The sequence below is a fragment of the Sander vitreus genome, chromosome 12 (genome assembly GCF_031162955.1).
Source record: "Sander vitreus isolate 19-12246 chromosome 12, sanVit1, whole genome shotgun sequence".
NCBI classification, from domain to species: domain Eukaryota; kingdom Metazoa; phylum Chordata; class Actinopteri; order Perciformes; family Percidae; genus Sander; species Sander vitreus.
Genome location: NC_135866.1, coordinates 25,756,908 through 25,828,996, shown reverse-complemented (window position 1 = coordinate 25,828,996; position 72,089 = coordinate 25,756,908). Strand labels below are relative to the sequence as shown.

The following is a 72,089-nucleotide window of genomic DNA, read 5'->3' as shown; positions in this document are numbered from 1 at the left end:
AAGAACAGGAGGGATCTCATGCATGGGTAGAGAGGGAGTGGGTGGGTGAGGGGTGGAGGTGGAGCGATAGACGGCAAGATGAAAGAGATGAAGACAAACAACAGCACCACTTCTCATGTCTGCTAACAGGGCTGCCATCCACGACACATGATGATAGGAGACAAAATGGCCACTCTAACAAACACCAGTACCCTGGCTCAGATACCCAACATTAAACTGTCTAACATGAGCACTGCAGCATCAGGTGCCATCTACCCTACACAGGGAACATGTCTGCTCAGTATTGGCGTCTAAAGCTAGGTTTACGGTAGTCGCGGTGTTCCCGACGCGAGCCATAAAATGACGTCACCGCGACTATCGTTTCCAGGGCGAAGGCTCCGCAAGTTATCGCGCCGCGTGTCCAAATTTTTGTAACTAGGCACGCGCTGCTCTTTCAGTTTATCGTGGTCGGCTGGGAAGACTGGCCGAGCAGCTTCGCCTCTACAAACATCTACGTTTATCATGGATGTGTTTACTACTGTTGCCAGGGAGCCTGCTTTCCTTTACGTCTGCTCTCTTTTCTACTAGACTGGGTAAACCCAGCACGATTTGCTGGCGATTTGATTTCGCCCTGCAGCTCAGGCTGGAAAGCTGTACATTTTTCTATCCTGCTTCCATTACATATCTGCGGGGACCAATCACAAACTGGTGTATCCACCTGGCGCGCTATTGGCGGGTTTAACACGATGACAATAGAGAAGCAACGGCAAACAGCTTCTTGTTTACATTCAACATGTCGGCCACCGAAGCGCAGCAACCCGTTGATGCCGCTGTCGCTGCTACGTCACCTGGATCGTTGGTCTGATTGGTTGAAGGACTATCCAATTGCGTAATGTTCAATCTTAAAAGACTGAGCTTGGTCTGGTGATAGCTAGACTACTTTTCTACTACTTCTTGCTTATTCACCAATTTGGTATGTACGTCCTCTGGTGTTTCAGATAATACTAGTATAAGAAAAGTCAAGTTGGTAAAAATCTGCATTCACCCAAAAACTCGTAGCCATTACTTTCTAATTGAATAAAAAAAAAAAAAAATCATGAAGGCACCTGCTGACAGCCAAAAAAAAACTGGTTATTGTGCTTTTTCTAGCCATGCTTCTATCTTTAACCTTCAATTTTAAGAGAAGAGACCTATGGCATAAAGATCATGTTTTTGCAACTTTAATCATATAAAGACTGAAATCAATATAGATTTATCAGCCTGCCACTTTCAATTTCTGTATCAAAAGCACTATATATTAAGATGTCGTTTATCGATGTTCAACTACAATGTCTTTTTAGGAATGTCTGTCATCTCATCTGTAACTCAAAATGTTAAAACTAAAAATATACATGACATGGTGTATTTTTTATGTTGCTAAGAAAGTAGAATTCCCTGCAGAGCTTGCTGCAAGGCTGTGTACGGCCTCCGAAGAGCTCTACCCATTAGCTGGTAAAGGCAGCATGGTCTGAGAGATAGCACTCAATGACAATGTTGAGAAAGTTTAGCAATTCACTTAAAACTCTGACTGTAAAAATGGAGCAGGGGGATAAAACAGATTTTAAAACGTTTCTGGACCGTTTCCCACATCCACAGTGGAAATTCCACCCTTGGTGATAGGATTTAACCGTTTGTCAACTACCCAAAGCTACCGTTTGTGTTGTTTGTTTATTTATTTATTTTTTATATATATATATATATATAAAAACTTTAAAGTGTTTCGGATTTTATCTTTTTGTTGGGCTATTATCCAATTATAGGGCAGAATTGTTCACGTAAACAGTCAATTTGACAGTGACATGAGTATCTTAGACATTACTCTCATTCTTATTCTATTTTTGGACAAGGCCATGTTTAATACATCTAGTCAAGTCACTTTACTTCACACTCCGTGGATGATAATAAAAACATACTAGGGCTGCAAAATGTTGACATGACAATTGATTGTGTCAAATGTTGCAAATACATTTGAATTTGCAAATCAACTTTGGCACCTAAATGGACCAAGTATCTGAGTGTGTGCTGCTAATGCTTCCAGTTCGACATGAATTCATTTTATAATAGTAGGGCAATAACTCACGTTGAAAGTGAAAATGTGCTTTTGAAATAAATTTCCTCTCAGCCTCCAGAGAAAATAAAAATCCATATTAATATAAAAACATTCTGCAGAAAATGTTGTGAACTGATAATTTAATATATGAAAGGGTTATTTCATCTAAATGAGAGAAATTAAGGTCAGAGTAAAGAGAGCAATTTCCAAACCTAATAGCCTGATGAGTTACACTCTTAAGTAGTAAAAGATTAGCAAGGTAAGCTGGTGGAGAACACAGCATAGAGAGTCAAATGAGATGGGATGGACAAAGACATGAACAATGGCCATTTTGACTAGCAGAGTACAACGTCAGTGTTGTCAGCTACAAGTTATAGTGCTCTCTGCACGCCAATAGGGGCACTACTGACTTATCTCTCTTTCGTATACTCACACAGACCTATTTTGCCTTTGGCCTCTCCTCATTTGGCCCCTTTTCCTACACTGTTATACGTTTATCTATCTTGCTCTGAGTAAGGTCAATAGAAGGTAGCACATTATGAGTGAAAATGTTCAGATAACCAAAGCTGATCACACTAATGATTCATAGGTCAAAATAACCGGGAACAGCTTATTCAAAAGCATGACACATTGATGGGACACCTGTTCAAAACAAAAAGCTAAAGTGACTGAACAAGGCCATGGCATACAGTAGCATGGTTAAATCTGTATGGTCATTAGAAATGTTAGTTTGAATGTGTTAAAATAAGATAATGGGGGTATACTGAACATGTGGAGCACCAGTGCATGGATAGTAGACTGGAAATTTCATTGCATAAATTCTGTGAAATCTCAATTAAATGGTAAATCAATGTGTTTCGTAGGGTATGAGTCACCTTGCTGCATGTGGTGTATCGCCATATCTTACCCTAAGTGAAATATAATAATAATAATAATAATAATAATAATAATGTCGGTGTCAGGGTTTGTTTCATCCAAGGCCTCCTAGCCAAATTCAAGACAATCAAAGCCAACTTCTAGAAAAAGCCAACATGAGTTTAAATTAAAAAAAGGCAACTCTAAGCCCTAAGCAGAATAAAACTAGCACTCATATGCTTGGATTAGGTCATTTAACCTATACAATCTTAAATTCAAAAAAAGGAATCTGAGCTGTCACTACATGCGAATCAAATGGGGGTAATTTAACTTTGTGTCCTATCTACAGCTTAGTCCAGACCAACTGCCTCTTTAACGAATCAAGGCAGCCTTGTGGCTGGATGGGGGAAGAGTGCCTCAACTTTTACCACAAGAAAAGAGAGAGAGACCAAATTGTGCTGAACATCTGTTGTGTGCTGTGTGTACGTGTGTGTGTGGTCGGGGCCTCTTATCTCTCCCTCTGTGTCCCACTAAACATGACTAGCTGCCATCTTGGCTCACAGACACAAGGTGGTGGGGGTAGCAGCTCCTGACTTTATAGCAGACAAGAGGAAGAAAAATAACGAACCAGCACATGTACACTGAATGCGAATAAAACCACCATGTGAAAATGAATACCGAAGTGTGTGTGTGTGTGTGTTTTTGGCGATACAACACTTCGCGTTTTTTCCAGAGATAGCGCAGCCAAAGTTATGCGAGAGCGACAGGGTGACCATTATGCAAGTTGACCGATTACAGAACACATAATGGAGAAAGAGGGCAAGCGACACACGAAATAAAGTTGCATTGTAAAGAAAGAAAAAAAACAACCGTTTGTGTATGTGTTGCTGTGACTAGTGAGAAGTACATGGGCAGGTGCTTTGAGCTGTGTTTTCGCCCGTCCACATAATGTAACAAGTGTAGCCGCAGAGGTTACCAAACTTCGGTCACTGGATACAATGTAACATTACAAACAAGCTCTCATAACAAAAGCCGAAACACGGAAAGGACGTACTTCGCCTTTTAACCTTGACAAAAAGTGAAGTGAAAATGCTGAAAGTTAATTTCCTTGCTCAAGAGCTATGCTTCGACCGATAACCGCCCCGAGCAGGTTACTAGCTAGCTCGGGGGGGCTAAAAAGTGGTCTTTGCCCGTACACAATGGGGAAGAGAGCTGGCTAGCAGGCTAGCAGAACTTCGGTGTCCTAGCGCTGGGCTAACCTCCAGCGGCTAGCACGGCTAATTAGCCTATCAGCGGTATTTCGCACGTCGTTCCGGACCAGGGAACGCTTCGCTCATCTCGGTTTTTATTAAAGTAAAACACTTTTCTCCCTACTCCAAAGCGGTACACAAGGACGAGAGTATGTTTCGGACATTTAAACATTGGGTTTGGTAATGTAAAACGTGGAAAAACACGATTGTATGGAATGACCGCCTGGCCTCACTGCCCCCACCCCCCCTCTCCTCCACTGCTCTGTCCCTTCCGTCCAATAAACTAGCGACTACTACGGACACTTCACAGTGTCCCCTTACAAAAACACGTATTTAGTGGAAATAAAACTATTATTTATACTTTCGTGTAGAAATGTTTTAACTATACGCTACTCTGGTGAAGCGTTTTTGGCGATATATGCCAAGTATTGTCCGCTGGGAATCTCACTCAGAGAGCTCCGCTCATTCAGTCGGCCAGTGACTCACCTCTACGCTCGAGCCACCTCGTGTCTCCTAGAAGCTTCAACACAATTAGCTAACAGGGCTAACACTTACACTTTAAAACTGCATTAAGTCAATATTTTATTTTACCAAATTCAACAAGTTGTCAAGGGAAAGGACTCCGAAACAGAGAGGCTCTCCGTGCAGTGCTGGAGATTTTTCTTTCCACTTTTCAACTATCTACGGGACTGTTGTGCGTGTGTGGGAGCGATGCAGCGGGTGGCAAAGCTAAACTTGCTATTGTTAGCATGTCGGCATGGCAGCTACATAGACCTTCAATGACTTTCTGCTCAAATGAGAAAATAAAACAGGAGCTAAATAAACCAGCAGTCTTAAACATTAGCTTTCCAATGAGTTAGCCTTGAATGAAATGCCAATAGGACTGAAACCCCAACTCGCACGACTGATTAAAGAGTGCGATTAGCCTACGTTGGAAAACTATGGAAAACTTACTATGAAGATAGCCTGTAATATAAACGGGTTTGATTCAGGATCAGTGGTTACTATGAAACCCTCACATTCATATTCAATTATGCTCGACAAAATTTAAAATGCACTCATTCAAAAGGAGGATTTGTTAGCTTACCCAACAAGCTCGGTCACTTCGGGCTTTTTATCAAATCAACTCCTCGTTAGTAGGGTTAGTATCTCCGCTTGCTTGAAAAAAAATCCACCGTGGTCCTTTTTCGTTTGAAATATAAATAAACAGAGGAAAAAAGTTCAAGTTGGTTATTCATGAAATATTTCTCCGGCGTGTTTCGCATCCGCGACCTCGCCAACGAGTGTGCGTTGCTCTTCTCTCCTTTGTGTTAATTTCACTCAAATCGAGTTTAATCCGATCGATCCCTCGGCTGGTCGCGCTCCCGAGTCCTCCCCTCCAGACACTCGCTCACCTTCCTCGGCCAGGGGGGGCGCGCTCCCGAGAATCTCTCATAGAGATAAACAGGCGGCGTGCGCGGTCACTGACCTCGCCGTGCCCGCGTGACGCTTTCTGTGATTTCTTGTTGTGGGGATTGTAAAAAATATAGGCTACATGGGCGTCCGTTTGACTAGGGTTTGGTGTTTACGACAGTCAAGTCAAATGTTTTTTTTTTTAATTGTTTTAATAGAAATCTATGATAAGACAATAGAAGCAAGAAACCTGTTTGAAAGTCTAATACAAACCAATATCAAGAGAGCTCTGTTCTTGGCCGGGGAAATATTTTAGTGACCCGTTTGTTATGATGACCAAGTTAGGTCGGGTTGGGTGTAATCTATATAGTCGGATAGCTCTGCTATTCTGCTATTTTAGGTGGTAAAGGTTTATGTTGTGAATGAAATGACTGCAGTAAAACCAAAATGAATGATGAAATATCAGTAATAGTGGCTTTAAACCTTGTTTTTGTTTTAGTTATAATGACCATCCAGAACTCTTTTAGGTCTTCATTGCCATGATTGTGCAAACAGGAAAAGTGTCAAGCCAACAGGAGCAGGAAACTTCATTTGAATGCTCGTGTGCTGATTATGACTGACACGAGTACAAGGTCACCTCTTTAATAGTGCTGTAGCCTATATAGAATGCATCTGTCCGTTATAAATGCTTGTTTTTATCAATCAAAGGACAGGTTTCACTTCATTTTTGTGTGCACATAATTGTTGTCTTAAAGGGGAACTCCACTGATTTTACCCATCAAAAGTCTGTTTACAGGTGTTAGGACTGCCTATGTGAAAAAGCTGTGTAAAGCCTTTTGCAGCTGATAAAAGTGATAAATGCTCTCAAGTGATGTCACTTGAGTCAGCGTTGATCGGGGCTGAAGACTTACAGGTATGAAAATGAAAACATCTGGGGATGTGGAGTCAGAAAGAAGTGAGGTCACCATACCTCTGAAGCCCACTCCTCATCTTTGCTTGAGGCTAGAGGCTACATTGGCTGTTACTAGCATAACACACTCTGAAAAAACGTGAATCAAGTCAAGTTGCATTGTGGGTAAAGTAGCAGCCAGGAGTATAAGACCTGTTCATTTCATGTTGACATTTTTTGTTTAATCAGTGGACTGACCTAAAGTGATGAAATGAAGATGCATGCGAGTGATCAGCAGTGATGCAGATGTCTCTGACACAATTAGTAATTTGCTTTTCATGACAATCTGGTCCTCAGAAGAGAGGCCTATATGTTGTAGGAAAAACACTGAGTTACATGCTTTTCTCACTAGAAAATCATTTTATTTTACATGAAAGTCATCCACAGTATATTCTCTTAGCTAAGGAGGACCATACCAGTGTTTTCTGCATTTTGTCGCCCATTTACTACAAATGATACACATTCTATATTTCTTCCAGATGTTTTTGAGCAGATGTCCCTCCCTATTCAGACAGCCCATGGTTTCAGCTCATTTCAGTATGTTTTGAAAATCAACATGCAGAGACTTGAAAATTGCTTGAGTTAGGTAATCCATCACCCGTGAACATTGTGTCTGCTTTTAGATAAGTCAAAGTTATGTTGTCATAGTAATAATGAAGTTAAAAGTACAGATGTGAAAAGTATAGACTGCATTACCAAAAGTTGTATTTTATTTGACTTTAAAGCTACTTACAGATACCTTATTATTTTCCTTCATACACTGTATATACATTATCCACTGTGTTTGCTAACACAGCGGAAGGACTGTTTTTCAAGGTAGAAAACATTTTTCTTTTAAGTATTTTGAATGCACAGTAGATGATCACAGTTTTGCAGCATTTTGATGTTATTTTTTCAGCTATTTAGTCTCCGGTTTATGTATTTAGTCACGTATTAATTCCCAACAACCATCTCCTGTTCAACTAACATGGCCCTAATGCAACTCAACTCTGTGCAGAAATAAAACTTTTCCAGGAAAGCTAGCTCACAATATCCCCCTTTGGTACCCAATGATGGAACGTTACAAAGTAACATTTAAATTTAAGTGGTTTACTTTACGGATTTTCAAAACCTTCCTCACAAGGTCTGATAGCTTCCTGTTTATCACTCCTAAAAAAATTAGCAACACTATATAATTCCTCTTTGCCTGTAGAGAAACGTTTTGCTGTAGTGAATCTGATGTCTGAATGTCTGACGTTCCGAGATCTGAAGCAGAAACAGACCATAACTCACCACAGCCACACTGAAGCTACTCCTTCTGTGAACCTTCAAACATAAAACTATTAAATGGGTCACGTGTATATTTTACCTTTGGTCTAGGGAGCTATTAAATATGACATGCTCAGATGTTGTGTTTTGTTTGTCATTGCCAATACATCACAGTTAAATACTGATTAAACATACTTACTGTAATTCTTAAGGTGTGGTCTGTATGCTTTTCTTTTTCATCAGGGCAATCTGAGGTCTGCAGTCAGCAGCATCCAGGCTGGAGGATTGCCTTATATTTCGTAGTCCTTTTAAGTGTGTTAGTAAGTTTTACATTAGTCGGATAACTTTGCATCTGATGGCATTTTACCTGATAAATGTTCTGAAGGCTTGTGGTGGAACAACAACTTGCTAAGACACTTCTTGTTTTAGTGTATATTTTTGAACTTGATTTACTAGTTAAGGGCTTTGTGACTGGTAATATTACTCCTATGATCATAGATGCTCTGTATTTATTTGTATATTTTGTCCTGAAGTTCCAAACCAGAGGATCTGGTTCTGATATTTTTCTGCACAACACTAGCATTGATCATTTATTGTAGATGAAATTGTGTTTTTATTTCATGTCTGTTATCCAACATGGCTTAGGAGGTACTAGAAATGTCACATTTCTACAAGACTCATGTTCATATTGTTGATAGTGTAATTGTAAAATAATAATGTATAACCATCAGGGGACTTCTGCAAATAAAGGGAAGTTCACGCAAAAACAAAAAAGGTTCCTAGAGCTACCTTTTATAGCAAAAATACGTAGTCCCTAGAAAAACTGTTGACAGCGAGAGCTGGAATTTATCCACTAGAGTAACTGGGGCACAGTGTCTGGAAAAAGATGCTATAGTTGATTTTTTTTTAATGTAATTTTTGTTTCCCCCCCCAGGAGGAATTTTAATGACCTTTGGGATCCCTTAACTTTTCATTCGGCACCATTATCAGGTTGATGTTCATTTCTCAAAAACAATTCCTACTTTAATTTATGATACATACACCAGCAAAACTAGTGACATTCCTATCAGCCGCATCGGTTTTTGTTTAGTTATATTTAGCAAATGTTATCATGCTAAAAAGCTAAAGTAAGATGGCAAACTTTAGCAAGTTAGCACTGTCATTGTGAGCATGTTAGCATGCAACTCCGAGCACCACGGTGCCTAAGCACAGCCTCACAAAGCGGCTGGCTGTGGAATCTTTGTCGTTTCCAGGACCAAAGTGGTTTTAAAGGGGCGTTGGAGGGGTTTCCTGATGAACTAAAGAGCTAGCTAAAAAGCAGATGTCAACGCTGGAGGCTGCACACAACCAGGCTATAGGGAGTTTTCACTACCCAAGAGGCATTACTGTCCGAGGGTTATTGTTGATCTTTAAAGCATTGGTACATTATTTATGAACCATTAATAATGACAGCCATTAGTTGAAAATTATAAACCCTTCATAAAGTGTGCCCAAAATCAGGGTGCAAAATTAACTTTTGCTCCACCAGCGACATGGCTAGTGAATGTTAAAAGTTTACCAGCCACCCAATAGCAATTAACAGTTTTTTTTGGCTGGTGAGTGAAGCAAATCTACCAGCCACTTACATATTTTACCAGCATTTGGCTGGTGGATGGTGCTAATTTTCAACCCTGTGCCTAATTATATAAGGTACCAAATGCCCCTATAGTTCACTGACTCGCGCTTTTAATGCCAGGGGAGCGTGCCTATGTTCCCACATTTCTAAGTATCTTTTTTTTTTTTTCACTGAAAATTAGGCCCTATGTTCCCACATTTCCTTTTTCATAAATTTGTATCATATTTTATCCCCCTAACCCTAAAACATCTTGTGGAAGGATATGGCTTAGATTGAAGGGACATAACACAAGACCTCATTTTGAAAATGTCCTAGAAATGTGGGTAGACCCCCATACTAGCATGTAGTATGCTTATAGTAGCTTTCCAGCTAACACATTTACATACACTATACTACAAATGTAGGGATTTCTGGAACAGTAGAGCATTGCTAAAAAGCTCATTCACATAACACTGAACCTTTCCTATTTTTCACAACCCAAGACGTAGTCTTATCCATGGCTTATTGATCAAAGCATTGGTAAATGATTTATGAACCATTAATAAAGACAGCCATTGGTTGGAACTTATAAACCTTCATACCAAATGACCCTATAGTTCATTGGCTCCAGCACTTTAGGCTAGCATGTAATATGCTTATATTGGCCCCCCAGCTAACACGTTATCATACACGGATGTCCCAAAAACATGACGTATTCCTGCAAATGTACAGTAGAGCATTGCTAAAAAGCTCATGCACGTACACCGAACCTATCCTGACTACATATGAGTTAAAAAATGTTTCATTCATTAGGCAGGCTCAGTCTGGCTGACCTTCATCAGGGAATACAATCTCCATGACTGCTGAAGGTCGACTGGCACGGATCCAAGAGCACACAAGTCCCTCCCTGCTCATTTCAATGGATAAATCAGATAAAACAGCATGTGGACCCATTAGGATTCATTCATTCATTCATTCATTCATTCATTCGTACACCGAAAAGTGCATGGGCAGGCCCGGGTGGCCAAAAAAACAAGACAGAAAATACAAATGCAGTTCTTCTTTTTTCAAACACTGTATTTTTTTCCATCTCCACATAACCATCAAAATGACATGTTTAGAGTTTAGAATGTTTTATTATAGTTTATTGTGATAGCATTTTCATTTTTTCTTTTTTTTAAGTTTTGTTTTTTCCAAAGAACAAACACAGCAAATAACGTTGAGGGGGAGGGGGAGAGGCAGGAAGAGCGAGACAGGAGGGCCACATAGATAAGATAGCTAGATCAATCCATAGATAGATAGATAGATAGATGCATCAGGTTTGGCTTGATCCTCCCCCTGTAACCCCTCTGGGTCCACACGCACGCACGCACGCACACATACATACACACTACATTTTGCTTTACAAAGAATAATCATCATCAGAATAAGATTAATAACTGTCTGAATATATCTAAGAATAAAAAAAGAAAGGAAAAAAGAAGAGAACGCACTGCCGAGGAAAACAGATTCACTCGTACTGCTGTGAAACCAAAAAACTCACTACAGTTATACGGTTAGCCTTGAGAGAAAACAGCTAGGTTAGATAAACAGAATTATATGTATGCATCATATACTGTATGCATGCATATACTGTATGCAGGCTGGGTGTGTGTGCGCATGGAGGAGATGGAAAAAAAAAGTCAACATGTGGGTTTGGATTACTTTCAAATGCCCCAACAAAATTCTAACTAAGCCTGTTTCTATGACTTTACATATCTCTTAAGTGTGCATCTATGCATGAGTAATGCATCGTCAACTAGCTAGTTAGTGGTAAAATTCCTATCTGCACATAAAGGGTCAGTTTGATTCATTTTAGCAGCTGTCCAAATCTCTCAGGGGTGGAGTTAAGGCAGGCAGCTGGATTTCAGGACAAATGCACGGGCTTTGTTGATTCTTTTCCTCGTTTTTGTTGTTGACAAAACACAGGTAACCACAATAATTTGGCATTAGAAATAGATACAGAGCTAATGTTAGCAAACAGTTTGAGAAAGAGAGAGAAGAAGTGGGGATGAGAGGGGAGGATGAACAACAAGTAACTGAAGAAATAAAATATAAAATGGTGCATATTACATTGGGGATCTCGAAGCAAAAAAAAAAAAATATTGCAGCAGTCATCGATCAAGCTCTAAACAGTATACATTATATATCTGCCAGCTAATTCATGGTGTAAATCTTTGCTTGCTTAAAAGGGAGACGCCTTGACATTTTCAGTTGGAGTCGGTTCTCCACCAGGGACTTTCAATGCCTCTACACGGTCCTGTTAACAGCCTGTTATCATTCATACTTGTCATTTAAAAGAAAGGGCATGGCCAACCCTAATGTAACAGGGCGACTCAGTACCTTTGGATTTAAATGAGAATTGTTAAAAATGCGAAAAAGCTGCTTGAAGGTCCAGTATGTTTTTTTTTTTTTTTTTTTCTTCCAGCCCTGGTAAAGAAATAACTAGACCACAACAAAACACCAAGCTTCACCTTAAACAGCCCAAAAAAGCTACAGAAACCTAAAGAGCCATATATACACAATAATGTGCCTGATAAATATAGTTAACAAGAAAGTCTTGATTTCCAACAATTGTCCTCGTTTTACTTCATAATGGCGGCCGCTGCTCTCAATATCCCTTAACGTTTTTTTTTAAACTTTCCTGCTTTTCCTTTCTGTTGTTCCCAAAAGGATCCATTTTCACACTCAACAGTTTGGTCTTTTATTCTCGCTCCAGACATTTTAAAACACGTTTTAAGCCACAACCAGTTTGTAGTGTTCATTAAATACAAATCATCTGCAAGTCAACATCAAGGAAACAAAGAGACACAGAGAGAGAGAGAGCGAGCAATAGAACATGGTGAAAAATAGGGAAAGGAAGCACAAAAAACATAATTTGCACTTTGTTTTTATGGACAGAAGATACAGAATGACTTGAATGCTTCCTAAACCTCCCAAACGGACATACTGGAATACCTATATCGTCCCTATACATACAGGCACAGCATGAAAACTGACTCAACATGTAGAAACATGCCCTGCTATCTACGTGCTGCGTCATTTAAAAAAAAAAAATAAAGTTTCATGGTTTATTCCATACAGTCAGTTGTTAAGAGTGCGTTTAATCTCTAACCATGTTATTACTGAACATATACCTTTTTTTTATGATTCTGAGATAAAGTCATATCCCAACAACAACCTCATGAATTAGGAGGAGTGTGTAAATTAAACTGCTGGAACAGAATTCTTCACATTCCAGCATGTTTTTTGTTTGTTTTTTAATAAAAAGATAAAAATCCATTTATCTAACAAAAAAAAAGAGAAGAATTTGGTGGCTAACCCTGCAGGTGAGACTGACTGTCCTTGTAAGACTGTAGGAAGTCAGGTTGATTTATGGGGACACAGCCCCTAGACCCTCGGGTATGATCAAAGGGCTGAGGAAAGCCATGGCTGATAGACAGAGAGAGAAAAGGACACAGAGGGATGGATGGATGGATGAAAGAATGGAGCGGTTGCGAGAGAAAGGTTAACAAACTGTTAGTGAGCCTGGACAGTTCTGTAGAAACGCAAGGGAGAGTCGGAGAGGGCGAGGAGGAGGAGGAGGAGGAGGAAGGGTTGGGGTTGGGGTTAGAGGAGGAGGTGGTGTGTTTTGGGGCTTCAGCAGCAGCCCCCTCCAGCCTGTTGGCCTCCCTGGCTACCGGACAGTGTGGAGTTGGTGGTAGGATGCTGGGGTCCAATCTTAATACCATTAGCCTGTGTGGAGACAAAGACATCCACAATAAGATAGAAATTAGGTTAGGAAAAACAAACCGCAGGAAAACGGATCATGTCAATAAAAAAATGACTACATCGGTTGGTATAATAAGAAAGTGTGTTATTTTGTGGAAAAACCCGGTCTATCCTTACGTTTCAGACTGCAATACTTTATGGGCAAGTTATATCAGAATAGGTTTACATGGTTTAATTTTCATAAAACACCATATTTTTGTTGTACTGCACATTGCTGCAGCTCCTCTTTTCACCCTGTGTGTTGAGCTCTCTGTTTTAGCTACAGAGTGAGGCATCGCACTTCTGTTCCATCTTTGTTGGGAGTCGTACATGCGCAGTACCTAGGTAAGGACTACTAGCCAGTCAGAAGCAATGAGGAGTATGAGAGAGTGCCATGCTAGCAGCTAGGCGAGCATTATAACGTGTTACAAAGTGACCACGTTCATCACTGAAGTAAAGGCTGGACTACAACAGAGCTGTTTGGAGCAGTTTGTGAACAGTGTTTTCTGTTGGAGATGGTAAGTCCCTTTGGGGTGGACTTTGGGCTTTTTCACTTTGTAAACCTATAACATGCACAAAAAAGATATATAACACAATAAAGGAAAGGGAAAAAGCCAAAAAGCATAATATGAACACTTCAATCAAATTAGCACAAATTAATCTAAACAGAAAATCTGGGGCAAGGGAGTGTTTGGGCTGGGTCAGACCAGCATTTAGAGACGTAGACATGCAAATCTGTGCTGTTGGCTATTAAGCCACCATCTTGACAGTACTGAGGTTTGATGTAAGATAGGGCTAGGGAGACCACAATAGATTAAGATATCATATTAGCAGTTTTGCACCATACACTTTTACATAACCACCCTCTGCTGCAGTATTAACTGATCCACAAAAGAGGCACAGTTTACAGTCAGTTGTGGACTCCATGTTACAAATATGTCTCTTGAATAAACTTGAATAAGCAACCAGGGACCAGGAAAGCTAACTACCTGTAACTGGCAGTTACCTTTCTAACCGGCAGTTAGCTTTCTAGCCAGCTAGCCTTGTGGGCTATGGGTGACGGCGAGGGTCACGTGACACTCAGCCGGAGGGGTCAGTAGACCAGTTTTGAGTAGCCTTAATTGCGTGTCTACTTGTACTGTTGAAGAATTTAAACCGTGAAGAAGCACATAACACAACTGTCTTTGAAAAATGTGTAAATCTCGGTACAGCAATAAGAAAAACACTGTTAGCTGTTAATCAACCTCCTGTGTTATTCTATCACCTCTATTTACATTTGACACATTGCGATTAAAACAATACGATACATTCGCTAACCTTTCAGAATATGACATTTTATTCGTTATAAATATTCATGCAAACTTGATCAGATTTTGGAAACCACATGAGGATCCCCTCGGAATAATTTACTTTTTCATTTCTGTATCTCCAGCTTCCACCAGATGTGTTTACAATGTCTACAGAAATATCAGATGAGCACAGGGCCATTGTCAAGACAACAAACGTCATTTTCAATAAGTTCCTGTTGAAATTTGCCCACTGTACTAATTTCTTCAAATAACAACATAACATTATAGCATATTAGCTCACTAGCTACTGTGCTAGATTGGCTACCTCCAGGTCGTAGCGGTCCACGAAGAGTCTCCCTGTGGGCTATTGTGGCTGGCTAGTTTTCCCAGCTAGCATGTCATCAGTTAGCTCACCACCTAGCCACACAAGGAGGATTAACTCTGCCATGCCAGTACCCTAGTGAGACTGGGTACTTATTCAAACATAGGAGTACCCGTGTGTCTGGTCTAAATATGAGGCTGTCATGTATAGTCTGCTGTGTGGGCTGTACTTGATGGTAACTTGGAAGCGACAGGGTACACACAATGCAAAGTGGGCGGGAGGTGACCAGGTGGAGGTTCAAGGGGGTCCCAACAGCAAATCTTTGCCCCAGAGCCGTCTAACAGATGAATACGGCCATGGGCAGATTATTATGTGGATAGAGGGAATGAATACTAAACCCTAACCTTGTTTTACTCTTGTCATTTGTTTTTAATCATGACAAGAAATCTTTTTCTAACCAAATAACAAAAGAAAGTTATTATAATCACTCACTTAATGAAAAAAAAAAAACACTGAATAATAAGTGCATCCCTGCTTTCATGGTGAAATCAACATTGCATAGCGCCTGCAGGGGCTCCTATTAGATCACATCATAATAGGGGAAGCAACAGGTGCTGATGCACTGCACAAAAGGTGAGGGGAAACACCAGCAGCACTCAAGGAGGAAAAAAAGCACTTCTAATAAAGAGAAAGAGAGCGAGCGAGAGAGAGAGGCAGGCAGGTGGGTGGTAGAGAGACACTGCTCTTTCATCTCTCTCATCCCCTCAACTGGAGAGCTCTTTCTCTCTCCCTCTGTGTACTGTAATGCTCACTTTCCCCACTCTGTTTCATCATCTCTCTCTTGGTGTGGTTGTAGCCTACTCTCAGCCTCACTCTATCCCTCTGTATATATTTATCTCACTCCCTCTCAGTGTAACTCCCCCTCCTACACTCAGTAGCAGTGGTACCTCTGGGAAACCCTGTATGCCTTTAAATCACATTTATTGAGCTAAGGCCATGTGTGTGTGTGTGTGAGTGTAAGTGTGTGTGAGTGTTTTCTCATAGTGGCTGCCAACATTTCTGGTGGGGTTTCCCTCTCTCTCTCCCTCAGCCAGTCAGCTGATGTGGTTTGGCTGGCCGGCCTGCCTTCACTCCGTCTTACTGTTTCTAATAACAAAAACACTCGCTGGCTGGCTGACTCCAGTCCTGTCTGACTAACATTTGTACTTGCTGGCTGGCTGGCTGGCTGGCTGGCTAAAGGGCCAGATATAGTCGCAGACAGAGGACGCACACACTTTTCTGATCATATACTACATTGACAATTTTTCACACGTTTGTAGACACACATGGTCCGTGTGTAGGCTGCATGAGGACGGCCTGTGTGGACCTGGACGTCATGATTTACGACATGGTTAAGAGTTTTCTTATGAAGATAGTAAACTCAGAGTACATCCTCCACACTAAGGTCACATTAGCCTTCTAGTCCCAGACCTCTGAATCACTGCCTACATCTCAGATTTGTTCAGTGATCTAAATAGGTGCTGTTCTCATTGACCGCTAATTCCTCCAGTTGGAGAAACAGTTGACTAATCAGAGATTTGTAATCTGGATTAAGAGTGGGATGTCTGGCTAGCTAGCTACATTCATTAAAAATGCCAACAAGTGTGGATGAGACCAATGCAGCTGTACATGTTGTTGTAAGTCCACATACAGAAATAAAAATGTGAAAAAACATTAAGTTAAATGCTCTTAGCAACAGCTACTGCTTCTTCTGTGCGGACTGAAAATGATGATGTCTGATGATGTCTGTGGACATGTATACCACCTGCTACTCATCAGTTCAGGCAAAATGAAACAAAAGAAATCAGATAACATGAACACAGACTCATGCTGAATGAAGGAAGTGCAAGAAAATGGCAATTCAGGCTGAATATCAGGCTTACACTGGCTTTTCATTCAACACAATTGAGAGAACTGAACCGATCATAGTGCATCAACATTTGTATTGTTGAACTTGCAAATTCGCACCGTCAAAGTTTGGCCCTGCAGGAGCCGACTGGAGCCTGCACCAAAACAGGAAACGCATTGCTCCTGCTGCCACTTAGGCTTCAACTGCAGTGAATGGAGAAGCAGCGGATGTTTGCAGGATGGAAGTGTACTGGACACAGACAGGAAGTCAAGGAAACGGACAGAAAGGACTTAAATGTTATTTCTTAAATTTAGCGTTATTCCTTAATTTAGCGCATAGATTTTATAAGTGGCAGACAAATAAACAATATTTGCCTGCCACCGTAGCAGTCAGAGAAAATAGTTGATTTCAGACCCAGCTCTCAAGTATCATTTTTTAAAGCCAGCTGAGATTTAAAATATCTTTTTCTCTCGGTTTTGGTCCTAAGATGATGCTTTTCGCACCTGAAAACTGTCATCCAGAATGGATAAATCTGACAACACTAGGGTGTGCGTTTTAATGTCGATAAGGATTATTGAACTTTTGGAAAACACTGAAATGCATCTGGGTAGTCAAATGCTGCACAGCAATAACATTAGGAAGACAGCTTTCCATCAACTCTAACTTTCTCTGTGATCACTCATTTTAAATCAGTACAGCTGAACACACAATACAGTGATTGTCAGTAATCTGCATTCATTTTGTCAGTGTGGCAGCACAGTAAACACAGTTTGCCTGGTCAACAGTTAGCATTGTGAGCACTAATTTATGCTAGTTCAGGTGCTTGATACTGGAAAATGTGTTTAATGAGAACAGAGATTTTTACCAGATGTGATCGGTGATGTACAGCTTTGTTTTTTGCTGACCAACACAGAATGACAAAGAACAGATTAAGCATTTTTTTTTTATTTTTTTTTTTTTTTAACTATTGTTTAGGCATTCCTGTGTGGAAAGAGATTTTTATGAAACCGAACTGAAAACTCCAACGTGGCGTAGTGTTTTACGTGTGAACTGCGTTTTTGGAGATTGCAATTTTAAGTGAAAGTAGTATAACTAATGCATCTGCTGTGCATACTTGCTGACAGGCTTGTTGTCTTGTCTTCCATGCCTAAATAACCGTTCCACTGAAAAGATAACCATCTGGTTGACTGAATAGCAAACTTAGTGACTTAGAGGGATAGGAAGGTTACAGACTGGCTGGCTGCCTGTTTGTTTTTTTGCTGAATGACTGAGACCTTGTGGGATGCGAGGAATTTATGAGCTGGCAAGATGCCGAGAAAGAGAGAGAGACAGAATTTGAGAGGGAGGGAGGGAGAGAGGGAGAGAGAGAGAGAGAGAGAGAGAGAGAGAGAGAGAGAGAGAGAGACAGAGTGTGAGACAGTGTGAGAGAGCGAGAAAGTGAGAGAGGCAGAGTGTGTGTGAGAGAGAGAGAAAGCAAGAGAGGCAGAGTGTGTGTGAGAGAGAGAGAAAGCGAGAGAGACAGTGTGTGTGTGTGTGTGTGAGAAAGAGAGCTGAGGAGGGAAGAAAGAGCAAGTGGAAAATAGAGCAGGGGAGAGGAGGAACGCAGGGAGTTTTGCTTGGCTGGAGTCAAAGGAAGCAGAGAAGAGGGTTCCCCCCCACCCCCCTCCTTTTGAGGAGAGAGGGAGCGTGGCAAACCACACACACACACTGCTGGAAAACTAAGGAGAAAGACAGGAAAAGAAGAGAACAAAGACTGGAAGAGAGGACGAGACTGCCCTAAAAAAAGAGAACAACAATGGAGAGGTTTGAGAAGGAAGGAAAAAAAACTGAGTGAAGTGTGTCTCACCTCATTGTTGATATCAAACACTCCCTCCTGGATCTTCTCATAGATCTCCTTGGCTGTGTTGATGAAAGCCTGAGATAGAGAACAGGAAGTGAGACAGAGAGAGAGAGAGAGAGAGAGAGAGAGAGAGAGAGAGAGAGAGAGAGAGAGAGAAGAGGAGATTCAATTCATATTTAAATGTTGACTCCTCATTAGGAATGCAAAACAGACTGAATGCAAGTTTTGAACAACAGCTCAATATTCTCGCTAAAACATGACTCTGCTTAGCAGATCTTCTTTGGCTGGAAACTGTAATCCATCACAGTCGATCAGCTAAACTATAGCTGGAAGTGGGAGTTGATTTGATAAATATTCTATATAAGTGTGTCAGAAATACTGGTAAGACGCTCACACGTTCCACATTCAAGAGTTGGCTGCTGAACAGCATTGCATTCACAAGTTGTGGTAAACACTGGAACACGGACGCCATGAAAAACAGATGTGTGTCAAGTATGGGATGTTGAAGCTTCACACCAGCACTTGAAGACCGCAAAATGACAATAGAACTATGACAAAAATGAACCAGTGTTCCTTGCATAGTGATGATGTGAATAGAAACCAAAATGGCTGCCTGGGAGGCTAACAAACTGCACGCCGATATTTAAAAGACTTTGGGAGACGTCTGGTGGTGGTGATGTTAGGTATTATTCGAAAACGGGCTAAAACATACATAAAGGTTTTTAAAAGGAGACAAATCACAATGGAGGTAAAGATTACTTTTGGGGATTTTATTGCCTTTATGATATTGCCTTGAGAATGAGAGGAAAAGGGAGGGGGAAATGAAGCGCAGCAAAAAGCTGCGGGTCGGATTCGAACCCAGGCCACTGCCAAGTAGTCAGCTTACATGGGGGGCGCACGCTCTACAGGGTGAGCTAGAGGACACCCCCTGCAGCTCTTAAAGTATTACTTTAACATTTTTGGAAAATACACATGTATGATATCATTCTGTGAAATGAGAAGAACGGTATGGATCTCATGTGTGTGCATTAAGTAGAGCTTAAGACAGGCTGTAGTAAGATTAGCATAAAGACTGGAAGCAGGTGGAACCCGCTGACCTGGCTCTGTCCAAAGTGAAAAACTACACCTAACGGCAGACCTAAAGCTCACAAATTAAACACTGTATCTTTACAGAAGAGTAAAAACGACACGTTGAGGGTTTAGGGGGAGTTGTGTGCTGGAACCATTTCTTGGTAAACCACAGCCGGGCATGGTGCATTTGTGCAGCTTCTGACAGTCTTGGTGTCCCAGATTTGGCAGATAAGGAACAATCGTGTCTTGTATAGAGACCAAAGCCAAACCTGTGCTCGCCAGCTGAATCTAAACAGGAGACACTGCGCAGAAGTACTGAGTGGATGTTCATTAAGAATAGCTCCAGAACATCCCTCTAAAACCACAACAAAACCATCTCACTCTTGAAAAGACAGCAGATAAGTATTATAGCCTCTTTTTGTTTTTTTAAACAATGATTTTATTAATTTTTCATTGCAAATAAAATTTTCAAAACACACATCCCTTCTTTAAAGAGGTCGTCTACTTCACTTATTCCTTTCTTTGCCCATATCTGGAATGCTGTCCCGTTACCAATACTGGATTTTTGAAGCGATATTGATATTTTGGAATTTTAAAAAATCTGGTGACGATATATCGGCCAATAGTCATTTTGATAAAAACAAAAACACGTGAAAACAAACAAACAATCTTGATACAGATCTTTTAGATTAGATTTTCCTTTTTTGTGATAAAGATTTATCCTGAGCGGGATATTTTACAGTGTAAAAATCAACGTGTGAGTGCTCTCTATTGGACAAACCATCTAATGGTGACACTGTTCATTTATGTCAAACCTAGTTTGGTATTTCTGTACGGCAATTTCTTGTTACTTAGCGGCCGACAATAGATACCTGTACCTGGCCCATGTTATCGGTCTATATCTAAAGTGTATTTCATGAAATGTTGAGCAATATCTTTATATTTAAAATGCTTCATTTTGACAAGCCTGAAACTGAATTATATGATTTTTTTTCTTCTTGGAAATCAGGCTCTCACTAGATGTGTAGCCAGTTTAAATGCTATCAAATAAAACCATTGTTTTTGCTCTTTCCTTTATCCCGCTGATCAAATAAAAACTGCAGTTTTCTTCCTCAACACAGCGTCCTATTCCAGTATTGAGTTTCAAACATCAAGGAAGGAAGATGCTTTAAAAAAAAAAAAAAAAAATGCAGTTTTGTTTGGACTTAAAGAGATCAAGATGTAGAGTATTTTAAGAAGTACAATCCCTTACTGAACACTATCTAAGGGCCTTTCAAAGCTTTTAGAAGACCTTGTTAGAAGATGCAGAAACACTGCAGTTTTGCTTCTTGTTGTCAACAGCTGCTACAAGAATACGATCTGAGCAGAGCACACACAGAGACTACACACAATCTCGGTTTTCTTTCTAGACACATAGACACACCTCACCGACATCACTGTGAGGATCAAAGATGATATAACAGAGTGGAATTAAGCTCCCTGAGCTACTCGCCTATGGTATCAATGCATTTGTCTCCAGGGACAGCCTTTTAGTGTTTGTGTCGAAAAAGGGTCGAAACTGGAGAGCAACTAGGATAAAACTTATTGTGCAGTCTGTATGATCTGACCAAGGGTTTCCCTGCCTATCCAAGTCAAAGGCGGCCTTTCTCGTACTTGCCACCACCCTGGTTGAAAATTCCAACAAAAAACGTGAAGGCCTTTTAAACCCAAACAAAACTATTGTGCCTTTTATCAGCAACTGCTTTGATGTGCTTATACCAGTGGTTCTTAAAACTTTTTCACATCAAGGACCCCTAAACTGACACAAATTAGACCACGGACCCCCATCTGATAAGACTTTGTCCCAGGGTACCCTACCTGAGAGAATTTTTGTTTTATTACAGAAAGTGAATGAAACCCATGAGCAAAATTGTCATTGTGTTACTTATGGATGAAATTATAGTGAAATTATAGTGAAAATAAATGATTCCTTTTTTGTTGGGGACCCCCTGGAACCCCTTCAAGGACCCCTGGGGGTCCCTGAACCCCACTTTGAGAACCACTGGCTTATACCAAGCGTGCGCACATTACACACGGCACTGGTGCAGAGGCAACGGGGGAATGACGCATCAAGTAAGCGATGAACTGTGGAAGGCAAACAAATGTGAGTTTTAGCACCCGCCAATCGCGGGTTGAATCGCTCCGTCTACAGGCTGCTTTAAAAGCAGCGGGGATAAGGAGTTGGGCTCCGGTTTGTGATTTCCTCGTCTCGGTGATCAGCACATCTGGGTGATGCCGTCAAATGTGCGCTCGCATGTTCCACTACCAACTGCCTCCACACACAACTTTGTCAGGCCAAGAGGAAGTGTGTTTCCTAAGCAGAGTCATTAAAGAACTGAAAATATGGCCTGAACTTCTATCTGACACCCAGTCTGAAAATAGACAGAGGAGCCCAAGGGTGCTCTCTTGTGCACTGTCCTATTCACTCCTGTCCTCTTCCCTTCCTTTAAAACACATCACTGCATGCCTTGTTCCTTCACAGATCTCTACACTTCTTGAAAATATTCATTTTGGATGTGTGTGGATCGTATGACGGGAGTAAATGAAAAGGAGAAAACCGAAAACTAAGGGGATAAAACATTTAGGGAAAGGAAAAACTAGAGGAATCGTGACAAGTAGAGAGGTTCTTAAGAAGACTTAAAGAAAGGACTAGTGGTGACGAGCATGAAGAGTTAAAAAAAAAGTAGCAAAGAATGGAAAGAGATAGAAAAAGTAAGAGACAAGATAGACAACATAAAAGAAAGACAAGAAATAAAGAAAAATAACGGGTCTCAAGGAAGGGAGGACGTAAGGAAAGACGAAAGGATGGGAGATGAGACCATGAGAAGATGCTTACAGGAATCTCTCTCTAAGGACCATCCCATCAGCCCGGTGTCCACCCACAGACCCTGACGACAAACCTAGCGCACTGATTGGCTGCTGGATGTCGCTGAGGGGAGGCGGGGTGGAGGTTATGAATATGTATGAAGTATAACTGGCTGATATACTGCTGGAGAGAGAAAGGGAGATGATGGAGAAGAGGAGGAATGAACTGAGGGAGGAGGGGAGGAAGAAATGAATGGAAGAGGGCAGGAGGAGAAAGGGGAGGAAGAGATGTTTGAGGAGGAAACGGAGGGGAGGGGGTGAAGGAGGATGGGAGGGAGGTAAAGAGCAAATGATGGACGTCGAGGGATGAGAAGGAGAGATGAAGGGAGGCGAGGAGCGCTATCAGGAGGATTCAGAGGACACTAATGAGACAAATTTATCTCACACACACACACACACACACACACACACACACCTCCCCCTCATCTTAACCCCAGTGAGCGCTCTACTCAACAGTGATGTGGGTGTTTGCATGATATAGGCCAGGCAAGCGAGGGTAGAAAAAAAATCAATGTAAACACACACACACACACACACACACACACACAAACACACACAAACACACACAAACACACACAAACACACACAAACACTCTCTGCAGTGCCCCCGGCTGGCATGCTGTGCAGGATGGGATTATTTATGTGATTGGATAAGTGAGAAAGGAGTCCCCGAGGACGACGCCATGCATTCATTACACACACAACAACACCCGGGGTGTGGCTCTGTGAGGGGCGGAGCAGTGTGCTTCATGATGTTAATGTAAAGCTGGCACGGTTAGGCTCCAGCATGGTGAGCTATGATGCTACAGGTAAACAGTCAAGTCAACGGCAGGTTTTTGTGACAGTGTGACAGTCTATTTAGGGAGAGCATTTAGACTACATACAAACAAGGTAGTACAATAAACTACAATAGGTGAGATTGAGAAAGCTAACAAATAAGACTAAGATTGTATATTTATCATCCATCCCAACACAACTCTGTTCACCGTTCAAGACTGCACTGTGGTATTTATCTTTTAATGTGCACAGACTAATATTCCATTCATAATACACACCCAGCAACACATCAGTTTTCTGATTTTGGGCTACTGTTGTTTCCACAGTGACAGAGCACTTCAGTGGTGGTAATGAGGAAGGTAGTGCTCTAGCTACCACTGAGAACACCAAGGTAAATGTCCTCTGCATCATTTCTGTTTTGTTCTTCCTGTGAATCTAGGATGCAAGGCATTCTAAATACAGTGTGGGAATGGCGGACTCCGCCACTACCAAATACAACTATTATACAGAGAGGTAATGACTGAATGTTGATACATTGAATAACCATGCTAGCCGCTCTATGAGACTGTACTTAGGCAGTGTTTTGAGGTTATACTAACATCTCTATGCTAACATGCTCACAATGACAATGCTAACATTAGGATGTTACCAGGCATAATGTTTACCATGTTTGCCATCTTAGTTTAGTGTGTTAGCATGCTACAATTTGCCAACCAGTTTTGGACAAAATTTAAATTTTTGAACTGATAATGACAACAGAGGAAATGTCAGGGAATCAGTACGATCCATCCTCTGTGGAACATGAATGTCTGTCCAAACTTTCACAGCAATTTATAAAATAGTTGAGATATTTCAGCCTGGACAAAAATGGTGGTGCTTAGGGCTTTTAAACAGCAAGCATGTAAGGACATTCACAGAAAGTATGACAAAATGGGTAAATTAATCATTAAGGGAACACGCCGACTTATTGGGACTTTAGCTTATTCACCGTAACCCCCAGAGTTAGATAAGTCCATACATACCCTTCTCATCTCTGTGCGTGTTGTAACTCTGTCTGACGCCCCCAGCGCTAGCTAAGCCTAGCACAGATCCTGGAGGTAACCGGCTCCAACGAGCCTACTGCTCCCAATAAGTGACAAAACAATGCCAACATTTTGGCGTTATTTTAACGTGCTAGGCTATGTAAGGGTATGTATGGACTTGTCTAACTCTTGGGTTACTGTGAATAAGCTAAAGTCCCAATAAGTCGGCGTGTTCCTTTAAATGTGATTTTTTTTTACAGGTTTATTGTTTGCTGCGGGAGTTGGGACTCATGACCTCAGTATTTCCAAAGTCCTGGATACAGCCCTGGAGGGGCTCTATGTCTCACAGACTGGCTTAATATCAAAATATACAATGAAGAGTGATAAATGAAAGTTGGGCTTTAAGACTCACTGTAACAGGAAAAACATGCAGACCACTGAGGAGTCATAGTCATGGCCTGTAATTGACACATCGGCCAGTGAACGTTTAACTAAATGTAAACACACCAATGAACATTCTAACTAATAACGAAGCATGGCTTGGCGATAGTTAACACATCCCGACATATTCAAAGATTTAGTCTAGAGGACTAACTTCGGCTACAGATGTCAACGGGCAGCACTAATATCTGTGAAACAGCAGATAATGTGTGTGAAACTCTGGTGTGGCCCTTCTTACGAGAAGAGATTTACAGTATATGTGAGGAAAAAGCTGTTAGCATTAGTGTTTACCTGCAAGGAGTAGTAGGTGGAGTTTATAGTAGTGAAGTGATGCTAAAACAAATGTGTAATTTTCTGGCACTTTACTTATCATTCTATACGTCTATATAACGCAAAAAAACTTGTCAGTTTCAAAATGTAGCCTGTAGTGTATGTGTGCATGGGTATATCTATGTGCATGTGTGTAAGTATTATTACCTCCTCTACATTAGAGGCAGTCTTGGCTGAAGTCTCCATGAATATGAGGCCATGTTCTCTGGCAAATGCTTCACCTTCCTCTTTCTTCACCTCTCTCCTCGACTCTAGGTCACTAAAAACACACACAAACACACGCATTAATACAATGACATAATGTGTTTTCAATGGTCAGCTAAGAGTAGAAAGCTGTGCATTTCTATCGCCAGCAGGCTTTTGACATATCCTTATCTTACACAATGCTGTTATGCAGGCACAGAATGAGCCAGAAGTATTGTAAATAATCAGATCTGAATTCCTCATTTAAAAACGCCTAAATTATGTATTTAACTTACATAAGTGTAGAACAGTTGGATTTATTTAACTTTGAACAAGCTACAGTGTTAGGTGTTAGTGTTAGGACCATCCACACATTGTTGATGGTCCCGTCTACTGTAGGACAGGATGTAACCATCACTATGTCATGCATCGTACCTCTTGTTGCCAATGAGCATGATGACCATATTGGAGTTGGAATGTTGGCGAGCGTCCTCTAACCAGGTCGTCAAGTGATTAAAGGTGTCCCTTCTGTTAAAACAAACAGAATCTAGTTTCAATCTACTTTCACAATGATAAAACAAAAAGACAAACATCGGAACCCTATCATCAAAGAGCTTTACAGAATACACATTGATATCAGATTTGACTTTCCCTTGTATGGTGAATGATGCTTCCTCTTGCAATGTTTACAACGATTTAAAGGTCCCATGGCATGAAAATGTCACTTTATGAGGTTTTATAACATTAATGTGAGTTCCCCCAGCCTGCTTATGGTCCCCCAGTGGCTAGAAATCGCGGTAGGTGTAAACTAAGCCCTGGGTATCCTGCTCTGCCTTTGTGAAAATGAAAGCTCAGATGGGCCGATCTGGAATCTGCTCCTTATGACCTCATGTGGCAGTTGGTCAAGGCCACACCCCCACCCTCCACCTTGCCCCCCCTCTCTCCTCCTCAATAGCATTTAAAGCTACAGACACAGAAATGGCACATCCTAAGTAAAGCTCATTGTGGGACTGGCTCTAGTGGCTGTAATTCTGCACCAAGGCTGAATTTCGGGAAAGAGACTTCAGACACAGTATTAGGGGACCACTAAGGTCTATATAAAAGCATCCAAAAAGCAGAATGTCATAGGACCTTTAAACTTACAAAAAACACCTCATCTCACCTGTTACTCCACCTATCACGAGAATTCAGATTCACTCACTTACGAGCTATTTTTATTTGAATGCGCTGAATCCTAGGTAGATCTGAACAGAAACACTTTGCACTGGCCCTTTGTTCAAGTTTACTGTCCTCAAACAAGACATACTGTCCCTCTAAAAAAGGTCCACGGTGCCCCCACACAATTCTAAACAATATTAAAATCGACTCCATACCAGAAAGTCAACCGACTAGGTTAGAGCCAAGAAGCCCAGGATTCTATTTGTGAGAAACATGAATATCCACAGAAAATCTATCGACATCAGGCCAATCTTTCTTTGACATAGAGAAAGCTGTTGGAGGGGAGATTTTGACCTGATGGTAGTGCTGGACAAAAGGTCACAGGGTCATGACAATCATTAAGAATCAACCTCTGGGGACTATGAAGATCAATAACAAATCCATGTCAATCTAGCCAGTAGCTGTCATGTTTATATATATATATATATATATTAGTGTTGAATTGATGGAAAGACTGACCAGCTGCTAGTGGGGTTTGAAAAGAGGCAGCTAATAACCAATTTACACAATTTACACTAAAAAGCTCAGTGAAATGCATCCAAGAAGTATTCAAGATAGATTTGAATCAGATTGAGTGACATTTCCTCTTGTGCCATCGGCAGCTCAGAATTTTCACTTATTCTGTGAAATATCTCAAAATGTCCTCAATGGATTTGCACAAGTTTGATTCAGACATCCATGGTTCACAGACGATAAATCCTAACGACGCTGGTGATCCTTGTACTTGTCCTCTAGCGCCACCATGATTGAATTGACCACCATTAAATTGGGTTCACACATTCATAGCTCCACCATCAGGTAAATTTTTGTCCGATACTTGCAAAACTGTTGATTCCCATCAACCTCAGCTATCCTTTGAGTTTAGTGGTAATTAGCAAATGTTAGCATGCTAACACACTAAACTATGATGCTGAACATAGTAAACATTATACCTGCTCAACATCAGACGTGTTAGCATTGTTATAGTTAGCATTCACTAGTTAGCATTTCGTTTATAATATCTGGAATTGCATCTGTGACCTTCTGGAATGCATATTTTTTGGTGGAGCTATGTGTGTACCAAAAACTCAAAAACATCAAGCTAACCTACAATATTTGTCCTATCACAATTTGCTGTCATCTTGCAAGTGGCAACTTTCCATGGTGAGGAAAGGATGCTTGTATTAGGACAGGTTGATGTCAAAGTCAGGGCACAGTTGTATCATTGTTTCTCATTGTACAGTAGCATCCAACTTCACAACGTTCCTGAACGCAGCTTGGCTACAAAGTGTGTAGAGGTCCGTCTGATTGATTGTATTACCTTGTGATGTCATAGACTAGCAGAGCTCCTGCTGCTCCTCTGTAGTAAGACCTGGTGATGGACCGGAACGACTCCTGACCAGCCTGCAGAAACACATACATATATTAATAAACAGAAATTGAAATCTGAATAATTGAAATGACCACAGACGACTGCTGATCCTTTGGTTTTCCAACAGCCCCAGACAGCAGGAGTCTGATGCTGGCTTAACAGGCCTCATCTTTCTGTCCTATAGGTCATCCTCACACCAGTCCTGTTCTCTACGAGTTCCATTTATCGAGCCTAGTCCCATGAATGTTCTGTACCAGTCCTGATTCTCCAGCACAGTCTGGCTTCGGGTTTTCAGTGAGATGGGGAGAGGACAGAGCAGAGCCTGTAATTGGATACAATGGAGTTCTCTCTTTCTTTCTCCATCTATCTGTCACAATCCTTTTCTTTTTCTCTGCTCGTGTGCATAACCTCCCAGTTTCCTTAATTGTGTACAACATGGACGGTCCCATCAGTGCAGCTGCAGTGTCATATAGTGTGTCATATGGATTCAACCTGTAGTATTTACTGTATGTCATATAAACAGTCTGTTTAACCTACCTGATTACCTTGTTCGTTCACTTCCCCTTCCATTACCATCCCTCATTGTCTCACCTCTACTGTCTCTTCCTTGCATCACTCATCTTTTCATTCTTTCTCTATAAATCCCTGGGCCTCCTTCTTTCCATCACTCCTTTCACCATCTAGCGTTCTTACCACCCCCCTGCCATGTCTATTCAACGTCTGTCTCCGTCCCATGTACAGTAACAATGTTGTCTGTGTTTCGTCCAGGCCAGGGTAGAAAACAAAACACCACTCTATCCTAGCAGCTGCAGCCCTGCGCTGCTCTGACCTCATCTGAAAAACCAGACAGCCAGTCAGAAACACAATCAGTCGGTGAATCATTAAGCAAGTCAGAAGACCAAGCTGCTACTTGTCACCCAGGAACCCAGTCTGTTGGTCAATGAAGCAGTGAGACATCCAGTCACTGAGTTGGGTAGTTAGACACCCGTTCAGAGGGTCCAACCAGTCAGCCAGAGGACCAGTCAGTGAACCAAACAGCTAGTTAGACGGCCACTAGAACAGTCAGTCATTCAGGGAGTGGTCAACCAGTCAGTAATGCTATTAGTGAATAAATGATAAATAAGGGCGATAGAGGGGCAACGCTGTGTCTGGCTGCCATCTGGCATACATAATTGTGCGCACAACACACACATACATGCACACACCCTTATTTATATGGCATGTGCAGCCTGCACAAAGATCCGACTTGGTTGCTCCAGCCATTTGGTGGTGGTGAATGTATTGTACAAGTCTAGTAAGCATCAGTGAGCACCGCTGGTTTTCATTTTGACCATCTAATCAGGGACTATACAACACCTAGACAACCAGGAGAAGACAATTAAGTAACTGGTAGGATAGAAAACCCGCAGTAGTCGCTGAGTTTTGAAAAGCAGGACTGACATCACTGCTGTGGTGCTTCTCCTCTCACGCTGGGAGCAGTGTTTCTCCATGGAGCTCTAACTCCACCTGCTGGTCAACTGGTGAACTGCATGGACAGGAAACCATAGTACACTGACCCAATGGTCTTAATCACACATCCTTTTTCGGGGTCTGTCCCAACACCCGCACTAGCAGTCTTGGGCAATTAGTTGTGTTTATGGGTCGGCACCACAGTCTGCCGTACCACACCAGTCCTGTTGTTGGTGGTTATGCACCTAGAAGGGCCTTTAGGACCCTGATTTACAGAAAGTTTATGACATGCTGATGTCATTGTGTAAAGGTGTTCACGAGATAGATACCAACCTTTAGTGAACTTGTGAATTTCGCCAGCCGTCTTCTCTCCTTTATGGAGACAGACGGTGTGTGCACGGTGGGCTCGATGGTGTTTTAAGCCTCCAATGTTGCCTTACAGGCAGCTAACCCTCACCTTAACACTAACATAACTTCTTTGACATAACCATTGCCGCGCTGCCTGGAAGGCGACGTTGGGGGCTAAAAACACCAAACACTGCACGGTGGGAGGAGCTGTGTGTGTGTGTGGGTGAGCGAGAGACAAGTGACAGAGAGACGGAGGAGAGCAGGGAAAGGAAATGCAGAAGAACGCGTTTTAAATAGCGTTAAAAAAAAAGAAAAAAAAGAAATTAATAACGAAAAGCAATGTGCGGCGGCCGGTGTGGATAGTGAGGCGCACCGCCACACATTAGTCTATGTGTGGGAAACTCATTTCATCACTCATTCATTTAAGATTTGTTTAGGTCTTTTTACAGAGCCATGGATATGCTGCCACAATAAGGAAAGACTCTAAGACTTTAAAAAGATATATTACCGTATCCCAGATCTGCAGTTTGATCTGTTTGCCATCTATAGTGATCATCCTTGCTCCGAACTCCACACCTGGACACACACAAACAGAAGAATGTGAATTAGTTACAATTAGGTGCTGACTTAATAAAAAGCCCTGCTGCTTATTCATGGGCCTTTTAAGTTTATTTATTAGCTCAGGTGTCATAAAGAGCTCACATAAAAAAACAACTGATTATGAGCATTATTAGTGGAGACTGGAACCTTATATCGTAAAGAGTGACTGATAAAGTGACCCTAGTTACTGTCTGGTCACAACATTTCACTCACTTTTTATTGGGAAAACGTCTCTGTTTGAACTCCTTTTCGTGTTCTGATCTATAGGGGAATTTTCGCACGCTCACGTGGTGACACCCTGATGCATTTCCACGGTTTCCAATGTACGGTAAATATAGACTAAACATCACATACACTGACAGTAAAATCACATATCTAATTTACTCGGTCAGCTTCACTTTCACACCACAAACGAACAGCACCAGTCTATTTGGAAGTGGACTGAGACCCCCCCTAATTTACCTCAAACATGTCTTTGGCATTTCTGTAAGGCACTTGTTTTTTACTTATTGCCTGCCACATACACCAAAACTGATATAGCTGCAATAGGCAAAAGTAAGACTATATTTTTAGCCAATTGATGAGATGACAAGACAGAGATGCTGTTGAGATGATGTTGTGTATAGTGCTTGACCACTGAACAAAACAGGCTGCCCTAGCATATACTTTTTATCTATCTGTAGGAATATTATAGAAATATACAGCAGTTGGAATGATTAAAGCAGTTAAAAGAAAGCTTTTTATTGCTATGTTGAAATCTCACGATAGTTGACAACATATAACCTTTGGTTGCAGTCCTTTGGTTCAGACAGTGCAGTAGTGTTGGCAGTAGTGTAGGCTGCACATGTGATGGGAGAATGGTGAATTCCTATTTAATGGGATGCTGGCAAATTATCTGTACATGTGATGGAAGAGTGCACTGTTGAATGTGCATTGTTATAATTCAATTAAAAGGGCATACTTTTAACCAAAACATGCCATAAGCCTTTGTGTATTGTATTGTATCCCCACCCCCCAAATGAGTTCACTATTAAGAGGTACCATTTTTATGATTAAATTGTGGACAAATTCCAGAATTCCCTAAATTTCCAAGATTAAATTATCTCCTGTAGCTAAAGTAAGATTAAGAATGAGACTGGTCTCCTTATTCTTAAAGGACAATTCCGGCACAAAACGAACCTAGGGGTTAATAACAGATGTGTACCTACTCGATCGCTCTCTGGGACATGTTTTCATGCTAATCGAATGTGTTTGGAGCTTGAAACAAGCTAACGCGGACCGCTGATTAGCTTACAACGCTAGTATTTGGGGCACAGGGAAAGTAAAAACAAAAATCACTATTTATACCACTAAAAAGGCTCAAAATATCACCACACTTCAACGGTAGCATAATGAGGGTCCATAAATGTTAACCGAAGCATTGAGAACATCGTAAGTGTACAGACAGTTTATTAAAAAGATAGTTTAGAAAGACAGTAGCTCCCAAGACGGCGGCCGCCTGTATACGAGAACGCGACTGTCTTTATAATCTATCTTTTTGTGATATTTTGAGCCTTTTTAATGGTATGAATAGCGACTTGTTTTTACTTTCCATGTGCACTGAATACTGGCGTTGTAAGCTAATCAGCGGTCCGCGCTAGCTTGTTACAAGCTACAAACACATTCGATTAGCATGAAAAAATGTCCCAGAGAGCATTCGAGTGGGTACACATCTGTTATTAACCCCTAGGTTCGTTTTGCGCCAGAATTGTCCTTTAATATGCAGTGATTCCTCTATCTTCCAGGAGCGCTGTGTTCAGTTAAATGGGATTTGATCTGTGTGAATGTTAGGGTGAGCTCAACTTTGCTTATCTGAAACATTATGTTTTACTGTGATAAAGGTTAATGATGTCAGTAACCTACCTAAAGCTTTTAATCAGCTCCACATGGTTAGCCTTTTGGCACCAGCTGTACTGACTTTGCGTTGGTTTCTAACACTGTGTGCAATTAATAAAGAATGGTGATATTTTATACACTTCATGAATTTATTTCTACTGATGATGTTAATTCAGTGCTGAATGTGTGGGACAGGCGCTCTTACCGATAGTGAGATCGTGAACTGGCTGAAACCTCTTGTCTGTGAACTGTAGTAATAGACATGACTTCCCCACACCTGAAAAACAAACACACACACCACATTACAGAGGGTCTTAAAGCTGCAAGACTGGAACAGAGATTATGGAGTCACACGTACTGTACAAGCATGAACACAGCCCAGATTCATTTTCAAAAGGTGTCACATGTGCTGAGAATAAAATACCACACAGGCCATCATCAATATGAAATCTATTACTTTTCCAAGCTCTGAACTCCCACACAGCGCAGAGACACTGCTGTTTGTAGGTGACAACACTCTGCAGGAAGTTACAGATGTAGAACAATAATCAATGACTTTCAATTCATTCAAATTAAACATGGGATTATTGGATTCATCATCGAGTTCAAACAACCCCAACAAGGAGCTTACGCTATTTCTCCAACCGAGCTGTAGTCAGCTCAGTTAACCTGAGCCAAGTGTTAACTAACCAACCAGCTGGCTGGCTTTGTAAGTGTGATGCCACTGTGGGCACTGGTGGTGAACCTGCTTATTATTAACACTGCAACACATATGACATAGTTCTGAATGTTGCAGATGGCTACAGATCCACACACACTCAGATGGACTAAAATAACATGTCACAAAGTTTTACATTCCATTTTTTTTTTTTTTTTTTTTTAAAAAGGTCCAATATGTAATGTATTTACTGTAATAAATCCAAAAATGACACCAATGCGTCAGATATTAAGGAAACATGCTAAGAGTGAGCACAGGCTTTTATGACTGTCAATATAGCCAGCATCTAACGTTAGCTACTCCGCTGTGCTGTGAAGTAATGTCTGGCTATCTGAGACAAGCTTCTAGAAACATTGTTGTGGATCCTGCGGTCTCAGCCTGGCAACCAACTTGAACTTTGAGTCTGGGGAGGAGGGGGCGGGGGAGACGACTCTCTCCAGTTTTTTGAATTTGTACTGCAGTAACAACATTTTATTTTAAACACTAGCTGTCAGTATTACATATTGCTTTAACTTTCAATGACAAGGAAAAACTAAACACAGTGGACCATTGGATTACCAAGTCAGTGAATTATGCCTCCAAATATATATAATCAAAACTAATTCTAATAGCATTGTGAATAATTTGTAGAAATGCTGTATGTCAACAGATTCTCAGAAGCCAACAGATACAAAAACAGTGAGCGGTTACTTCCTTGATTACTTAAGAAAGAATGGTTCCATGTCTATTTAAGACTAGATGTTTTGTGTTCGTAAAAAAGGGAATCCTTATGAAAATCCAATATTATAGTGCTTCAGTTTTAAATGTGCAGCTTCTAAGTAAGGACAAAAGTGTCCAGTAGATGGTGAAGCTTGCCATTTAATGCTCATTTTACAGACGTGGGTTTAAGCTAAGATGAGCATTCAGAGGTTTGAGTTAAGGGGAGCATGTGTCAACAAGCAATGGATGGGAGGAGGGGGTGGGGCGAGAAGAGAGGAGAAGGATGCTAATGAGATGGCCAGAAAGAGAAGCTGACAGACATTCAAGGAGGGGACAGAGAGGGACGTGGTCTTCCTCCTTCATGGTTTCTACTGGTTACCATTGCCAGGCAGCGGCGTTGCTAGGCAGGCATCATAATGTGATGATAATGATAAGAGATGGAGGGATCGCAAGGAGGGCAGCTATATAGGAGGTGTAACTAACAGGTCGTCATCAACTCCATCACACTTGTTGGTGCAGTCAACAGACACCTGCTTACAATACATGTTACTACCAAGGCTCAATGGCTATCACAGAGAAAACATTAAGCTAAATTAGACACAATAAAAATGAACAGACCATTCTAGCATAGCACAATTTCCTATTTCTAGCTAGGGGGTAACAGCATGACGAGGTGTGGTACAGAGCATGAGCAAATTGCCTACGGCAGCAGATGATTTTAAAACCTGCTGTGCCTTGAAATGGTGACATAGTGTCATAATCAGTGGAGAATCATGCGATATGTTACAGTGAAGGGTCTTTCCTACAGCTTCTAGTTGAGGTAATAACGCCTCCCCATACCAGAAGCTCATATCATTCAAAATGTGTAAACACCCGCTGGCCAATCAGAAAACAAAAAGCCAACCAGGTGACCGAGTGGCTGGTTAGAGACCGGTTTACTTGATGGATGATTGACAGGTAAATTAATTTCTCGGCTCTGGTTAAGCAAACACCAGTCTGGTTCAATAGAAAAGACTCATGAGATAAACACCGGCCAACATTCTGCTTTCCTTTCACTCTACTTTAAGTGTTAGACTACAAATCTACATGCTAACTATAAGAAAGCTTTGACTAAACTTGAATATTAGCCATGAGGTCGATGTTCCTCAACGGAACATCTTTGGCCCTTTAAAAGTTTGGTTTAGATACACAAAAACAGTGAGCGGTTACTTCCTTGACACATGCTAAAAAACAAACACTTCGAGGCATTAGGAACACAAAGCAGGTTTGGCGCAGCAGCAGCTCCACTGAGACCTGTTGAACTTTAGTGTTCATCCTTAGGCAATGTCTGAAGGGAAGGTCTCTACTACACTTCTACACTTTGGTGTGAAACAGCAACGTGTTACAATACTTTGTTACTGGCACCAACAGTAAAACGCACCGCACCAAATTAAGCTTTTCGAGATGAATCATATCTTTCACACTTAACTGATAGACAAGTCTAAACTCAAACGCCCATATTCAGATTGAAATTTGAGTTACTGCTCGTGTAATTATTTATCCTGTTTGTATTGGCTGTGAAATTGTTCTGGGTTGTTTTAAGAGCAGAACAATATTCTGTACTGAACAGCACAAACATGAAGAGATCGATCTGGAAACATTTGGCAATCCAAACATAAACCAGAGCTTTGTTCTTCATACAATGATACTTGGTCAATGTGACGGTTTAAACTGGAGCTTGGATTTGTCAGTTCTAGAAAGCTGGCTGTAGCTGTGGGCACAGCAACAAGTCCTTTAGCTCAACCAGGTAAAATGCAGGAGTATCCAGCACGGAGCCGACACGCAGCGGAGCCGATCTGCAGCCGTTTCGCAATTGGTGGAATTTCGGGGTAAAGGCTTGTCTACACAGCAGGTGTTTCAGTCTTTCGTCTCATGCATATCTGACGGAACAGATATGCTATACATGTGTAACCACGACCGAAGCATATTTTTTACGCTTTAAGTCTTTTTTTTTTTTTTCCTTCCATTTTATCTGAGTAACTACAGTGCTTGTGTGTGGGATTTAAGCGCAGCCAAAATACAGGTGACCTAGGGTTGGGTGGTATATTGACTTTTTAAATTATATCGATATATTTTCAAACAAGGATATGGGAAAGACAATTCCGTTTATATCGATATAGTTTGATGTTTGCGTTACATAACCAATTTTTTTCCGTAAATCTGTGCCAGTGCATCTAACTCACACACTCCGCATAACCCCGCCCCAGTCCTACAACAAGGGTTGCCTGATCCCCCGGGGCCAGTAAAAAATTACATCGGACCAGTAAATACAATCAGCCAGTTTGGGCCAGTACTCCAAAAAGTGAGTGAGTGGGAATGTCATTCGTTTTTGACATTTTGTCATGAACCAAAGTGTTGTATTTGCTGAAAGTTCGACCTGTTGGTGGCAAGCCAGAGTGCACCCTTAGGAACCTTGAATGTCTGTACCTAATTTCATGGCGATAAAGCCAACATTTCCCAATATACTTCGCTGTAGACAACAATGGTGGACTAATCAACCGACCGACACTGGCATCCCCACAAGTCCCAGGTGTGGCTAAAAAAATACAAATGACACGAAAATTAATCTAATGATAATCAATACAATCAACAAAAGAACCAATCCAAATTTAGTTTGTGCTTCTGTTTGGGGTGTGTCTAATAGTGCCTTAATATACAGAAGTGATTTCAGAGGCAAAGCACTTGTCAGAAAATGAAAGCCTATTCCATGTATGTTTAAGAAGGGGCTTTCAAGATAGAAAAAGTCAATGGAAACAATGTTGATTTTTTTTATTGACGGAATAAGGCATCAATAAGAAGTTCATTTTGGCAGGGTGTTCCAGGTGGTTTTACTTCATTTACATTAATCAATGACCTGTGCTGCTGATGTGTTGGAGTGTTCAGCAGGCCAATAAGATACCGCTCTGCTCACTTGCAGCAGTAACCTGAAGCTTGGCAAGGTCAGCAGATAGCACAGCATTCCCTGCTGGGGAATCTGACAGAATGTCTGCCCAGATGAACTGTCCTTCTACAGTCACTACTATTGAGGTGCCTTTAAGCATGACAATTGACCTCCAGACACTATACTTGAGCTGCCTTATGACAGTAAAACTGACCCTATGTTCCAGTGGAACTACATGAAGCAGGTAATTTAAAAAAAAAAAAATCTGGCTGCTCTGGCACCACCTACAGCCTGTAGTGCGATTTGCAAAAAACATTAATATGGGGCTTCCTGTGGTCAAGAGGTCTTAAATGCTGGCCATGTAATCACAATGCTCCCAGTTCAAGTCCAGCAGGGGACTTTTGTTGCATTCGTTCCCCCCTCTCACTCTGAAACCACTGGCCTTGTTCCAATCCAGATTAACACAATTTTGATCCTCAAAACACTAATGTATAATACAGAATACCCCCTTGGCCATGAGGCTGTTAGCAGAGTTGATCTGTCTAAGTCAGGTCATATGACAGCTACTGAGCTTCCTGTTGCTTATTACTAGTGTAGTACGCTTATCTAACCACACACTACTCAGAGAGCTGATTAACACACTGGATAATAAAGCTAGACCCTCAATATGACAAGGAGAAATGCTATAATGAATGAAATACACTGAAAGGATGACTTTATACCATCATGACCTGAAGATGTCTTGCCAAGTTGGGCTGTGTGTTTGATTCGATATTTCTAATATATATATACATACATACATACATACATAATCAAATATCTTTAAAAAAGTAGTAGGTCTCTGAAAATGTGCAGATCTAGAGGCAGTGTTTCATAGAACAGTCTATTGAAGGTTTAAACAGAGACTATAATTTTCTTTCAGAGTCACTCTGTCTTTCTCCCAACCAGATCTGTGGACAGGCTGGCTGACGGCCACTGGCAGAAAGAAAGAAAATCCAACCTAAAACAGAATTGACATCTTCATTTTTATTCACCAGGATCAAGAAATCAAGAGTTCAATCTATACTGACTTACTTCTATAAATCCCAGCTACTGCCTAAGTCACTGCAAAGCGGCACCCTTGAATGTCTGAATTTCTTTAAGTATTATTTGGGGAATTTTTGGCTTTTTTTCATGAGACAGCATACAGTAGAGAGCTGAGAGGAAAAAAAAGAGGGGAGAGAGGGGGAATGACATGCAACAAAGCTCACCAGCTGGACTCAAAATGAGGACTTGCAATCATTTGGCAAGCGTCTTAACCCATTAGCCTACCAGGACGCCCCAGTCAGTACTGCTTATTAACACATGTCACATTTCAGAAAGGCTCAATGACAGGAATATGTATACGTGTTTACAATGACCAGAACACAGTGAGGTGAAAGGATTATTTTGGATTAGAACTTTCCAGATTATATCACACAGATTTACCTTTTCAGTCGAAGGATCTAGTAAAATACCTGAGGTATACCTCTAAGGTAAAGCAATACAATAACTAGTTAAGGTAATGCAACTGGGAACAAAAGTGTTTGCAACTAATGGCTTAGAATAAAAAATAAATTAAAAAAAATGCTAGATACAAATACAAGGCTTAATACATGTCAGACATTTAGGGGTACACTAAAACAATGCTGTATAATGGTGTCAGCAAAGAAGTTTTTTTTCTTCCGTCCCAAAATGTTGCCTGTGCATCGAACCTTTAAAACTACCTCATCTGACTGACTGGCGCTGGATCTTCTTCATTCTCTGTGTGCAGAGGCAATGCTTATCACATATCTGAGCCAATTAGATGAGTCAAATAATGGAATCTTCCTCCACGTTCACAACTATTTACTGCTGTTTGACCATTAACTATTCAAAATCACAACACTTGGTATGGTGAATGTAAGGGTTGGACTGTGACCTGGAGGGCAATGGAGGGACACCCAAGTCCTTTAAAAGCAGAAATATGAAAACAATGAATTCCTGTGAATAAGCATCTGTTGCCATACAGCTGGACCAGCATGGAGACCAGAGGTTTTTGTGGATGAAGCCGCTGGTCTTGTAAATTGGGGATTTACTGTTTGTTTTGGTGCATCAACATGGCAGTTTCTAGAGTACAAACAGACACACCCAACTGAAACATTTCAAAACTACTGCAAACCACGACTAGCCTCAGATAACGTAGAAAGATAACATCTAGCTGTACTAAGAAATAACCAGTGAATCTTGAGATAAGGAATCAAAAAGAGATAAAGACCAGACATGTTATATTACAGAGATGCAAAATGCTGGCAAAAATGAAAAAATAAAAAACGGACAAAATTAATTAAAATACATGTGATGATGCAAGTCAAACTGTAAAACCTTATAACATGTCTGCAACCACACCTCTAAAAAAGGTAAGAAGCAATTAGGTTAACAAATGTGACCAAGTCATAAAAAGGAGCTTTAAACAAAAAATTGCTTCTATTTATTTTAATTTTAAAATATATGGCAGGGAATGCTGAAATAATTCCTTCAAAGTAAATAAATAGTAAACTATATGTACTATTAGCATTGGTGAACCACTGATCAAAAATGATCTATTGTAAATTTTATCTAAAGTAGTATTCTCAATAATAGGTTGGTACAGCTTTAAAGATGCTAAGCACAACAACAACAACTTTGGACTCTGGCACATACATGTCAGTCGTTTATTTTATTTTTTTCACCATTTTATGGAGTAAAATAAAATAAAAATATCACATAAAAAATAACTGTTTCCCAACCTTTTTGGGGGGGTTAGTGTCAACTTTGCTTTAACCTATGGAGAAAAAAAACTTCCAAATCAAGTCTCCTTCTCTAACTTATTGTCTAAAATGTGAGGCTTGTGTCAGGATGTATTTGGAATAACCAACTCACTTAACCATAATCAAATTACATAATTAGTTTAATGTATAAAAGAAGCTGGCTGACTGCTTTTTCAGGCTTAAATTTCCCTTCGCAAACAATATGGCAGATAATATCCCTAAAACACAATTCATCATCAAAAACCTGCTCGCATCATGAACAGTCATATCAGAATAATGAACACATGTAGGCTACACGCTATAGGCTAGTTTCCTGCCTGATATGATCTGTGTGTTTTCATGGGTTTAAGGGTAGTTAATACCTGTGAAACTGAAACTTGTCATTTTGCTAAGGATCCCTTGAAACCTCTTAAAAAAAAAAAAAACTGGATCACAATTGACCAAATTAGATAAATGAACACTTCTTTAGATGCGTGCACTTTACACGGGACTGAGCAGAGTATTTCTGGTATAGACATGTAATCAAGCTTGGACCTTGGCTGCATCTCTCTTCAGCACTTGCTACTAGAGATAAACAACAACAGCAGGGAAAACATGTTTCGCAACAACACTGTTGTAAGCTTTCTAGTCCAACATAGTAATCACCTCAAATGAATTAACACATATGTGCATTATGAATCAATAGCGTCCACTATAATGATTTTCTTGGTTTGGACATCTATACTAACACTATAATAATTCCATATCAATTTAATTGTTGCTTTCTTCACTCAAAAACCTGATTGGGTCTTGGCTGTATATTCGGCCCAAGTCTTTGGTTTAGCTTCATGTATTGAATAATATTACTGTACATTGCTCACTCTACTTGAGTAGCTAGACTGCTGTTAACACCGTCTGGTATTTTAACACTGGTGCTACATCATTATAATACAGCAGTATTACAAATGCACCTGCTGTCATACAGCAAGCTAACTGAGCAGGCCGCTCATTAGGAAAGCAAGCTAACGTTAACATGGTCAGAAATAAAAACTGCTCTACGCCATTTTAGGGAATATTAGAGGCTTTAGCTTGGTGTTTTGGCCTTCTGTGACAAGAAGCTAAGCTAATGTAAACTTTGTTATTTGATGATGCAGTCAAAACAAAAAATATATGGTTATTATGATTATCTGGTCAATGTAACAATATCTAATGAGCCGTTAATGTGCTGTCGTGACAGCTGTTTGCTAATTATTTAGTGGAACAGCTAACGCTAGCTAGGCAGTTAGCTGGGCTAGCAAGCTGTGGCTAACACCCCCACCCTCGACGCAAGCGGACAATAGGCCCGACTCTGTCAACAACTGCTACGCTAAAGTAGGATAGGAATATCTTGTGTTAGGGTGCCTGTGTATAATTCTCTGACACTGAACGGGTGTTTAAAATAGTATCCAAATATGTTAACACTGTAGAATTGGAGCTGTCATCCCAACCCTTGCGTCTGTGCTTTTACCACGTCACTGGACTATCCAACACTGCGGAAATACACCACTAGCTATGAGCTAGCTGAATGCTAACTGGCAGTCTAGCTGGCACTTGCTGCACCTTACCCGTGTCTCCGATGATGATGTATTTGAAGAGGTACGCATACGCCATGGCCCCTGGTTTATGCAGTCAGCTGTCTCGACCGTTACACCTTCGTTAAACCAACAGTGAACCGTGTGAAAAAGGTAGTTGACAGCCTGTTAGCCTGTTTTTCTCTGTCGGTGTTGGGGAAGGAACAATAAACAGCAAGAGCCTCAGCTCTACGTCACACGGTCCGCCCTCGCCACGCTACAGTATGATGTCTTCAGGGTCTCCTCGGAAAATGTACGATGTGTTTTGTCACTCTGCTCTTTATTGAAATAAATAAATAGAAATAGGTTGGTGTGGCACTTTTCACACGTAAACCAAACGGCTAAGCCCCCTTTAAAAAGGCAACTATTTTATTGTAAGAGATAGACAAAAATTGTCATAAAACAAATATTGTCTTACAATTATTTAGAAACTAAAAATCACTTTGGTTGCCCCTAGTGGCTACATTGCTCATTGCAGCCCAGAACTCAAATTCAATCAATATTTGAAATTGCAAAAGTCATGCTATTTTCATGATTTGTTTTTGTGTCACCGGCTGGTATTTGGCTTTTAGACTAGGTTAACTTATGCAAATACAGTTTAAATGAACTGGTTTGGTTTGCTATAGCCTATTGCCTGTTACTGCCCGTTGAGAAACTGGTTGTTGACTGCTTACATGAAGCCAGTACGGTCATGTCACTATTGTATGTCACTATTGTAGCAACCTAAGATTGCAGCAGTATACAGCATTAAGTTATTGCAACCTAGGTATCTCAAAGTAAAAAACAACAACGATATAACCACACTAAACGGAGTCATTTGTGGCAACAGTTTGAACAGTCTAAAAAAAGCAGCAAAACTTTTCTGCAGCTGAACTGTAGTGGCTCATCGTTTCCTGCAGGGAGAAGCAAAGTGCTGTGTAGTGCTAACACAAAATATACATACCTAGAGGGTGTGTGTGTGTGTGTGTGTGTGTGTGTGTGTGTGTGTGTGTGTGTGTGTGTGTGTGTGTGTGCGTGTTAAAATCTACACAAAATGTAAAATCATTAGCAATGATATTCTCTAGAGAAATAACCAGTGAGGTTGTCGTCGTAGAATGGATCCTAACAATAGTAAAGTGAGGCACTATGGATTAACATCTGATCCTACTAAAGAAGGTTTTTGATATGCTTAATATAGATTCAAAAATGTAATAATTGTTAGCTTTATGAGTTTGATTTTATATTGATACTGATGTGTCTAGCTCAGACTCATATGAGCTTCAGCTGAACTTGTAAATACAATTTGACACAGAATGAGGACAGTGGATTGGAATAACTATAGAAAGGGATCTCTTCATAGCCAGGAAGTACAAGATAAACAATTAAAGCAACCAGTAACTCTTACAATGTACATATGAGCATGTGCACATCATTGGGCGCTACTCTACAAGCATAATTCAAATCTGTATTATCTGCATATTGGAAGATGCAAACCATCAGTTCTATCTGTTACTGTTACACAGAGTCTGATTTGAGTTCACACGCCTACACAACAACTGTAAATGATCTTTTAGAGACTTTTATTTGTATTTTGTACAGGTCAGAAAATAGACATTGACATATTACAACACAGTGTAGTAGGCAAACACCATGGCACTGGCTATTACTGTGTGGGGCACAGCTGGGCTTTAGAGAGACAAAGTCCCTCCCCTTCCAGTGGACCACCATTTCAGAAAAAAAATATGTACAATAGTGAAGGGCGAGAGACCCTGTTTGAAATGATCCATGAATTACACAAAGATTATTTTGCAAGTCAAGAAAGTCTTAAAGTTTAAGACTGTGAAAATATATAATTAAAAAGACTACACAGTTCAAAGTCCCAATGTGTTTCGTACTGGGACGTAAGGTTACTCACACAAGCAGGTGTTGCTCATTTTTTCAAATCCCGGCTGATAAAAAGACACTTTATAAAAAACATCAGGTAAGATAACGTTACACGTGTTGCGGGACATAGCTAAGCTAGCTTTTTTTTCCTTTCTTTTTTAAAATACATTTTATTCATCAATTCAATTATCAATTACAATCAATTACAATAGGCTATTTGACGATAAATGAAGTTATTACTTTACTTCATTCCTACATTTTATTAATTCATTCCTCTTTCAAATGGCCTTGGTGACAGTTGGTGGCACAAACTAGGCTGCACAGGCCCACCCGTCCCTATAACTAGAGTCCGTGCTCTGCTTTCAGTTCCACAGTGTGGAAACAGGGAGCTCGGCTGCATTTAGATGGCTCGGAGGACAATTTCCTGATAAGGAATGTAGGGCAATTAACATCAGCAGCCTGGAGGATAGAGATTAAGAAAGAAAGAAATGAAGCAAGGAAGAACAATAGGGAACATGAACTATTTATCCCACCTGACCCTTTGCACATGCTTTGTACAAATAACCCAAATAACAATATGTCTTGTCTATAGTCTTTTATTTTTTTTATTCAACCTGGTGGAGATTCAAAAACTCTAAAGTATGCCAGTGCCCACATACAGTCCCATTTGAAAAGCATTACTGTCTGACCACTGAGATCCATGAGAACCAGTGCTAAAAGTGAATGTGTGTGTGTGTGTGTGTGTGTGTGTGTGTTTAATAGTTTCAGTATCCAGTGTGTCAGAGTTTCTCTGTCCATCTTGAAGTCATCAAGGTTGGAGAACAGTTTGGCCTTTCACTCTCTCCGCCCTGCTGAGTTCTGCCTGTTTTCCCAACCACTGATGTTTCATTCACCCAAGGGTGGGTCTGTCTGTGGCCTCCAACAGAAACACCAGCATGACCTTCCTGCCAGCTTTCCAACACACACACACACACACACACACACACACACACACACACACACACACACACACACACACACACACACACACACACAATACCACCAATGTACCCAAAACAGCAGAAAGGTTAACAGGAACATAACATACAAGTCAAACTACAACCGAGAAACATAACTAATACGATAGAAAGAAAACACAATTAAAGCTAATACACTTAGAACATAGAGGGAAGGTTGATGAGAAGGAGATACTGATCTGTAATTATCTGGAAGAAAACCTGGGTGAGAGAGAACACCTGCAGTCTGCCAAGTAAAAGAGAGACAGAGAAAGGAAGTAAGATTGAGAGGAAGAGGAGAAGGGGGGGGGATCAGAGCGATAACAGAAGAGCAAAGTGGAGAGAGAGAAAGAGGAGGAGCAACAACAGAGTAAAGAGAAATACAGAGAGGCAGAAAGCTCCACACACATCAGTTATTAGCTGCGAGAGAGGACATACTGTAACAGGATAAAAAGACAGAAAAAATAGAAAGAGAAGGGAAAAGAAAAGAAAAGAAGAAACTAAAGACCAAGACACAAAGAAGAAAGTGAAAGGCTGAGGAAATTGTTGCTCAGTTGGGAATCCATTCAGCACACTGTAGAGACTTCACTTTTTGTCCAAGTGAACAGACAAAACCTGTGACTGGGGAGTCTACTGGGAGGTCGGACTGGTTTCTACCCACAGTGAGCAGACTGCCAAGCACCATGGCTGACAACGTGAACGAGGAGTCGGATTATAACCCGGGAAAAGATGAGCTGGACTGGGGCTACGAGGAAGGTAGGCTGGTCTTCATCAGTATGTGCAGGGATGCTGGGAAAAATAAGATGTTAGCTGGTATAAAAAGTTGAGGGTCCAGATGGGTTTGAAAGGGATCTCAACCCAAAGCTTCACACACTTTATGAGGTCTTTACTTATGTGTCGGCCTGGTAATTCTCTAAAAGGAGTTTTGCAGTGGTGTCACATATTGTAGATCCTGGTTTGTGTTAGTACACTGTAAAAAGGTCTGTGAAAACAAGATGTAAAAACTAGTGCAAAAAAAATAATTGTTTATTTTGCTCCCCTCTCTTACAGGTTGCTCTAATGTATCTTACGTTTTATTAACGAACGCTTTTAAATGTGCTGTTTTAAACAGTTATGAGGGTGTTCCTCTGCTGTAGAAGAGATGCACTTTACATCAAAGCAACAACATTAGTTTGTTTGAAATGAATATCAATATTGAGTACATCAACTCCATTATATGGAGAGCATTGAGTGCAAAACATCAGACAGAACGATACTATAATCCACAAAGGTGTTGCTAAAATCAAGACAAACAAGAGTCGTGAGGATAATACAACCACAAAATGATTCATTATGATTGGACAGTTTTGCTGTCATGAATCTCTTGAAACCACTTGATCTGTGATGGAATTAAAGGGGTATTCCAGCAATTAACAGGTGCACCTCTATAAAGGTGCGCATCTCAAAACAACTAAAAAAAGAATGGCTAAAATAGATGTACAGTAACAGAGGCCTAGATTTCCTTGGATCCTACAATTCATATAACTGTGGTCAATCGTGTCTTTTATGGAGTTGTGAAGTGGGAGGGGCTGCTGGTTCAGGCTGTATTTTAAAGGGGGCATATCATGAAAAACTCCCTTTTCGTATCTGGAGTGCCTACCAACACACAAACTGTGAAATAAGACAACCAGTTAGTTTTTTGTGGGCTGTCAAGATCAGAAAACATTCAGATTTCACTCCCCTTCCTCTGTGATGTGAATCAGATTAGAATACAATTGTATTGTGAATTCAATTGTTTCTTCAGCTTTCTTTCAAACACTAATATTCATTTCTTTTTGGATTGTCAGATTTTCACTGACACATAATTATAGCATAAGACTATTAAACTCACTGTCATGGTTACAGTTATGACATGAGTTCATTTAGTTTGTTTTGGTTCACTCTGTCTTCTTTCTATTGCTGCCTTTACTGAGAATCGAGGGATGCGCTGTGATATTGAACTGTGAAATTCTTACTGTGAGTATACTGTATGATATGGGCATGGGAATGATAACACCTATAGGCATGAAGTAGACACTAATGTATGGCTTGCAAATACCACCCGTGTCCTGTGGAAACCTTTTGTCCTAAAAGTAATGTTTTCATAAATAGAGAAAAAAAGTAATTGGATGTTCCATTTACGTTCTATCGTGCAGAGAACCATTTTGTGCATGGGAGATTAAAGACTTTCTGCAGGACACTTCATATTTTAAGTTTATACGGTCTTCATATACACATTTACTCTCAGCGTGAAGGTATAGCATGCCGGGGATGTGGACTAAAAGAGGCATCACATCCTTTGTCCCACGTAGCATTCAGCTGCTTAACAAGCTCTGACCACATGGTCTGAAATGGTGATGTCTCTTATTGATTTGCCGATTGATTGCCGATGGATGCTTTTTTAATGAATTTTCTTATGACGTTCATGTTTTTATTTAAATGTTTTTATGTTGTACTATGTGCTGTTATGTATGTATGTTCTTTGTGCAAAGCAAATTCCCCTAGGGCCAATAAAGCTTTCATTTATTCATTCATTAGAATGGGCTCCATTGGAAGAACTGACTTTGTAAGGGATTACAATGTGAGGTCATTAGTTGAACATAAAAGAACATAGGCATTAACTGGAATGCAAAGATAAATTTATGATTCTTCCAAAAGACTACAGACTACACAATAATAGGATATGAACTATCAAATACAATACAATAATAGAGATATTCATCATGTGCCAATAATGATATCTGTGATTTTGGCAATCTCCTGCCAATATGGAAACAAATAATAATAGAGGAAAGGCCTAAAAAACATGAGATCCAATGAGTTTTTGATAACACACCTATGGCAAAGACTTGTACAGTTGATGCATGAATACATGAAGAACCAGAAGCTGGTGGAACAGACGCTAACCTGGAAGTGGTTGGACTATGTTTCGACAACTTTCTATCTAGTGCCATCTCATTTCACACACACACAAACTAAATCTTGCACAGCCCTTTCATGTGTACTGTAGCTGCAGTGAAACCCTCACTGCCTTTAGTACGTTGTTGTCAAGGCTTTAGTTGCTGAGGACAGAGGGAATGTGACGGGTCCCCTCAGCCCTCTCTGCCATGGTGAGAATAGTCAGCCTGTCTGCAGTCTGCAGTGTGTGTCTCTGCTGCAGTTGCTATAGAAAGGCGCACCATGAGGAGTTGAGTTCATTTTCTTGGAGGGTCACGGCGTGTACTGGGCTTTCTTGAACACGATACTCACTAAATGTGTTTGCTTCCTCCTTTCAAAAACACATTAAGTTCCAAACATCTAACACTGTTCTCATTGTACTGCTAGAGTGATCTAGAGTGAGAGAGTGAATCTAGACCAGTGTGTACCTTTGGTGTCACTTAGTATCACTTTCTCTACTCTGTTTCTTCACTCTCTACCAGCACAAGAACATTTAACAGAATTACACTCTTAAACTAAGAGTTAAGAGTTTTCATGCCCTGTCGGTGTTGGTCAAAAATTATGTTGATATTACAAAAGATATTTGATACAATATCTTAATTTCTCTTACAAATATTTATACTCATGCAATAATTCTCCAAGTCTTAAAGTGCGTTTGTACTCGGAAGTCGGAGGTCAAAGTCGGAAAACACGCCCCATAACCTCGGTATTCCGAGCTCGGAGCTCGGACAGCCTCGCACTACCCCGAGCTAAATCCAGCATTGGTACCCCATACATCAATAGTAGTGAAAACTGTAGTAACATGCAGTTATTGGCACTTCTGTCATATTTGTGTGTCAGTAAATCAGTCGTACAGACAGGCCTGTCCAACTTCTGTCCGTCAACATGTTGATATGCTGTTTGTATGCACAAAAAACAGCGTAATGCGTTATCAACTGGTATTGCTAACAATGGCTAACCTGGCTAGAGCTAACCCCACAATGAAAAATCAGACTTGTAAATGAAACGCATTCAACTCGGGTGTGACGTCATTCCCAGGTACGGCTTCCGAGTGTCCGAGGTAAATGGAACGCACTATTGAGTCCCAGTGAGGCTGACCCTCTTTCTTCAACCACAACCTGCCTACATTTGTTTCCCTTCCCCCTTTCTCCCTCTGTCTCTCTACCCTGCATACAGCATTCAGAAAATACAGTTACAGTTCACTTTCCAGAGCTCTCAATCACCTCTCCTGGTCTTCATTATGTCAAAATACGTTCTTAAAGATCAAGAACGAAGTGCTGAAATTGTATATGACAACCAACTGAATATTACTTTCTAGCCCCTCCCATTCCGTTTTAAGTCCTACGCTGGCTGAACCCGAAATTAGCTCTTAGTATCTCCATCGTTTACACGCAGCTGTTCTAGCCACTCCAGTATTAACTTTGGTCTTGTTGCTTTGCCTGTTGCGTTGTCGTGTTAATTCTCTTTTTTGCTTCCCTGGCGAGTAATGTCCCCCTGCCATTCGTCACGGTGCCACTGAGTGTAAAAGGGCAAAAGGCGGAGGTATGTCCCTCTTTGGCTAATGTATTTTAAAGATGGAGGCGCAACATGCCGGCTGTCATTCGAGCGACTCACCCTTATGTATTCTGAATAATTCTAAATGTCAGATTCTACGCTTACGAGAATACTTTGATTAGTTGGTGGAAGTAATTACACACGAATGAGCACATATTTGTGAAAGAACAAAGTTTTTTTTTTTGTTGCTAAGAATCAACTCAAAAAAATTACACAATGCCCAGCAACCCAGAAGTTTTGGGCCTAACTAAAATTTGAATTGCACAGTTATTGATTCAACCAATGTCCGGATTATGTGACCCCAATACACAGCTTAGTTAAACAAAGAAACCTGTCTTGGATAAACTCAACACTTACAATCTTATATTTAGTAAACTAATCTTAAAGGAGCACTGTAGCTTTTAGAAAATTTGCTGTTTTACTGACTTATACCAGACAAATGTTACCAATTTAATCTCTGTCTGTTTTATGCAGCAGTATAGCTCTGTAATACATTTAGACCAGCTTAACCGAGACAATTGAGGAAGGTCAAAATAGCCAGCTAGCTTTGTTAGCAATGCTGTTTCACTAAATTTAGACAATGTATGTGTGTATTTAACATGTATGCAGAAATAAAACATGAGACGTTGCTGTTTAACGAGCAGTTAAACAAGCAACAGCTGGGCCTTGTGTGACCACATGCAGCATCTCAGAAGTTCTGTCTGTTGGGCGGCCTCTAGCTCACCCAGTCGAGCATGCGCCCCATGTAGTCTGAGTCCCTTGCCATGGCCCAGGGTTTGAATCCAACCTGTGGTCCTTTGCTGCATGTCACCCCCTCTTTTTAAATCCCCCATTTCCTGTCTATCCACTGTCTCCATCAAATAAAGGGAAAAGTTCTGTATGTATGTCAGCGGATTGTCATACTTTCCTGACCCAGTGACTCATACAACATGACACAACTAATAAATTCAGTTTTGTATGGTACATGTAATGTGTTTGTGTGTGTGCTTGTTTTTACTCAGGTGTAGAATGGGGACTCCTTTTCCCAGCAGCCAACGGCGAGTACCAGTCTCCCATTAACTTAAACTCCAGGGAGGCTCAGTATGACCCGTCCCTCCTGGATGTCGGCTTATCACCAAACTATGTAGTGTGTCGAGACTGTGAGGTCATCAACGACGGACACACCGTCCGCATCATTCTCAAGTCCAAGTCAGGTAACTTCCAGGGGACATGACAACATGTCAATACTCACTACTCATTGTTTAAGAAGTGACATCAATATGGATTAGGGGCGAGTGATACATTCATGCATTTTTATGTAGCGCGTGATAACAATGACAAATCTAGCCCACTGGCCACCTTTTCTTACTTTTACTCTGTCTTCTACTTCCTGTGTGTGCTTGCCCTCAATGCCCTGGGTTTCCTGTGCCGTTGTCAGTGGTTACCGGGGGTCCGTTGCCCAGTGATCATGAGTATGAGCTTCATGAGGTTCGATTCCACTGGGGCAAAGAGAACCAGAGAGGATCAGAGCACACTGTCAACTTCAAGGCTTTCCCTATGGAGGTAGTGCACACACACAAGCATTGCACGCATGCACGCACGCACACATGCACGCACGCACGCACGCACGCACACACGCACACACGCACCCATGCCCACTTTCAAAGCAGGCCAGTAACCCATAAAAGACTAAAGAGACACAGTGTTCATATCTTTAAGCTTCTGGCATTGACATATATCCTTCAGATAGCATTGTACCTTGTTGAGTCCTTGAACACAAAACCTGTTTAATCTTCTCTTACAAGTAACATTTTTGGCATGGGCAAAGCAGGGGAAGCTGGAAAGTATTAAGTGACGGACTAAGTAATTGTAGGTTTTAGTCTTTTTATTGTATTTGTTATAACTATAAAATATTGCCAGCCTTATATCCATTAAAAGTGGGCTAAATATTTGTTTCAACCGTGAATGTTTTTATAGGGCAAGGTTACATATTTCAAAAGTATTTCAGTAAGACAGCTCTTGCTCTTCTTGCAAACCACAAAATCAATGCTCAATGGGAACTCTGAGCTAAAACTACTGATAAGGAGGCTGACAGCTCAGAGATCACTGAGATTTTATGTATTCATTTCCCACTGTTTCAACATTACAGTAAGATAAGTACCATGGCAGCTTTCAGCTTACAGATCTGTGGTCTGGTCTGATCTGGTCTGGCTCTCTCATTTACGTGTTTCAGGGTAGAGCTGGGCGATACGGAGGAAATCAAATATCACGATATTTTTTACCAAATACATCGATGATTACAAAATATTGACACAATGAGAGTTTTGATGAATATTCATCAATAATGTGGATACAATGATTAAGTGGGTAAAGAAAAATAATAAAACAGCTAGAAAAGTCTGGTAAGTTCAAAAAATTACATCACTTTTTTGTAATGCAGCCTCTAAAACCAGGAAAAGACAACATTTGTGTCATATTACGATATCCAAAATATAAGAAAATATCTACCCTCATTTGATGTCGATATATCAATATATTGCCTAGCCCTATTTCAGGGTAGAAGTTTTGCACTCCTTTCTCCACGTTCATATGAACTTGACATTAGAGCCCATTAAGAAAGCCCTCAGTCACCCCCAGCTGATGGTTTCTCACTCTCTTATCAACTACTGTTCCCTACACCTGTTTGCAACAATGGCCTCTCAAATACAGGTTGTGTTCTGTTGTCTCTTTGTCTCTGTAGCTCCATCTGATTCACTGGAACAGCACTCTGTTTAACACTTTGGAGGACGCTCTTGGGATGAAGAATGGAGTCCTCATCATAGCTCTTTTTGTGCAGGTAAACATCCACATCATAGTGGACAGTTTACACTGTCGATGTAATAGAGATCAAAAGTATTGCAATATTCACATTTGAAAAATATACACAAGAACTGGCTTTTGGGACAAAGATCATCAGCTTAATTTCACTCAGTTTTTCTAGTTTGTATTGCCTTGGAACCTGAATAAGCATATATTGGGTCCTACATTTTTTTCTTCTTCCGATACTGTAACAGGTAACAGTTACCAATACACAGTAAATGTATGTAATGATGTATACCTGTCTTACCAAAGAAAAAGTAATATTGTTATTGAATATCGAATTTGTGTAAACGTAAGAGTGCAGCAAAGTCTATAGGCCTCTTTACAGTTGCCGCACCCAACCTGTCGCACGGCAATGTGACGTCAAAATGACGTAGATCTCGCTGGCGCGCCAGGATTTTAAGTGTGCGACCAGAGGTCGCGCACCACTCTATTTTTTTTAGCGGCGCACGACAAAGCGGAAACAGGAAGCATGGACGAGTTCGAGGGCAACCGGATGCCAGGACTCTCAGAGTGACTGCAAGTCTCTCTTGTAAACTTACTGGGTTAAGATGAGTTCTTTTATGGTGAATGAAAGGCTGGATCTGACGCTGTAGGTCATCGAATCATTGTACAGATATTCTGAAGTATTCGAAGTGCTTCTCTTCTTCTCTTCGCCATTGTTTACCTTTTTCTTCTTCTTCTAGTCCGTAGAAATAGCAAAGTCGGTAGCCCTTCCTCATTAGCGCCACCTCTGTTCAGGAGAAGACTGCAACTCGCGACCACCACTCGTGAGAATAAATAGTTACGGCGCTCCCGTGACGTCACACTGGCCGCAGCCTACCTGTCAATGCTGGCAGCAGCATTGCCGTCAATGCTTTGATTTGATTCGATGACCTACTTCGTCGGATCAACCCTTTCATTCGCCATAAAAGAACTCATCTTAACCCAGTAAGTTTACAAGCGAGACTTGCAGTCACTGTGAGAGTCCTGGCATCCGATTACCCTCGAGCTTGTTCATGCTTCCTGTTTCCGCTTTGTCGCGCGCCGCTAAAATAAAATAAAGTGGCCCTCTGGACACGCACTCAAAATCCTGGCGCGCCAGCAAGATCTACATCATTGTGCAGTCATATTGGCGCGCGCCAGCTCGGCTACTGCGACTGTAAAACAGCCTTTATAGGGCAACGACACCGCCCACATTATAACACCATACAATTCAACAGCAGCACAAATGTTAGCCTCCAAAATTACAAGAAAGTTGAATTAAGAGCTCTCTGAAACTGCTTCAACAAAAACTGACCTTCATGAAGGAAGGATTGCAGGGCTGGTGTATGCGACTGCATTAGTTTTAGCTAGGTGTACCTAATAAACTGCAACTGAGTGTAATGTTTTGGAGCAGAACTATGTGTGCTTGATGGCATGATTTTGTAAAAAGAAGTCCCTGCATTCATTTTGCCCTTCGTGGTGCTCAAAATATTGACTTTTTCAATGACCTTAAAGGGGTTTTCCTTCCTAGAATTGTGTTGTTTTTTCTAAATGAGCGAACTTCTGATTAATTCCAGATTAGCTTGAACCATCCTGTGTAATAATAAGTCATAAGTATGACACAAGTTGAAAAACGCCTTCTGCTACATTCCTATGAAATCCCCCAATTCCTCTGCTTCATTGAAATGGTCCTTAGTTTGCCTGCTAGGAAAAATGTTTAATGAAACCAATCAAACCTCGGCGAATAACATTACTTTGGGAGAGATCTGAGTCACACCAGCCCAGTGAAAACCCAGATAGCCCTGATGACCTGAGACCACACTCTCAACACAATAAACCTCACACGTCCTGTTTTTGACAGCTCCTTTCAGTTTCTGCTTCCTGTTTACTTCCTATATGGATACGGCAGATATAAACTACAATATTCTTAACACTTTGCCAACATCTTTAAGGCTGTCACTGATAACACTGTTTAGATATGTTGATACGTACTGTGGCCACCAACTGCCCGCCCACTGAGACCTGAAATGTCTTGCGTTTTTATCAGATTGGTAAGGAGCATCTGGGTCTGAAGGCCATCACTGAAGTTCTACAGGACCTGCAGTACAAGGTGAGAATAAGTCTGAAAAGATCTGACAGATGACAATTTATTACATCAATGTAAGATGTTAAATAATGATAGAGTATAATCACACTGTTAAATGACATGATACACTAATACAATAATTGATGTTGTGTTGCTGTATTACCATCAGGGAAAGAGCAAGATAATCCCCTGCTTCAACCCCAACACTCTGTTACCTGGTGAGCAGAAAACTATTTGATTTCAAATGAATATACAAAGCTGTTACGTTTTGAGTTTTAGTGTTTGGAGCCCAAAATGCAGAGACGGAGGCAGATATGGTTTTATTGAGGAAAAACTAGAATAGATCTTTATTGTCATTGTTTTTTTTTAAAGGAACATGCCAACTTGTTGGGACTTTAGCTTATTCACTGTATCCCCCAGAGTTAGATAAGTCCATACATACCCTTCTCATCTCCGTGCGTGTTGTAACTCTGTCTGACGCCCCCAGCGCTAGCCTAGCTTAGCACAGATCCTGGAGGTAACCGGCTCCATCTAGCCTACTGCTCCCAATAAGTGACAAAATAATGCCAACATTTTCCTACTTACATGTTGTGATTTGTATAGTCACAGCGTGTACAAATAACAAGGTCACATGAGACACAGCCATCTTCTAACCGTATATAAACTGGGAACTATATTCTCAGAAGGCGAAGCACTGCTACTTGGGCGGAGTGATTAGAGCAACACCTGAAAAGCACCGTTGTTACTCTCTGCTCCTCACCACGGGGCTTCTCAGGTGCTGCGAGCAAATCACTCCGCCCAAGTAGCAGAAGTTGCAGTGCTTCGCCTTCTGAGAATATAGTTCCCAGTTTGTATACGGTTAGAAGATGGCTGTGTCTCATGTGACCTTGTTATTTGTACACGCTGTGACTATACAAAGGGTTATCTAACTCTGGGGGATACAGTGAATAAGACAAAGTCCCAATAAATCGGCGTGTTCCTTTAAGATTATTTTTGTGGTCTTTTCCCTTTATTTAATAGTGACAGTGGGTAGACAGGAAATGGTGAGAGAAAGAGAGGGGATGACACACAGCAAAGGGCCACAGGTTGGATTCAAACCCGGGCCGCTGCAAAGGACTCAGTCTACATGGGGCGCAGGCTCTTACTGGGTGAGCTAGAGGCCACCCCCTTGTCATTGTTTTTTAACAACGAAACACAGTTAAGCAGCTCTCAATATGACAAACATCACAGACAAACAGAAATATAAAAATGAAATAGTAAAATATAACAATCAAGATAAATAAACACAATGAGGTGGCACTATATACATAATGTTATTAACTGTTATTAACTAATAGTCTCTGAAGAACTGGTTGCAGGCAGTTGGTGGCAATTGAGATCTGGCTGGCGAAACGGGTGAAGATGGTAGGCTGAGCAGAATAACCAGTGTTTGGTGTTTTTTGCCCCCAACGTCGTCTTCCAGGCAGCGCTGCCTGGAAGGCACTAGGATTAGGCAATGGTTAGGGTTAGAGTTAGGGTTAGGGTTAGGTGCCTTGAAATCGACAGTCGCAGTGCTGCCTTGAAGTCGACGTTGGGGGGCTTAAAACACCATCGAGCAGAAGAACCACTTGAGCTGAGAGCTGGAGAACACTGGAGCACTGGAGACTGTGGGCTGGGTTTGACTGCTGGCACACCAGAAACTGCACACAGCAAGAATAAAAGATTAGTCCACACATTTAAAAATGCAGGAACAAAAAAAACCGACAAAACTTGTAGTCTTGCGCACACTAGAAAAACTCAGGTGACTAGAAAACATAAGAGCAAAGAGCCACTCAACACTACACTACTTGGAGGCTTGACCAGGCTTTTATAGGCGGAGTGAAATCAAGATGAATTTCAGATGCGCCTTGTTAAGGCCCAGACACACAGACCAGACGGCCGACCCTCGGCAGAAAAGGCAGTTGGACTGATCAGTTTACCCGAGTTGGTCAAAGAAGTGCTGTAATACATACATCTCCATAACAGCAGGCGGCGCTAATCTGTATTGTCACCCAAAAATGAAAACAGGCAGCTGATTGGACGAACGCGTCACGTGGGTCTGGTTTCTCTGGAAATTCAAAGACAGACTGTCATGGCGGCTTGTTCAGAATACGATCTCATATTGTACTAAAATAGTTCACCGAAACGTGTTTCTGAAAACATTTTAAGCGAGAAATAGACCACGCAGTTGCTGAATCTGTCTTCATTTCAGATCAACAAAGGTCAGTTTAAAAGATTTGTCAGATTTTGAGAGACTCTTGTCACGCTCATTCCGCTCCCCGTTTCCGGTTAGCACTCTACCAATCAGATGGGTCATTTGAGTACGGTGTGTAGTAGGCATTAGAGAGACCAAGCTCAGCCGGCCATGCCCTCAGCTGCACCTACACTGCCAGATAGAGAAACAGAAAGGGGGGGGAAGAAACAGAAAAAAAACCCCACCAAACACAAAAACCAAAAGATCAAAAACAAACACCACCATGACAGAAGCCTTTGTGAAAAAATACCGTATATAGTTTTAGGTTCTACCACCATAGTTGACTCATAGATAGGTTTGGGGTTTGATAGCATTTTATTGAATCTGAATGCAGATGCAAACTCTTTCAAATTGCTTATGGAATCTTTTTAGGTAAGTTTGTTTGGTGGGGAATTAAGACAACTTTAAGTTAGAAAATATATACTGTTTTCATTTCACTCAGTAGCATACCTAAGCCTGGGACATTACTGTGCTGAAAGGGTGTAGAGCTTCACCAAATATTTTACCACAGCTCTGTGACATTCATTAACTGTCCTGACTTATTTGTCCTTCTGCTGCGAGGGAAAACGATGTTTGCTCCTAACTGTGAGGATGGGCTGCAGCTGCAGAAGCTGTACAAGTTCTACTTTATCATTCAGCAAATATCAACAGAAAAAAATTGCAGATTTTTCTGCACTTGACATTTTCTAAAAGGCAAATCACTGCTGTATGCAACTGCTTCAGGTCACAGAATCTGACGTGTCACAGAACGTGGTGTAACACAGGCGGTAGGCTGAGGCAGAGGACCTGACCTCAACTTATCAAAAAGACCACAAGTTATTACTTTAACGTGATGGGTGGTAGATACATATTTAAGCAGGGACTTGTCTTTCACCCCTTTTTTCGTGACAACCGTCCCGCAAAATAGGCCTATTTCATTTGGCAGTTGTTTGGTTGGCTTTGGTGAAGTGCATCAACACTTTGGAACGCTTAAGGTAGTCTGTCATATTCAGTCAGTCTTGTTAACATCTGTGTCGCTGAGTTAGCACCTGTGTGTATACATTACCAGCTTTTTATTTTTTACTTTGCAGATGCCTGGAGTGTCAGTAAGAGGCAAACGAGATCATCCAAGAGACATTTTGAATGAAAGATTTCATAAGGGATTTATTGGCAGAGTTTAACGAATCTGGGTATTTTCTTAAATTGGAACCGGATTTAAAATACAACCGGTTAATGGAGCCCATCCCTAGTCAGGGATACACAGGCATTTTAGTGGCTAATTTAAAGATAATTGGTACCCAAAGCGCCCAAATCCCCATAGATAATACAACAAAATGATGCATTTCTGGACCTTTGATAATTTCTGTACATTGTGCTGCCTGCTGATTATAACTGAGTGGAGCACCTACGCTACCCACTTTTTAAATCCCCATTTCATCAGCGCTAATATTTAAAATAATTCAGATAACTGGATTGTTTATTATAATGTACACTCAGAGAATATAATCTGCTTTCACTGACACAATTCTTTAGGCATTTTAATGCATTTTGTCATACATATATTTATGTTTAATCTGCCCTCAGACCCTTTACTGAGAGACTACTGGGTGTATGAAGGATCTCTGACCACCCCGCCTTGTAGTGAAAGTGTGACCTGGATTCTCTACCGCTACCCTCTCACCATCTCACAATCACAGGTAAAACATACATATAACGTCTGCAGCCTTTTAAAGGGCAACTCACACACATTTTATACATCAAGTCTGTTTGCAGATATGTGGTAGTTGTACTACAGCATATAAAGTATGAAAAAGTTGTATGAAGCCTTTGGTGGCTCCAAAGGGAGCTGTGTGATGTCTAATAAATGTATTGAGTCAGCGTGATGAAGACATTGGGTGGGTGGAGTTAGAAAGCTTCCCAGACCACTGTAGCTTGCTCCTCATCTGTGCTAGAGGCTAGACGTACATATATTATAAATGCTAATAGCTAACCTTAGCAATAGTAAGGTCATCAATTAAATTACTTTTCATATGCATGCAGTCATCTGACAAATTAAACTGTAAAATATTTTGCTGTCAACACCTGCATTGTCCTTGTTTCATCTCTGTTCTATGTTAATGCTTCCCATCCAAGCTGTACCTATAATCAATGGCCCTTTTGTGGCTTTCATACAACACAGGGCCACTAACCTCAGGATCTCTGGCATTCAACACAGTACAGGATGCCTTTATACTCACTGCAAATCGATGAGCCTGTCACATTGTCTTTAATTCAGCCTTTGTCTGACTCATGGCTCTCTTCAAGCAGGTTGTTGTAAAGGATGATGATGGTTAATCCTTTGACATTTATTTTAGTCTTTCATCCTTGCTGCCCTCTGGCATGCTGACCCTTTGAAATGCTAACAGGAAGAATGACTTCTGGGTGTCCTCCTGCCTCAGGCAATGTTCGTTTGACTTTGTAACATTCCACATTATTTTGTACAGGGACATTGCACAATAATTGTAAATGTCAGCCAAGAGGATCATTTTGTGACGATTGTCCCTTGGCCAGATGTTTGATTAAGCCATTACAAGTGTTGAAATGCTCTCTGCACATTAGAACAGTGGTTTCCAACCTTGTTACAGGTTGTTGTTTGTGAACAGTTCAACTGAAGAGGGATTTTCTCTTCATTTTAATTCAAAAAATATATTTTAAATATAATATTTTAAATTGAAGAATCGTTAACCACTTTTGTAGCCCAAAGAGGCAAAACTACCCAGTATTTAACGGACCAAAAATTAGAGAATAGTCTAAAAAAAAACATTTTTTTAGTATTTTGTATTTCCTAACCCAGTAATCACCCCCAGGTTTGGAACCAACACATCAGTGTAGGGTTTTTCAAAATGTGACACTCTGCCCCCCTCAGACAACTGCAAGCCCTCAGCACCTGCCATTCCCCCCCACACTTAACCTGAGGAATTTGGGGGGGGTTTAGTGAGTTTTACTATGAGCTACAACGTTTTTTAAGCCTATATTTCTTTACATTTAATCAAAAATATGCAGAATTAGCTTGCAATATTTAATATTCCCATGGATGTACAGACAACTATCACTGGATTACTTTGATACTGAAGAAAACTTAAAAACCTGATGATTCTCAGGCAGGTTGTGGAGCTTTAAGGGGCACCCTTTTTCCTATGGATTTATTTTCTAAGTGGAATTCTGGATATTCAAGATGGCCATCTGAGATAATAATTGGGAAGTGTATGCCAGACTTTATCTTAAAATATATGTATCATGTTCCTTCTGGGAAATGTATAAAATTAGTAGAAAAGGTAGATTTTGGGAAAGTGAGTAACAAAAAAAACTACAATACATCGAACATCACAGACAGACAATACTGTACACTGTATAGCATACTTACCTTATTTGTCTTCTTTGTGAGTGCTGTAGCAGTCTATTCTCTGTATCAGGTTTAAGCCATGGCCCCACAGCTGAATGAATATGAACAACAGCAGAAGTGTTGCAGGTCCTGTTTACCTTGACTACACACCTCCAACATCCAGCTATTATTGACGGCTGTAAGAGTGTGTGTGTGTGTGTGTGTGTGTGTGTGTGTGTGTGTGTGTGTACACAGTGCATACAAGAGTTACTATGCCTACATGTTTTGCACTTTGACAGTGGGCTATAAATCCTTCTTCTGTTAGCCAACAGCACACCTGCACAGGAACTTTTGTCATGTTTTCTGGCCAATGTAACCAGCCTCTATACAGTGCATGCATGTAAAAGTGAAAGTGTCTGCGGTGGGTTACACATTAACAGGATGTCAGATTGTGGATCCTTTCTGTCACAGTTCTGATCTCAACATTTTGGTCTGAGCAAGAAAACAAGAGAAATTGTTTTTTATAGTGCTGGGTATGCTGTGCTTTTTTGTAAGCAAAAGCTGCACTTGTTAAGAACTGGAAGATACTCTTACAACACAGTTGTATTGACTGAGTTTCCACAGCTATGAAAAGTGTCATCTGTCTTCAGATTATCATATTTCATTCCCACACAGTCATTATATCATTATAGAGTCTTTCTCTGACTCCTGTTTTTATACCCCAAACTGGTTCCTTTTGCTTGGCACTAAAAGCTTATAACCTGAACGTCTAACAGCCTGAAAAAAAACGAGTGTAGAGCAAATATTTGAGGTCACATGAAGTACTTAAATGATCTTGTGTATCTCTATAAGCCAAAGGGCAAACGCTGTGTGTTTAAGAAACTATGTTGTCTTGTTATGTATGGACCGGACTGTATAAAAATCACTGTACAAGTTTCAGACACTTTCTCACTCTGCCAATGATAGAAATCACAAAGTGCACTGGATGTTTGAAGTTTTTGGGGATCCTTTTGTGTATATGTTATCAGCCACTTCAGTCCATGGATGTCAGTATTGGCCTGTTATGTGTGGAGTCTTGATATATGGAGCTGTGACCTAGTTCAACCTCTAAAATGAGATCCTTTCTCTTCTGCAGATTGAGGAATTTCGGAGGCTGCGGTCCCATGTCAAAGGGGCGGAGCTACTGGAAGGGAATGATGGGATGTTGGGCGACAACTTCCGTCCCACCCAGCCGCTCAGTGACCGGACGGTTCTGGCCGCCTTTCAGTGACCCTCGCTTTCCACTGCAAACTCAGAAAAACTATGGGACCTACAGATACAAGTGCAGAAGGTAACAGTGTTGCAATATGTCCAGCTCTGTCCTGTTTTAACCTGTGATACATTAGCAGGGCTGCAGACCACTTTAACGGGAAAAATATTGTCATGAGCTTAAGGTCAAACCTATTGCTGCCACATATCCACCCTGTTCTGCATCACTAAAGCGTCATACTTTTTAATGTGTCCACCAAATGTGTGTGTATGTGATCATGGATGTTTAAGGTAGCAGTAATCAGTTTTTTTTTTATTAGCAAACACTTGCCTATTTAGACATCCAGGGACATAGAGCAGTATTCTTTTGGAGTCATTTTGTTTCCACCTGATGAATGTAAGTACAATATTTGCTCTGGTTTTGGTCTCTACCATCTCCGGAGAAAATATCCAGCTCTTTAGCAGCTAAATGCTCCACAACGTTCACCAGCTAGTCGCTAACATGGGTTGGATGCATAGACTGTGTAAGTAAAGCCAATACATCTGGATCATAAATCCTGCTCCCTCCACGTTAGCGGATTGGTAGTCTATATCCATGATGTTCCACTTCCGGGATTGCTCCGGTGTTGCCGGAAATTCCGCCGGATCACGCTCTTTTCGGCCGGATGTCCGTCACCTTCTGCTTTCTTTGTGTTGTAATTTTAAACTCTGGTTGATTTCTGAGGACTATCTGTCCAATCTGAGTTTTCTGTTGCACGACTAAAAGATCTTTTGAACATACACATGTTCCACCAAAACAAGTTCCTTCCCGAGGCTATTTTGCAGAGGCACCGTGGCTCCGTCTGGCGCTTAGTGACGATGTGATTGGTTTAAAGAAATGCTAATAAACCAGAGCACGGTTTCTCCCATCTCGGAATGCTGTGTGGACTAGCCGGGCCGGCCGGCAATGCTAGACTAGGGGATTGGACATAAAAAAATAAATAAAAAAAAATCAAACAAAAACCTCAAAATATTTATGGTGTCATTTAAGGTAGCTATTATCACACTGATGTTTGTTCAAGTGTTCATTTTTCTGAGGCTATAAAAACGGGGTGAAACAGCATGAATGACAGCGGAGATTGACTCGCGATTGATCGAGCGGGTGTATGGGCGGTACTTTGATACCGCGGCTCTACTGCCTGATCACTACTGCACAGACTCTGGCTTCAATAATAGAAGATGGCAGTGCCCGTACCCGGGATATTTTGGCTTCACTTTTGTACAATAGGAGGCAGTGGAGACGTGTCGTCCATTTATGTAAAGTCTATGGTCGCTAACTGTGTCTCTCTTCTGTTTGGTGCCGGACAGGTAGTGGTTTCATCAGTGCTTTCTCAATGTTTTACTGAAACAAAACGCTGAGGGGAGCGGTGAGAGTGAACCCAAAACACTGAGCAGAAAATGCTGAAATGTTCTGTAAATCTGAGGAAAACTCCAGAGTTGGGTTCATCATTATTACTGACACCTTTACCTTCACATGTTGTCATTTAGTTCACGGTCAACATAAAACACTGATAGTGCAGCTTTTATTTAGCATCTACATGACAAAGATCCGGAAAATGAGTCAAATAAATGTGTAAATGAATAAAAAAAATAAAAAAAACTGACCAGCATTTGCTGAACTTCTCACCAAACACTGTTCTGTGTTTTTAGTTAGTTCAGCACATGTTTTTTTTTAAATGGAAGTAGGCATGCTGTCCCTGAGGTATTTGGGTCCTCTGAAACCACAGTATAGTGGGTCATCCCCACTGGAAGAACTAACCCAGTTCAGTTACTAATCTGGGACTAGCCCATATACAGTATGTAGTGTATAGAGGGATCCCAGATTTAGCTCAGCAGCACTGCGGCAGGAACACAGGGCAGAACGTTTGGACCTCAGAGGAGATGTGGATTGTAAAGAGATACAATTAAACTTTATGACATTTCTTACTTTTTGGGGGTCTATCTTTTTGGGGATATTAAATCTTTGACATTATTTCAACATGCCAGCATGAAAAACAGATGAGCAAAGGCCTGCAAAGAAATGTTGGTAACCCAACTAGGTTCTTCTTGCTTATTTTTCTCAGTCTGACGCTCCCATATTACTATCAGTTAGCCTTGGTACGCAACATAATGTCAGGGACAGGAGGAACACAGATATCTTCCATGAAGTAAATTATCTAAATTTGACCCTGGTGTAGCAACTGACTTCAATAAATCATTTTTCACAGTCCTGGTTTTAGGTCTTTCTCTAAAAGGTGTACTATATAGTGTTCAACAGTGAGGTTCTGTACATAATGTCAACCTTGTTTTATTCACAATGATATGGAGAAGTACTACACACCAACCTAAGCGTAACAGCGACGTCTCTGATTGGCGGAGTTCGCTGTTACCATGGAAATGTTTACCGCATATATTAGCCTATATCCTCACTGTATAAACAACTCTTTATATAAAGGTTTTCCTGAAATGTCAATGGGTCGAATGGATGGGAAATTCCCTTCGGTAATCGGAGTAGTTCAAAAAGTGGGCATTCACTGTTAAGCTCGTTTGCACTTCCAAGACGGCTGAAAGAAAAGATGTGGCCAAAACTAGCAGCAGAAGCAGGAACATCCTGATGGTTTAAGCTCCAAAAATGCTGGATCCCTGTTTAATAGTGCAACTCAATAGCATATTTTGTTGAACCTTCCCTGACTGGTAAAAGCCCATGTGTTTCAAACTCCATGTCCCAGTTTGCAACACAAACGTCTGAGAACTTCCTCGAGAGACAAGGAGGACATTAAACAGCTTTCGAGAGTAGAATCCCTCTGAACTGTGCAAAATCTGCGGCGTGCTCCTTTAAACAGACAACCCCATTCACTGAGAAGATTTGTTACCTCATTGCAAACTTTACAATGCCAACAACAGAGGGAAAAACCTGCAAGAGGGTGTTTTCATGCAGTCATGGTATTTTAGAAGTTATGGTCACATGACTAATGCAGTTGTTTAGTGTGCTGGTTTTATTATAAATGACTAATTTCCATTTGACTGAATACAGCTTTTTTTTGTTGCAGTTCCAACACCAAACTATGAAATCCTAAATAGTGTTTACCCTCTGAAGGACGGACTGAACAGTGCAGAAGTTAGTTCTGAGCTCTTCACGAAGAGCAGTCTGACAGTTTTCATAACCCTCTGATTGCCAGTAAATATCTGAGCTGACTTCAACGTAGTTGGTATCCAAGGAACAGAGAGTTGAGAGTAACAGGAAGCTTAGATGGAAGAGGGAAAACAGAGTGAGGGATAGAAGTGTGTTGAGAGGAGAGAGAAAGAAGGGTACTGTGGTGAAGGGAGGTGAGAATGCCAGAGGGATGAAAGGAGTAGACAGAGGAGGGCACAGGGAAAAAAAAAGGAGAGAGAACAGCGGGCCATTGTTTGTGGTGTAAACGGATACTGAACTGGTCCCACCGGCACAAACCCACCTGAGTTAAGACCTGTGAAGGAGAGACAAGGGGGGAGAGAAGGGAGAGCGAGCTGGGTGGACATTTTGAGCTGCTGTTGTAGCTAGATGAAATGGTATTACAATTCATCCTGAGGGGAACATAAATGTCAATGGTTGTTAAGATATTTGACTAAAAACCTCATATGTGAATGGTGGAGGTAGAGGAAAAGTCCAGCAGTTGGATACCTCCTCTGGGGACTGATCTAATGTCTGTACAAAATTACAATAGTTTGTGGAACGGCTGACAGCCATCCATAGAGCCATGGAAGACTGTCCTCCCCGGGAAACACTCCCTTAAGTCGTTTGCTCAAGCAGCTATTACTACTTATATTTACGTTCATGGTGTCGGCGCCTTCTTGTGGCCTCCCGTAATTATTACTTTCCCCATCTTCTGTTGAGTTTAGAGCATCCATAAGTGTTGAAAGGTTATCCGGGTATTTTGCCGGTAACTTTTGTAAGAAAGAGGCTTAATAAGAGAGCTGGGCCCAGTTCTTTTTATATAGGTAACCAATTCCACATAAGAAGCAGATTCTTCAGGTCTTTGAAGCTGGTTTAAACCCTTTAGACCTGGATTTGTCAACATACTGTAATATACAGTTAAAAAAAAAAACTGCATATTATATACTGTTTTTAGGTCTTTATTATACCTGAGCAAAACACTTCACAATTCCAGAGGCCTGTTGCACAAAACCAGGATAAGGGATTAAGCCGGGATATTCAAGTTATCCTGGATGAATTTAGCTTTGATTTGGTTGCACAAAAGCAGGTTAAATTAAACCCAGCCAAGTAACCATGGAGATTTATTCTTTGCAGCTAGCCTGCTCCAAACCAGGCTAACAGCCAGGCTAAGATTAATCCTGGAGTCTGATGGGTTAAATCAGCTGCTGCTCTGATCCGAAATAAACGTGTTTAACAGTTATTCTGTTGTCTTCTGAATGTGTTCTGCTTTATTTTTATTAACATGCATTACTTGTCACTATTGCTGTCACAAATTTGATGTAAATCCTACTATTGCAGTTCTTTACATGGTAAGAAATGGTTGCACTGGCACCGGAGACACCGTGAAATTTGCCCCGTGCAACATGGAGAGGCGGGTTGAGGCAGGGGGATCCTCCCACACCGTGCAGCAGACTCTAAAGGAGACTTTTAGCGTCAATAACGACGACAATGGCACCTGACCAAACGTCCGCGTTTTACGAGATGGGAGTGAGAATGTGTTGGAATGCCACAAAGCTTCTTAATCTTTTTATTTTGGTGCTGTCACGCATGTGGGAGTGAGAAAAAAAAAAAAAACCTGAATAATAGGCTATATTGTTTTACAGATATGCTTACAGTGTGTTTTGAAGTCACTTCTTTTTCTAGTTTTTGTCCAGTCATGTTTGCTCTGTATGAACATTTATTGTAGAAAGATTTAGAATTAGACAGCTTAGAGATTTGTGCATATGGTTGTAAAACAGTCTTGCATTGTAAATAAGGGTTTGAAATTAAGCCTAGTCCTTAGGGTAAGTTTCCCGAGGAACATTAATTCCCTCTACTCACTTTTAAGGCAAAGTAGGCTAAATAAAACATTTTATTTATATAGTGCTTTACAGGCTACTCAAAGACACTTTACAGTAAAACCAGCACATAACAGATACAGCAATACAACCAACACATAAAACAAGCATTAAAAGCAATTGAAACACAGTGTACAACTTTGTAAAAATGTGGATTGACTAGTAAGTAGATCTTTTTAAATCCTGACGCATTCAGTCGGTCCGCTATTGTCTGTTGGGCTTTTATTCCTGTCTGATAACAGCCGTGTTTCCCTTTTTGCATATTATGTTTCACCTCCTCGTGCTTTTCCATTAAAAGCTGCTGCTCAGCGGCTTAAACATATGCCGCACGCATCTTCTCCATGTCTGCATCAGTAAATCTGTGATCGATACCGTGGTCTATTTAAGAAAGCCGTGAACGTGCACTTATCCCAGCTATCTACACCTGGCTTGACATAGCTTCACCTTCTCATCCTGGCTCGGCAAACGTGCAACCGATTAAGGTTAACAAACAAAAATAATCCTGGGCAGGAAATAAAACCACAAGGAACACAAGACAAAAACTATAAAGACACGACAGACCTTGACCCCTCCACCCAGCAACAGAAACGTTACACTCCCACACAAGACAAAGACAACACAGAGACTAAATACACAGGTTAACAAGGACTAAGAAGAAACAGGTGACACAACAGGTGAAACAAATCAGGGCGGGACAGAACAATCAAACAGGTGGGAAAACAAAAGACAGGAAGTAAAGCAAGTCAAGACTAGGGAGGAACACAGATACTTCAAAATAAAACAAGAAACACTAACAGAAACTACCAATCGTGACAGTATAGGAACCAGGCTAATGTCCTGTAGCGTGAGGCCATACATAATATTTATATAGTTGTCCTCTGAGTCTGAAAAGGTAATGGAATAGGAGGCAGGGGATGTATATCCCACTTCAGTGGTCTATTCATTTGACTGATGACTGGTGTCATATGTCCAGTCATACTGTACGACTGGAAATATCATCAACTTTTAAAGAGAAGCTTGAACACATTTCTCTTGAGCAGCTTTTTTTTGCAGTTTTTTCTGAAGTGGGAATAGAAACAAGGGAGCAATAAAAGTTCCCCCTTTAATGATGTTTTACTGAGCTGCAAAGCTCTCCTTTTCTTTTCTTTTTATCTGATACACATTTCCCTTTCATTACAGGAGAGAAGGAAGAAGAGGTGTGAAGAGAGGAATGGAAAAAGAGGGAGAGAGAAAAAGTTAACGTGGTTGTAGATCAGCTGCAGACTGAAGGTGGATGAACTTGGACAAACCTTCAATGTATGCTTTTGTTCAGTGTGTGTGTGTGTGTGTGTGTGTGTGTGTGTGTGTGTGTGTGTGTGTGTGTGTGTGTGTGTGTGTGTGTGTGTGTGTGTGTGTGTGTGTGTGTGAGAGTGTGTCAGAGGTGTCAAGTAACAAAGTACAAATACTTATACTTAAGTAGAAATTTTAGGTATCTATACTTTACTGGAGTAATTATTTTACAGCAGACTTTTTACTTCTACTCCTTACATTTTCACGCAATTATCTGTACTTTCTACTCCTTACATTTTAAAAATAGCCTCGTTACTCCTATTTCAGTTTGGCTTGTTTTCATTCCGGCTTTTCATCGTTCAAAAAAACACAAGAAAACGACCTATCCAGATAAATCGTGCCATCCGTATACCACATACCGTAAACATATACCATTCCGACACCATATTAGTTTGTCCATCGCACCTGACCATGACACACATCACGTCACACTCCAGCAAGGAACTAGCAGACGTACGAAGATGTCCGTGGCAGAGACTCAAGAGAACTCAAGCAAAATGTCCCAACCAAGCACCAGCGAGGAGGTTGGTAGGCAGGAAGACCAGCCAACCCCTCTACATCCCTGGCCGTACCTGGAAGAAGTTTTCGAAATGGTTGGATGCAAAAACAACTCCTTTCGAATGCGCTGCAAGCTCTGCGCACCCAAGTACCACCAAAACTCGCCGTCTAATTTCAAAAAGCATATTGATATTATTTTTTTCCCTTACATTGCTTTTACTTTTATACTATAAGTAGTTTTGAAACCAGTACTTTTACACTTTTACTTGAGTAAAAAGCTTGAGTTGATACTTCAACTTCTACAGAAGTCTTTTTAAACCCTAGTACCTGTACTTCTACCTAAGTACTGAATGGGAATACTTTGACACCTCTGGTGTGTGTGTGTGTGTGTGTGCACACGTGTGTGTGTGTGTGTGTGTGTGTGTGTGTGTGTGTGTGTGTGTGTGTGTAGGTGTGTCCTCTTCCACTTAACCTCTCTCTCCCCCTCTCATTCTTACTGAATATGTATCTGTATGTGTAACATCCTCCCTGTGCCTGTGTGTCTCTACAGTAGTATGTTTGTAAGTGTGTGTCCTGATTAGATAAAAGGAGGCTTTACAACCAGTCTCTGCCTCTGTCAAAAGAAGCATAAACCTCAGATGTACCTGCACACACACACACACACACACACACACACACACACACACACACACACACACACACGCAAACACGCACACACACAGGTTCACTACACAGTTTACAAACTGTATTTGTAACTTTTGTTTTGAATCTGAAAATTGAGTCAACATTACAGACAAATCCAAGTTGTAGGTAATAATGTGCTGGCACCTGACTGGTAAACCCCACATTTATCATGTAATCATGTAATATAACACTACTTTTTAAGCCCTTTTCCCATGATATCTGTCCAAGTGATCTGCGAGAACCTGTTCTATGTTGAAAATATAGTAGCAAATGCCGTTAAAAGTACTGTGTCTGACAAACTGAGCTGAAATATACTGTGAGAACTGATGACTGTTACTGTAAAGCAACAATAAACTACAACACTGACTGAAACATGGAATTGAAATGGGGATTTATTTTCTTCTACTACCAAGAGAAACGGAAGCCTGATTCACATTAATGCTGTTATTAAAAGATATGTTTGGTGATATTTTAGTTGGTGTTTAGTTTCCCAAACCCCATTTGCAAACTAAAATCAACAATAATGATAAATGTATCTATACTAACAAGTATTATGTCTTATTTCTCCTATTAAAAACAGATCAATGAGTCACACTGTTGCACTAGGTGACGTTCCCTCATTACCATGAATTTATTTTGACTCAATCTCACATACATCGTCCTGCTGCTGCAAATACTTAGTAAGGCATAAAATCTGTATTAATCTGCAGCTGAAAATAGTCCCCAACAAATGCACTATTTCCTTCTGTTTGAGTAATGTTTGATAACAACTAAATTGTCCAGTTGTTTTGGGAAATTACTGAGCTGTCTTTAAAATTGAAATTATATTTTGAGCTTCTTTAAATCTTTAAAACTTTACATCTTCAGTAAGAACTAATGTGTTTAGGGCCAAAGACAGGGTAGGGAAGTCAGAAAGACTTGAGAGACGGACTAATACATTGTTGGTTTAGACATTTCATGGGCTTCCTTAACAAAAAATTAAATACATATAGAGTAACACCAGCCGTATCCTTTGAGTAAATACGGAGGATTAGCTAATTTGAACACAGCTTCTATTCAGTCAGGAGTTTCTGTCAAACCCACCTCAGGCTTGTTCAAATATTTGAAGCCAAATTCTGGGAGATTAACGGAGGTGTGGTTGTTTGCTGCCAAGACGACACAGGCTGTTTGGGACAAATGAAGTGTTTAATTGCAGAAATAATTAGAGGTCTCCCCAAGGGTCACCTGTGAACTGCAGGTTGCATCCAGTGTGAAAACGTTTGGAAATTTAGGAGTTTGATTGCATTGATGTGTCTCAGCAATGCTTACAGAGCGAGTAAGGTGATGAACAGAATGGATATCCTCCTCATCAGACATGGCTGGATGCAATGATGTCACTTAAAGCCTCTGAACACCCACACAGGTGTTTTCAGTTAAGAGATGCAACAAAGCTAACAGGAGATTCAGGAAGATGTCAGTGAATCAGTCTATACACACCCACACACTCCTGGGAGCGAAACTACAAATCCCACTATGGCCACGCCAAGACCCGCCCTACGAAGCAGCTCGATTGGTTGGGGTTAGGCATTTGACCTTGAGTGATTAAGGTTAGGATAGCCGATTGGTCAGGGGATAGGACCTGTACAAATGGGGTTACGTTACCTCGCGTAAGCATGGACGCAGGGGAGGTCCTCCTGGGAAGAGGTCTAATCAGCCTGAGTAACTGAAAACACGTGTGGGGGTTCAGAGCCTCTAAAAAAAGCAGGAAAAAAAATAAATCAGGAAACAGATTTTGAGGGTCTGGCTAGTCCACACAGCATTCTGGGATGGGAGAAAAACATGCTCTGGTTTATTGGCACTTTAAACCAATCACAATTGTCATGGGCGGCGCTAAGGTCCGCACGGAGCTGCTGCTAAATAGACTCAGGAAGGAACTTGTTTTGGTGGAACATGTGTACGTTCAAACGTTGTTTTAGTTGTGCGAGAGAAAGCTCAGATTGGACAGATAGTCTAGCTAGCTGTCTGGATTTACCCTGCAGAGATCTGAGGAGCAGTCAACCATAGTCCTCATGAATCCACCGGAGTTTAGAATTCCAACACAAAGAAAGTGGAAGGAAACGGACATCGATGAAAAGACATGCATCTGGTGAAAATTCCTGCGGCAACGGAGCAATCCTGGAAGTGGAAGGTCAAGGATATAGACTAGCCCGAAAATGATTTTTGAACCACAAATCCTGCTATAATCAATCTAACATAAGTCCAGACATTATTTATCTCACGGGGGACATATACAGGTTACAGTAGCACACAGAAATAGAAGAGAATGCTATGCTATGCTATAATATTATATAATAATATAAATGAACAATAATAACAATATGGTAGTTACGCAGTATTGTTATACATAGTGAAATAAGTAATGAAATGTGAAATAGAAAAGTGTTAGGTATGTTACTAACACTAATTTAGCCATTTAAAGTATGTAATAAAAGTATGTCACTTAATGTTGTGTCACAATCATAGACTGTATAATATAATGGACAGAGCATGTGTGACGTCACCCATTGGTTTGTGGAGATCTGCTATGAGTTGTCGAGTTTGCCGTTACGGGCGCAGCCATCCTGGTTGGGGACGTGACGATTTTAGACGAGAGGGAGGAGTGAGGGAGGAGCCCTTACACTCTACGTTATGTTACACACTTTCACTGGCAATCACATCATAGCCACGCCCTAAAACACCCCCTGCTTTATCGCTGATTTTAAAATCAACGAGACCATAATTCAAAAAATGAACATCATTCTGTGTTGCAGAAGACTTAAAACTAGCGATTGAGACCATAAACTCATTATGAAAATCTTTACTGAGGTGATAAATCAAGTGAGAAGTGGGTCACTTTCTCATAGACTTCTACAGAAACCGACCTCCTTTTGCAACCGCATGTGTCGCGGGATATAGAGAGTGACTGAAGAGAGGGAGCGCCCAGTCTAAAAGTCGGAAGTTAGGACGGAAGTGCAAAGATGGATGGAGCAGTATCAGACTCATATTCTGACTAGAATCTGAGTATGATGATGTCAGGCTATCACTTAGACACAAAAACATGGAAAATGGCATCCAGTGCTTTTTGAGATGGTAACTACATGTCTATTTTGTTTTTGCTTAATTGTCAATGGGTCACCACTTATCCTTCACGTCAACAGTAGGACTGGGAATCGCCAATGATTCGATTCAGATTCACAACGTTTGATAACATTTCCGATTCTAATCAATATTAATTAGGTTAGGGAGATTTCACAGGACGCCACAATCTTCTGAACATAGCCATACTGAGAAATCCAGAGAGAGTTGTGTGGAGCTGAGTCTTAATTAGCTTTGTAGCAACTCATTTGGCAACGGCTTCAATGTAACGGACGTTCTTTAATATCAAAAAGTTACGCACTAAAGCTTTAAGTTAATTTGACTCATTTAGCATCTGGCTCTCTGCCTCGTAACGTTGCTACTCTACTGCTCGTCAGATATTTACAGCAAAACCTCACCTCCGCGACTTTCCGGAAGTTGGCTTATACGGAAGTTTATACGTTACCATGGCAATGGTACACATAAAAATGGCTGTCGCTCTGATCATTCTGCTACGTTGATTTGAATGGAAATGGCCTTTCTACCATTTCTATGGTGACAACCCTGCAGTATATAAGGAATCTATACAATCAATGTTGATGCAGTTTAAAGGGAAACTTCACCTATGAGCGTTAAGCTTTGTATCTGTAGAAACCCGGTAGTATTTTCGAATGGCCGTGCTTCCCTCCCTCATGTCCCCCTGAGACTAGATTTCTCTGTATTGTGGGTCTGGAAAAAAGCCTCTGATGACACAAAAATCGTCATTTAGCGTCATCGGAGGCATTTTTGCCCAGAGGCTATGGACTACAGCCAGCTAGTTCTGCATGTTTTCAACCCTCCCATAGGGGGTGGGACTGACACTAGCCGATGCGAGACGAGTTTCAGCCATCTTGAAGCTACGCTAACAGGCTCTCTCTTTTCAGCAGCAAACTTTTATTTTACAATAATGTGCATTCAAACTACCGCACGTGTACCACCGGTATACATTGGTACAGATCGGAGAATATGCAGGAAACTTTATTACAGATGGAATACTCGACCCACTACGCAAGCTTTACCTGCTACGGAGACCAGCACCTCAGCCTGCGGTGTCGCTTGATGCCGCTAGCCGGGTAAGGGGACATCGAAAGCGGTGTGTGTGAAAGCGGAAACGCAGACCGAGGGCAGGAGTTCGAGCTAAGTGGAAAGCTAACGCTAGCCGGCCACCTGTCCCATCCATCCTGCTTGCAAGTGTCTGCTCATTCGACAACAAACTGGACTACATCCAACTTCAACGAAAATCCCAACGCAAGTTCAGAGACTACAGTGTCTTTGTTTTTGTGAAAACTGACTCCACTATCCAGCTACCAGGCCTGCTAGCCTTCCGAGCAGATGCTGCTCTGCCGGGTAAGACTCGTGGAGGTGGGCTGTGTTAACACGGACACGGACTTGTGCAGAAATGGGGTGCTTTTATCCATCTACTGCTAACCGCTGGTGGAGTTTGTGACTGTTAAATGCCGACCATTCTACATTACACGCAAATTCATGGCTGTGTT

At 41.0% G+C, this 72,089-nt stretch overlaps 3 protein-coding genes across 4 annotated transcripts in view; 1 reads left to right on the top strand and 2 right to left on the bottom strand.

Moving 5' to 3' along the window:
* Positions 1-5,572, bottom strand: part of chd7 (chromodomain helicase DNA binding protein 7) — an 81,936-nt gene extending 76,364 nt beyond the window's left edge. Inside the window, exon 1 of the mRNA XM_078264856.1 lies at positions 5,261-5,572. The gene's annotated coding sequence lies outside the window, so the exon portion shown is untranslated. The remainder of the gene's footprint in view (positions 1-5,260) is intronic.
* A 6,513-nt stretch (positions 5,573-12,085) lies between these two features.
* rab2a (RAB2A, member RAS oncogene family) lies at positions 12,086-40,995 on the bottom strand. The gene is made up of 8 exons (XM_078264852.1): positions 40,781-40,995; positions 32,259-32,330; positions 30,087-30,154; positions 27,731-27,813; positions 25,648-25,740; positions 25,177-25,288; positions 18,491-18,559; positions 12,086-13,130 (listed from the first exon to the last, which is right to left on the bottom strand). The coding sequence occupies exons 1-8, from the start codon at positions 40,824-40,826 to the stop codon at positions 13,035-13,037; spliced, it is 639 nt and encodes a 212-aa protein (XP_078120978.1). The 5' UTR covers positions 40,827-40,995; the 3' UTR covers positions 12,086-13,034.
* A 3,027-nt stretch (positions 40,996-44,022) lies between these two features.
* ca8 (carbonic anhydrase VIII) lies at positions 44,023-66,591 on the top strand. Of its 2 annotated transcripts, XM_078264850.1 has the most exons (9): positions 44,023-44,400; positions 49,155-49,346; positions 49,571-49,695; positions 50,873-50,968; positions 53,003-53,065; positions 53,211-53,259; positions 56,877-56,989; positions 59,789-59,983; positions 66,130-66,591. In XM_078264850.1, the coding sequence occupies exons 1-8, from the start codon at positions 44,328-44,330 to the stop codon at positions 59,921-59,923; spliced, it is 846 nt and encodes a 281-aa protein (XP_078120976.1). In that variant the 5' UTR covers positions 44,023-44,327; the 3' UTR covers positions 59,924-59,983; positions 66,130-66,591. The 2 variants fall into 2 exon arrangements, with proteins under 2 accessions (XP_078120976.1, XP_078120977.1); XM_078264851.1 differs by lacking the exons at positions 59,789-59,983; positions 66,130-66,591 and adding an exon at positions 54,062-54,189 and having other exon boundaries at positions 56,877-56,969.
* Positions 66,592-72,089: the final 5,498 nt, after the last annotated feature.

Excerpts from the sequence above, each read along its gene's own strand:
- ca8 (XM_078264850.1), top strand. The coding sequence starts at position 44,328 with ATGGCTGACAACGTGAACGAGGAGTCGGATTATAACCCGGGAAAAGAT. Across the intron at positions 50,969-53,002 it reads TCATAGCTCTTTTTGTGCAG|ATTGGTAAGGAGCATCTGGG; the intron begins GTAAACATCCAC and ends CGTTTTTATCAG. Across the intron at positions 53,260-56,876 it reads CCCCAACACTCTGTTACCTG|ACCCTTTACTGAGAGACTAC; the intron begins GTGAGCAGAAAA and ends ATCTGCCCTCAG.
- rab2a (XM_078264852.1), bottom strand. The coding sequence starts at position 40,826 with ATGGCGTATGCGTACCTCTTCAAATACATCATCATCGGAGACACGG. Across the intron at positions 25,289-25,647 it reads ATGCTCATTGGCAACAAGAG|TGACCTAGAGTCGAGGAGAG; the intron begins GTACGATGCATG and ends GTGTGTTTTTAG. Across the intron at positions 13,131-18,490 it reads TGTTTGATATCAACAATGAG|GCTAATGGTATTAAGATTGG; the intron begins GTGAGACACACT and ends GTCTCCACACAG.